This window comes from Lissotriton helveticus, chromosome 7, assembly GCF_964261635.1.
Source record: "Lissotriton helveticus chromosome 7, aLisHel1.1, whole genome shotgun sequence".
Lineage (NCBI taxonomy): Eukaryota > Metazoa > Chordata > Amphibia > Caudata > Salamandridae > Lissotriton > Lissotriton helveticus.
In genome coordinates, this window is record NC_136068.1 from 58,809,775 (window position 1) to 58,881,863 (window position 72,089).

General features: G+C 42.6%; 1 pseudogene across 1 annotated transcript; it reads left to right on the plus strand.

The window, feature by feature from the left end:
• Nucleotides 1-4,682: 4,682 nt before the first annotated feature.
• Nucleotides 4,683-50,065, plus strand: LOC144768031 (epidermal differentiation-specific protein pseudogene; annotated as a pseudogene). Its single transcript, XR_013598422.1, has 3 exons — nt 4,683-4,804; nt 19,906-19,972; nt 46,667-50,065. The product of XR_013598422.1 is annotated as an epidermal differentiation-specific protein pseudogene (transcript).
• The last annotated feature ends 22,024 nt before the right edge of the window (nt 50,066-72,089 follow it).

The window sequence follows — 72,089 nt, forward strand, 5'->3', positions numbered from 1 at the left end:
CCCGATACATCATTGTAATTGTCAGGGTGTGCAGATGGACATAGGCTATATAAAGTATAAAAATATGCATTATGTAAAAAATTAACAGTAAAAAAAAAGTAGTCCCTTCGAAGTAGCGCCGGCCGCAACCTGCGTGCTAACGTCAGGAGTGCGGGGAGGAGAGGCGTCCAGGAACGCCAGGAGGAGCGGAGGACATGGCGCGGGGGAGGAGCGGTGACGAACGGCGGAATGGCGGTGAGGACCGGCGGACAGGCGGGAGGAGCGGTACGCGGCGAGGAGCGGTGAAATGAGGAGCGCGGGGGAGGAGCGGCGGCTGAGGTAAGGCTCCGGGCAGGTGGGGGTCGGAGCAGGCGGGGGCGGGCGGGGGCCCAGGCTGCTTGACAATGTCGGGGCAGGCGGGGGAAGGGGCGGGCGGGGGACGGGACGGGGCAGGCGTGGGCCCGGGCTGCTTGACAATGTCGGGCGGGCGGGGGGCTGGGCTGCTGCTGCACAATGTCGGGCAGGGGTCTGGGAAGCCTGATTGCTCCCGGACAAGGTCGGGACGGGCTGCTAGTATCTTATATTATGAGAACCCAGTTAAATAAAGGCTTCTATAATTTTTCAAGATATGTATTGCAGAGGTCTTCATTCCTTCCTCCCACCTATTTTCCTTTCACTTCTTTTTTTTTATTTTAAACATTTTTTTTATTGATGACACAAGCAAAAGACAATATACCAACAAGAATACATTTGATCAGTAAATACTGCATCGCAAACATCTAGGTGGTTAGTGCAGAGAATAATACATAGTAAAAAAGAAAAAGCTTAAAGTCACCAAAGCAATTTCATATATCAGCTAAAAAACAAGGAAATAGGCGTATGCAAGACCACAATCAGATCAATTCATATCAGAGCGGAAAAAAAAAGACATCCCCATATTCTGTGTATTTTCTTGAGTGCTTTATCGCCCCTTTTCCTAGCTAAAGATAATTCCATATCATATATTTTTTTCACCAGAAACCACCATTCGTTCACATGTGGTGGTTGGTCCGATATCCATGCCCTCGCAATAACCAGTCTTGCACATGATAACAAAACAAGATCTTGATATGGAGAATTTGTAGGTTGTATACCAAGGAGGATCATTTCGGGTAGTAATGGTGTGTTAATTAATAGTTTCTGTTTCAAAATGTTTTCTAAACTATCCCAAAATGAAAACAAAGCCGGGCATGAAACAATCATATGATCTAGATCGGCAGCCTGTAATTGGCACTTTGGGCATTTCGAACGATCATTAAGAACATTGTTGTGGGACCACTTACAGATTTGTTGCGGGGTGTAATAAAGCTGGCATATGGTCTTATAGGCTTGGAGTTTTAAACTGGGTGAGTGAACTAAACTATCGATATTGTTTAAAAATGAAAAAATAATTTTCGAGGAGATACCGGTCGTGAATTTTAAGGTCTTTTCTGAGCCAATTTAGGACACTTCTAAATAGATTGTTCAGTCTTTAATTATGACTGACAATCTGGTTTAAAATAAATAAAAGTTACACACATCTCATACCCTCAGACAGTAGGTCTATCGCTCAAGTCGGACAGACCTCATAGGCCCAGATGTTGGATCTACTGCTCAGGTTACATGATCCTTACACTGATCATACTAGCTTTGACCACACGCATCACTACCTATGATAATGCCTTGAAAAGCTTTATCAATATACATTATGGAAGGCCAACACATGAAAGTTGAAATGACATTTACATAAGCAAGTGTTCCATGGCACTGCAGTAATGATTATCAGTTATAATTCAAATATAATTTTTAACCATGCTCTGAAATGCAAACATTCTGTGAAACTTAAAATAAAAGCTTTAGCAGCAAGTACTCTCTGGCACTGCAGCATTTCCATTTGAGCAAAATTGCTCAAATATAAACTTTAACTATGTTATGAAATGCAATAATTTTGTGTCCGAGCATCAATATAACATTATAGAAAAAAAAATCGCATATTCTTCCCAAATGCCAGTGTGCAGTTCTCCCCACCAATGCCTGATTTCCATGTGTAGTAAATCCATGTTTTGGCACCAGTCATTGTGATTTCCCTCAAGCTCTACTATGCCCTATATAGGCAGAATCCACATAGAGTTTTGAATTCCTCTAAATGTTTTCTATGTGGTTTTGAAGTGAAGACTTCTAATGATAGGAGGGGTTTTTCTCCTACCCCTCCCTCCACGGGATGCAAGGGATCAATTAACGCCTTTTTAATTTGCACTGTTTGCAAAAACACATGATTGTGGTCATGATCTCCTCTGTGATGAAGCGATGGGTGTGCTATTTTCACTAAAAGCTGGCTTTTTTGTCATTTTGAAGCTAGTGATTGAAATGTTTATTGCCTCTGGTGACAATATACTAAACCTTCATCATCCTCACCTGAGAGGTGGAGGTATTGTGATTATTTCAAGCCCATGTATACTTGCTTCACCTTCCCAGCTGACGATTTATCTAGGGTAGAAGAACTCAGCTTCTGCCTTTCATTGAATGCTCGACAGTCAGTGGGTGGCATTCTGATTTACAGACCCACAGGACCGGGAAGTCCTTGTTTTGAATTCCCTCTATGAGACTGTGGGCCTCGTTTATGAGCCCTTGCGTCACTTTTACGCCGCCAGTGCGTCAGTTTTTGTGACGCACCAGTGGCATAAAAAATGCGCCTTGTTGCACCATATTTACAAAGTGACGCATCTAGGTAGATGCGTCACTGTGTAAACCCTTGCGTCACATTATACCTGCGCCAGGTATAATGTATGCAAGGGGGGCGTATTGACGCAAGAAAGGGTCAAAGAAGTGACACAGTGAAATCTATGAGATTTCACTGCGCCACTTCTAGGACGCAAATGCGTCAATATCTTACGCCTGCCTCGCAGCAGGCATAAGACTGACGCAGGCCCTTTCACATGGGGCTTGCCCCATGTGAAAGGACACATTGCTGGAGTTGCGTCACTTTTGTGACACACTCCAGCAATGCGTCACTTTTGCATCATACAGATACGTCAGAAATACTGACGTATCTGTAACTCCTTGCGACATGATGCGTCATATTATAAATATAACGCATCAATCATGTCGCAAGGAGGGCGCACTGAGAAGTGTCGCATCGCTGCTTTCACGCAGCGATGCGTCACTTTCTTAAATGAGGCCCTGTATATTTTTCGCCGATTTCAACATTCAATGGGACTGCCCCTTGGATAAGGAGGCGGTTACTTTAAATTACAATATGTCACCATTAGATCTCTCCCAATTTGTCTATTAACCCACTCACGAGGGAGTATACATGCTCGATCTCGTTTTTTTATAATAAAAGATTACTGATGTCAGAGCTTCTTCCACTATTATGGCGTTGATCCAGTGGACCCGAGCCCACACGCCTCCTCTCCCTTCCTGACTTTGATTTGCTTTAACTATGTCCCCCCCTGGACTTCTCCTGGCACTTTGGGTCATACTCACTGGGTTACTCTCATGGACTTTACTTTTTTTTCTTTTCTCCTGGCCGCCATTTTGCTGCTGCTCTCGGATGCTTTTTTCTCCTGACCCTGGCCCGATCTGGCTGTCAGCCTATCACTGCTGGCAGACCTTGTGTATCGGACCACAGACCTTTCAGCCATGTATACCACAAATTATGATGCAATAACCCATCTCCTTTCAGATTACTCCAAAAATTAACCTTTACACTGGATTGCCTGTACCTTTAATATCCAAATTTAAGTTTGGAAGAGGATCCATGCCGATGTAGAGGAGTATCACATCTCTGTCACATCCTTCCTCCAACTGACCCCTTTTTCCCTGATGATATCTTAAGGTGTTTCACCATGCATTTGGAATAGATGTGAACAATGCATGCCAGGCTGAAGCACATTGTCACATAAGGGACTTGAAGCTAGGGCTGCAAAGGAAAGGCTAAGCTATAGAGAAAGTGAGCAACTAAGTGAATGAGTTAGTGAGTGAGTGAATAGGTGTGGAAGTGACAACTGAATGGTTGAGAGAGGGAGTGAGTTAGTGAAAGAGCAAGTTAGTAACTTAGGGAGTGTATAAGAGAATGAGTTAAAGAAAGAACATTGGATCGAGAAATTGTATGAATTAGTGTATGCCTGGCTGGTTTAACACACTTGTTTAGGCAAGCTTGCAGTTCAGCAATAGGAATAAAACTGGAATATTAAGGACCCAACAGTATTACACTGAAGTATTCAGATCTTTGTGATACGGGTGCTGTCACAACGAAGTTTCTGCAAACGAGAAATTCAAATACATTTTACAAGTGTTCTAACATCAGTTATATTTCAAAGTACTTAATTTAAAGCATCGAGAATGTACAACACTAAAATTCAGATATAACAAAGCACAGACAATGTAAAGCATTCAAAGCTGGTGAGGGTTAGCTTTAGATGAAGTGCTTTACTTTAGGTTTAGGGTGTAAAGTAAGGTTTAGAATTAGCTATAGACAGTAGAGTTTGATGCTGCTTTCGCGGATGCAAAGGTAATGACATTCTGTGGGAGACATGACTATTTAGATTTGTGTCTATTTTACTAAACAATGCATGCACATCACAAGGGGGAGAGTGGAACACGTGTTCATTCGCATTCAGTAATTTTAAACATCATGTGCTTCTGTGAGTGATTTCTATGCATCCTGTTTGCTTTTCTCATGCCCCACGTTTAGAGAGGAGCCTGCTGACATCATCAGCAAGAGCCTTAAAGGCCAGGCACCTGAAGTGGTTATTACTGCAGAGAGAACACAAGCTAGTGGATGACAACCTCAAGATCACCACAGGTGAGTGCAGGCAGCTGGACTTTGACCCTAAGTCATTGTGATCTCTCAAAGACAACTCAAGAGAAAAAATGTAATTTTCATTTCATAATTAAAGCTTCTGGTTTTCTGTTTTTACTGATCTTTTACAAATAAATGCAGACAGAAAACAATGTGTTTCCTGACTGTATTTATTTTTAAAAGTGGAAAAATACTGAATATGGTTCTTCTTGAGAAAGACTCTCCATGCTGTCTTTCATGAATTCCAGGCAACAGGTGAGCAGATAGACAGCATTGAGAATTAAAAAAACATAGGATGAGATTTCCTTAAATACAGGCTTATCTATACTACTATTATAAAGGAAGAACTTTAAACCTTTGAGGCTGGTAAACTCGGGAACCACAGCGCCAATCCACACACCCGATACATCGTTGAAATTGTCAGGGTGTGCAGATGGACATAGGCTATATAAATTTAAAAAAATATACGTTATTTAAAAAGTGCACGAGAAAAAAAAAGTAGTCCCATGGGAGTAGAGCTGGCCGCGACGTGCGTGCTGACGTCAGTGCTGTGCCTCTGCGTGGTAATTATTAATGACGTGTTGTTGGTTCCCGCAGAGACCGGGAGCTCCGTTTGAATGTATGCAGTACTCATGGTGCAAGAAGAATGTGTAGGACACGTTAATGATTTGTAGATCCAGTCATCTAACCACTCATTGCTCTTACCTGACCCAACACTACAAGAATGGGAGTAGAGCACATGAGTTTTGCTTCTAGGAAAAGACGTGCTTCGCTGTTCTTTTTACAAAACTCGGGTAAGGTTCGTAGCTAGGCCTCCCTCTGCACACCTCTTTTTTCGGATTTTGGGGGGTTTGAGGAGAGTCTTCCTGTGCAAGGGCTTATAATCATGGTCACTGCACTCATGCTATTTTCGTGTCGTTTGCCACATTTGCCACATTATCCATCAACTACTGCATAACCTGAAGATTTTAACAAAAAGAATGTTTTGTTTGTAGCTCACACCGATCAACAGTGACTAAAAGTGTGGTTACAAGTTGCAGTGCAATGGAAGGCCCCTCACAAAGTTTGACTGGTCACCTTTCTCTTGAATATTGCTATATCAGGGTGTTAAACTTTTATTAATGAAGTAAAACCGACGCGCAGACAGTGTTAAGAATTGTAATAACGAAGTAATACTATCACAAAATGCGATGCATTATGCTGCATAGCTTGCCTTTTCTTGCCATCAAATGAAGTCAACTCTGAGGCATGATCGTCTCCGCCACATAGTTCAATTAACCCAGATTATAATTAACTGCTTCTGCCCTGGGCCTAAGGAATTAGTACCCCTCAGGCAGCTGTGCACATGTTTAAATGTATGAACATTTATGTCCCACTTGCTCCCCGGACATTTTGATTTCCAGCAGCAATCGGGGCGAAGAAAACATTTTCATGGTCGAAATTCACTGTCCAGGTGTACACTATAGCACTGTGTGATCTTCATAATGCCCGTCTGTAGCAGCAGAGGTGTTACCGCTCTTTCCTGTCACTTTTCTGTTTTGGGGTTATACTGCAAACCACAGACTCTAACATGCAGTCACAGCTGTTGCTCGCCCCCCTGCTGCAACTGAGCAGGAAGGACTAATCTTCTCTTTAGCCCACAACACAATTACACCGAGAGGAAAGCCAGTGGCGTAGTGCAAAATGATTGCCCCCCCTACAGAATGTGATATGGTACACCCGAGTCTCCCATATCGATATCGAGATCGTCATTAGTCTTTGGGCTGCATGGGGCCACCCATTGAAGAATTTTGGGCACACTGGTAGTGACAGTCGCTCATTCCCAAAGCATTATTATATATGGCACTGAGTTGAGGGCCCTTGGAGAATCTGCTCAACCCCTTACAGGAGATTGTGGGAGAGAAAATAATGCCAACTTATTTTTATTTAGCTATCCATACCACCATTTTGTCATTTTAAAGTGCTGTTATCAATGAGTTCTTCTTTTCACAGATTTGATGGTTCTCAGGTGACTGTCCTCGGAAGGATGGAAGGTTGTGTTGGCCTTGGTAGGATTCAAACTTATGGCCTGTAGTCTGGAACAGGCATTAGCAATGATTATTTAACTAATAGAGACAAATTTCCTACTAAATGAGGTAGAAAACAGAGGAAGGGGAAGCAAGATTTCAAAGAATACTGGCGTGGAAATCTATACTACTATTATAAAGGAAGAACTTTAAAACTTTGAGGCGGGTAAACTCGGGAACCACAGCGCCAATCCACACACCCGATACATCGTTGAAATTGTCAGGGTGTGCAGATGGACATAGGCTATATAAATGTAAAAAATATACGTTATTTAAAAAATTTACGAGAAAAAAAAAGTAGTCCCATGGAAGCAGAGCCGGCCGCGACGTGCGTGCTGACATCAGGAGCGCGGGGAGGAGCGACGTCCAGGAGCATGGGGAGGAGCAGCGGACAGGCGGGGAGGAGCGTGAGGAGCGGCGGACAGGCTGGGAGGAGCGGCGGACAGGCGGGGAGGAGAGGGGAGGAGCGGCGAGGAGCGGCAGACCGGTGAACTCAGGAACGCGGGGAGGCGCGGCGGATGAGGTAAGGCTCCGGGGGACCCACGGACAATGTCGGGGCAGGCGGGGGCCCTGAAGCCAAGGTCGGGACAGGCTGCTACTCCGGGGGACCCACGGACAATGTCGGGGCGGGCGGGGGCCCTGAAGCCTGATTGCTCCCGGACAAGGTCGGGACGGGCTGCTAGTGTTAATATATATTTGCAATATAACTCTAATAAGTACCTTGTGTGTGTAGTGTTTTGTTATACATGGCTGTTTAATTTGCTCAAACGTGACAGACATTCATGCATGAATGCAAATCCAAGAGTTATATAAACATGTAAATATACAATTCTACTGCTCCATTTATTCTCAAAACACAAAATGAATATGAATAAATACCAATAAGATAGAGGAAACAAAATATGGATATATACAGACAGAAATGTTAAAAAAATGAATACCTTAAAACCAGAAGCCCTATTCATAACAATGACATAGTGTATTTAGAAATACACCTGAACAGAGTAGGTTTATAGCTAAAGATAGCGAAGACTTGGACAAGGCAGCACAAGTGACGACACTAGCTCTGGTAATACACATCATATATAAACCACCTCACTATACCCTGCAGATACTAAAAATAAACCCACCCTTTAAAACCCTTGACTGTACTTACCCATCCACATTATTATTGCACCTCTCTCTGTCTTTTCAGTCCACAATGTTACCATATAACTGCCCTAGCCCTCCTTTGTTATCTCCTTCCTCATACTCTTTCCTGTTTCCACTCTGTCCTTTTTCGATGCCTGCTTCCCCAAGCTGGCTCCTTTCTTCACTGGTGAAATTAATCTTCTTTCTGTCCGCTTCTAGTTTCCCCTACCTGCATGCCCAGTTAGTAAGCTGTGCAGTCCTGTCACACTGGTAGCAAATTTCAAAACATACTCTAGTTCACACAACTGGAAAACTAACCGCTGCCTTCAGGAACCTCAACTCCCCCCAGAAAGACTACCCAGGACCCCCATCACCTCAGAAACAGTTCTTACACTCCAACACAATGTGAGGTGAGAAGGCATGGAGAAATACAGCTTATAGCTGCTCGGGGACCCAAAAAAATGAAGGAAGACTTCCTCTGTTCATCACCCCTGGTGGTTGCCATTCCCCCTTTAGAGATATGAGAACTGCAATTGGAAACCAGTGATGGAAATTGTCCCTGCACTAGGCCGGCAAAGAAGGCATGATGGACTAAGGTGAGGAACACAAACAATAATCCCTTGAATATAGTCACTTAAGCCTCTCATTTAGACATTAGAATTCTGATTAGGCGTTTGAATAAGTTGTAGACTACAGAGTCAACAAGTACAGTACCATAGATGCGCTGAGGATGGAAATTTAGCACCTCTTATATTTTCTGTATGTAAATAAAATGCATCCAATCTTCTGACCTGCAGGTGTTTGTATCTCATATACAGAAATTAAATGATTCGTTCATCCTTAGTGTAAAATTGGTTAAATATATTAAATAAAACGAGGAATCTTAAGATTTGATAGTAGGTGGGTTTAATAAAACCTCATCCCATGAACAGCCAAGAGTAACTGCCATGGTGAGAATTTCCAGACAAGAACATTCTCAGAACTTAGAATGTGGGTAGAGAACATTGAGCATTAAAGGGGAAGAGGCAAACATCACACATCTCCCTCTTATACAGAAAAGAAAATTAAAACATCAGAGCTCTTTCTTATACAAAAACAATAACACATCAGGGAAGCAACGGAAAACAGCTTCTCAAATAGAACTCAAACTTAAATATAATCTTTCAAATAAGATGGTGCTTTTCGTGCTCTTAGACTTCTCCTGGAAGGAAACGTAAACCTGTGAGAAGGAAAGTTAGTGCTTAAACGAGTACCAAAACACTGATAGTCATCAAAAGGAGAAACATCAGCATTAACAACAACAATTCGACTCTTATTCCAGATTCTACCATCATCAGTTTTGACAGCATTTTTAAAAATCTTGACAACAGACCTAATGTCAGTGTACTTGGACCAAGGTTTACGTCCTACTGGGGTTTTTATTTTTACTAAATCACCCACCTTGACCTCACATGAAGATACACGTTTCCTGAGATCAAAGTTAGTTTTTCTAGCATCTTGTTTGAGAATTTCCTTAGTTCTCCAATCACTAACATCATTATCAACAAGACCCTTGTTAAGACACATCCACCCAGGACACAACAACGTGTTGGGAACTCTCCCTTTGAACAGTTCAAATGGAGACCTGCCAGTTGTAGAGTGGGGAGCAAAACGATAAACATTAATCCTGTCTTGTAAATTAGACTTCCAATCTAACCCAGAGGAACGAGCAAGCTGTATAGACTCTTTCAGAGTCCTATTAACTCTCTCCACAGCACCATTCGTTTCGGGATGGTAAAGAGAACATCTTTTGTGGTTAACACCACATTTCTTCAGATAGTCAGTAAATATGGAAGAACAAAATTGAGGACCATTGTCAGATAGCAGACTGTTAGGAAAACTTTCCTTATTAAATATAGACTCCAAGAATTTGATAACAGAATTAGAAGTGATTTCCCTGACTGCAGAGACTTCAATCCATCTTGAGTATAAGTCAATCAAGACAATAAGATAAGGAGTATCAGAAACCCCAGAGAGAGGACCAAGAATGTCAATTGCAACCTCATCCCATGGATGAGCAGGTAACGCCCTCTTCACCATTGGCATTTGTCTTGTCTTTAAAATTTTGTCACTAGAGCAGCATTCAGGACATTCACGGACCAATCTCTCTATTTCTAAGTCCATACCAGGCCACCAGAACTGCATTCCTTAGTCTTGACTATGCCCAAATGACCACAATGAGCATGTGACAGCAATTTATTCCTTAATGAATGAGGAGGAACTAATTTAGTTCCACGAGTTAACAGACCATCACTCACCGATAACTCATCTGCAACCAACAACCAAGGCTTGTCTAAACGAGAATTATTCTTCAAAGAAAGAATAACTTTTGAAATATCTTCATCCTTTTCCAACTCAGACCTCCATTCAGACTCAATAATGGCACCGTCAGTCACCTCACACACGTTTACAATATCTTCTGAATCATACACTTCATCTTGCTCTAAATTTTCATGGTCAACCAACCTAGATAAGCAATCTGCTGATTTATTTGCAACTCCAGGAATATATTCGACTTCAAAATCAAATTCTTGTAAGGAAACAATCCATCTTCTTATCCTAGAAGAGATTGCGTCTAAACCCTTTTTTGAAAAAACCTCCTTTAACGGTTTATGGTCAGATAAAACACAGATCTTTGTCCCCCAGATCACATTTTTTAACTTTCTTAATGCCCAAAAAATTGCTAAAGACTCCTTTTCTATTACAGAGTAATTCAACTCCGATCCCTTAAGACAACGCGAAGAACAACATATGAAAGAATCTTTTCCATTTTTCTTTTGTACCAGGACTGCACCAAGTCCTTTGTCACTAGCGTCAGAGAACAACATGGTAGGCAGACCAGGGACAAAGGCATGAAGTGATGGTGCCTTATTCAATTCTTTCTTTAAGTTTAAAAACTCTGATTTGCAATCAGGTGACCAACTAAAAACAGAATTTTTCACTATTAATTTTCTTAAATTATGTGTTTTCTCTGCAAAATTAAAAATGAATTTTCCATAAAATTCTACCATACCCAAAAAAGAAAGAAGTTCCTCTTTGCAAGTGGGTTCCTTCACTTTATCAATGGTTTCCACTAATTCCATTTTTGGGAAAACTCCATTACATGTGATACGATGTCCCAGATAATTAACCTCTTGTACACCAAATTTGCACTTCTCCCTTTTTAATGTCATGCCAGCACCTTCTAACCTTTTCAAGACCATAGAAACTCGAGTATCATGCTCATCAGCACTGCTACCATATATTAATAGATCATCTTGGTAGCACTTTACACCAATTAGCCCTCTCAAAATTCTTGACATGATCCTCTGAAAAACTGAGGCCGCAGAAACTAGGCCAAACGGCATTCTTTTGAACTTAAAGGTACCCATCGGTGTAATAAAGGCAGTTAAGTCCTGGCATGAATCATCTAATTCTACCTGGTGGTAGGCAGAAGCGAGATCAAGGGTAGTAAAATATCTCGCTCCTTCTAATGTGCAAATCATTTCATCGATGTTAGGAAGTGGGAACCTATCGACTATCACCTCCTTATTTAATGACCTCAGATCAATGCAAAGGCGAATATCACCTGTGGATTTCTTCGCTATGACAACAGGAGCAAGCCATTCTGTAGCTTCAACTGGGACAATGATGTTGCTATTGATAAGTTTATCCAATTCATCTTGTACTTTAGCCTGTTCTGAGAGGGGAATTCTCCTAACTTTAGCTACAACAGGGATAGCATCATTTTTCAATTTAATCAAATGTTTATACCCACGTAAAACATCCTAGCTCATTTTTAAACACATTTGGAAATTTTTTTGCTAAAGCAACAGACAAACTTACATTACTTGTGGTACTAGGAGAATCAGATATTTCTTGAATCTGAACTTGAGGAGAAGCATTGGGATCAAGAGTGACACCTAACTGTCGTTGATGTAACCATCCCAACAATGCATCCCCTCTTTTTGAAATATACACTTTTCCTACAATTATACGAGAGCCCAGTTCAATTTCAGCCAAAAAGTATCCCAACATAGAGATTGGTTTTTCACTATAACCTAAAGGGACAATATCACATTTAAACATTTTTACATTTCCTGCAAATAAATTATTAAACATTTCCTCATTTATTATAGTTATTTTTGAGCACGAATCAAATTTTAAGTTTAACATGTTATTCTCTACTTTGACCAGAAATGAAGGATGATCCGACTCACCATCATTCACCTCAAAACACCTCAAAACAAATTGATCTTACATGAGGCTGTGACCATCTTCTCCTAGGATTATCATAGCTTTGTGGCTTTGACCTGCAAAATTTAGCATAGTAACCCCTTTTATTACATAAGTTACAAGTTGTTCTCAAAGCAGGACAAATAGGAGAATTAGCCAAATGATTAATTTGACCACATCTAAAACAAGAGAACTTTACATTCGAAGAGTTAATTTGTCTAAATGTTCTTTCATCAGGATTTGCTCCATCAGTTTTTTTAACTTGACAAATCGTTTCTTCAACCTTTACTTCTTCTTTAGAGTCAGAAACAGAGGGTTTATCTTTCTCCTTTTTAAGTTCACCAACACATTTCGTCATGTGTTCGACTTGTTTAGCAATCTCGAGTACTTCTTCAAGAGGTGGCTCATCTTTTAACCAAAGTTCCTTTCTTATATCATCATGAGCACACCTTAAGACAAACTGATCACGAATCCTCTCATCAAGTGATTGACCAAAATTACAAGAGGAAGCAAGTTTCCTTAAGGAGGATACATAGTCCTCAACGGACTCATCTCTTTTTTGTTCCCTTAGGCCAAAATGGTACCTTTCCATTATTGTGCTGAGTCTTGGTAAGTAATGTCTATCTAGTTGTACTATAGCAATCTCATATTCATTTAGGTTTCTTTGTTCTGCAGCCGTAAGGTCAGGTAAATGCTCAAGAACGTCTTGCCCTTCTCCTCCTAGGCAATGTAATAAAAGTGAGTGCTTTCTCTCGGCACTGAGATTTGTTCCACATACTCTTGCATAGTTTGCAAAAATCTTTTTCCACTTTTTCCATTTCACATTCGGTTCACCAGGACTGACCAAAAAAAACGCCGGCTGAGTAACATTTTGCATTTTGTGTACTTATATAATACTATTTCCAGGTAAGTTATAAATGGTTTGTTTATTAACGCTACAAAAAATTTTTTTTTTTTTTTTAAGGTAATCTTTCTCTTTTCACTTTCTTATGTAAGTCTAACCAATTTTCAGTCTTTATAGATTGATAGATGATGTAGACTGTATGTTCGAGTGTTATTTATTCCTTTGTCTAAGAGATTATGTTTAATGTACTTTATATTCCTTTCCTGTATTGAACAGAAACTGTTCACATGCCGTTTTCCAAAGCGCTTTTATGGCGTGTAGAAATGCCACAACAGTAACTGTTCAGATGCTGTATTCCTATGCGTTCAATATGACGTGCAGAGATACTACGTGCTTGCGGAAATGGACCGCTCTGCGCTGGAACGCATCGCAGCTATGACATTGAAACGCAGCGCACAACCACTTCACTTCAGCGTCTGACATACATGCGCGCAGATCAGTTTAGTGTGTAGCGCGAGGCAAGTCTAGCGTGAGCAACACCGATGAATGTCAATATTGCGCATTAATTAAAAGAAAACTTTTCCTTTCAATAATTTGGCTCCACTAGAAACCCTTGAGCTCTTTATGCCTGTTATAGTCCTCCCGCTCTCCTCACCACGTTTACAGTGTGAAAAATCAGCCGCTGGGAAGTCGACGCTTCTCTTTTCGTTTTCCTGCCGCTGGAGGAGAAAGCGAGGTACCTTTCTTTGTTATGTTGTTCAGGTTGAGGTGTCCAATCGTCGCCAGTGTAAAATTGGTTAAATATATTAAATAAAACGAGGAATCTTAAGATTTGATAGTAGGTGGGTTTAATAAAACCTCATCCCATGAACAGCCAAGAGTAACTGCCATGGTGAGAATTTCCAGACAAGAACATTCTCAGAACTTAGAATGTGGGTAGAGAACATTGAGCATTAAAGGGGAAGAGGCAAACATCACACTTAGGCCAGTGTAAATGTAAATTGATACTTGTATAGCGCACTACTCACTCGCAAGGGTCTCAAGGCGCTTGTACGAATACCGCTGTGGAACCCATCCTGGCTTTCCCTGTGAGGTGATACAAAAGGGGATGATGAACGGAGCGTTTGAGCAAATCAAACACTCACCCCCAGTCAACTGATCTGGGTTTAATCCATCACCATTCTTTAGCCCACTCAGCCACCCCATTTCAGACATGGCTATATGCAAATCAGTCTGACCCTGTGCCTCATGGGAACAGTCCAGCCCGAACTGCCAAGCCATGTCTTCCATGGACCGGAAACAAGCATCCTGGGACCGGTTTCGGATTCATAATCCTCATCAGCCAGGCTATCTTGAATCCAGTGGCCAAGTGAGCAAGGGACTCACGTCTAAGCATACCCTGCCACACGTAGGGCGAACAAAACGATACAAAAGGGGATGACGGACGGAGCGTTTGAGCAAATCAAACACTCACCCCCAGTCAACTGATCTGGGTTTAATCCATCACCATTCTTTAGCCCACTCAGCCACCCCATTTCAGACATGGCTATATGCAAATCAGTCTGACCCTGTGCCTCATGTGAACAGTCCAGCCCGAACTGCCAAGCCATGTCTTCCCTGGACCGGAAACAAGCATCCTGGGACCGGTTTCGGATTCATAATCCTCATCAGCCAGGCTATCTTGAATCCAGTGGCCAAGTGAGCAAGGGACTCACGTCTGAGCATACCCTGCCACACGTAGGGCGAACAAAGCGATACAAAAGGGGATGATGGACGGAGCGTTTGAGCAAATCAAACACTCACCCCCAGTCAACTGATCTGGGTTTAATCCATCACCATTCTTTAGCCCACTCAGCCACCCCATTTCAGACATGGCTATATGCAAATCAGTCTGACCCTGTGCCTCATGGGAACAGTCCAGCCCGAACTGCCAAGCCATGTCTTCCATGGACCGGAAACAAGCATCCTGGGACCGGTTTCGGATTCATAATCCTCATCAGCCAGGCTATCTTAAATCCAGTGGCCAAGTGAGCAAGGGACTCACGTCTGAGCATACCCTGCCACACGTAGGGCGAACATAGCGATACAAAAGGGGATGATGGACGGAGCGTTTGAGCAAATCAAACACTCACCCCCAGTCAACTGATCTGGGTTTAATCCATCACCATTCTTTAGCCCACTCAGCCACCCCATTTCAGACATGGCTATATGCAAATCAGTCTGACCCTGTGCCTCATGGGAACAGTCCAGCCCGAACTGCCAAGCCATGTCTTCCATGGACCGGAAACAAGCATCCTGGGACCGGTTTCGGATTCATAATCCTCATCAGCCAGGCTATCTTGAATCCAGTGGCCAAGTGAGCAAGGGACTCACGTCTGAGCATACCCTGCCACACGTAGGGCAAACAAAGCGATACAAAAGGGGATGATGGACGGAGCGTTTGAGCAAATCAAACACTCACCCCCAGTCAACTGATCTGGGTTTAATCCATCACCATTCTTTAGCCCACTCAGCCACCCCATTTCAGACATGGCTATATGCAAATCAGTCTGACCCTGTGCCTCATGGGAACAGTCCAGCCCGAACTGCCAAGCCATGTGTTCCATGGACCGGAAACAAGCATCCTGGGACCGGTTTCGGATTCATAATCCTCATCAGCCAGGCTATCTTGAATCCAGTGGCCAAGTGAGCAAGGGACTCACGTCTGAGCATACCCTGCCACACGTAGGTTTCCCTGTGAGGTGTCCACTCCTGGGCACCCCCAAGGTGGAGGCCAGGCATCCTTAGCGTTGTGGGGGCCGTTGTGGAGATTCAGCAAGCTTTTGCGCAGAGTTGCAGAGTGGGACCCATGATTAGAATAGGCACCGAGGCGAGAATTATCAGGTCCGTGGAATTTTGAGCCCAAGACCCACCGAGGCGGGGAATTGAACCCTGGTCCCGGGCTAGACCTCTGCATCAGGGTCTGCCGCTCTAACCATTGAGCCACACTTCTCCACAACCAGTGTTGTGATGCTTGTGGTATTAACAAAGAATACAACGGGGAAACTTATAGAAATATTCAAAATGTTCCCATCATGAGAGTTTGAGGGAGAAAAAGGGTGTGGTCATGTTACTGAATATTTAAATGGACTTACATTAATGAATGTTATACCTACTATCCCTGCATTCCCTCTGGGTCAGCGAACAATTGTGAGTGTGTTCTACAAGTGCTTCAACCTTTTGCTTTTCTGATTGGTGTGGTGGGGCTCCGATGACTAAATGAAACCCGAAATTGAGGCTGACTACTGGCACATCCACCCAGGCTTTACACTGACATCCTCCAGGTACTGTGGATCAAGAACCAATATTGCTTGGTCACATGCCTTTTAACACAAATTACTGTGGTGGGATTGGCTTTTGTCAGTCCAGATCCCAAAACTCTGGTCTCTCGCCTCCATCATTTATGTAAGCTCAGTGCATGTGGTTTACTGATATTGGGAATATATTTAAATTCGAGTGCATGGTGAACAACTTGGCGGCCCTCCTGCAGCAGGCTGCCTTATAGCATGGTATAAATGCTACCCTACATATAATGCTTCTTAAGCCCACCTCCCTAAAACCAATTGTAGTTGGAGGATGAGGATGAGGAGAAAGCCGCAATTGTATTATTTTAGTCACATTAGGTTTCTACCTGCTCTAGTGAAACTCAAGTATTCTCTTCTACTGATGTTGCTGTTAGTCTCTGAGATTATGAGAACAGATGGAGAGGGCTTCCTGGCTTGGAATCAGCAAAACAACCATGATCAGTCCATACAGGTCTGACCAGTGATTCTTGGGTGCAGGAATAGTTGGAAAAGAAAAGGAGATTGTGCTACTTTCTATTGCAAGATTTGCATAGTGATTATTGCCTCTGACTTCAAAGTACTTGGCGTTTGTCAGCTAAAAAGCAGACTTAAATGTTGTGCGTGGTTGGTAGTGTGTAGCCTATAAATCACAAGAGAGCTGAGTGCAATTACTATTTTGAGAAACCTCTAGCCTTCCAAATAAAAGCACTGAGATGTCCTGCTCAAAATTGGCAATACACAAAACTGTAATAATGCTAATATTAGGTCATTGTTGTAGTGACACCCAGGGTGTCGCATAATTAAGTGAAATTCCAGCTAATATACGCGAGAGGAGAGTAACCTTGCATTTCGCACTAAGAAAATAATGCAAAATGACACAGCAGTCACCAGCGGCCTGCACTTTGTTCCTGTGTTCTTGCGGAGGGCATTTTTTGCTACAAATCACTGTAAATTACGCAAACTGCATAATTGTGTTATTTCAGGTCATAAGAGTAACGTGAGATTACCAAAATTACTTTGATTGCTCTGACATACATAACAATATGCCAAAGCCTAGGAAAAATCTATTTCCTAAAGACTGAGTTTTATACCCTTAGAGTACAGTTTTTTCATTTCTCGTCTATTGGATGTCATATTTGCAATGTTCAAAACTTTTGCTGTCACTTTGGTGGTTGATATTAGTTCGGGTCTTCCTGAGTCTTGTCATTTTCATCCTTGTCCTTCTGGCCACTGTTGTTATGTCCCCTGAGTCTTCCCTGCTCTGGCAGGTCTTTTTTGATCGGATTGTCCTCACACTTATCCTGCTCCTCAAAATGATTGATCTGTTCCACTTGGTCTCCTTCTCAACCTGGCCCCATAGGTCCTGATTTTCACAGCCCTCCTAGCCCTGTTTCCGGGATCTTATAGGCAACATTGCCCCCCTTGTGCTGACCATCCTAGTGCTATTTTTCCTGGTCCCCCTATCCTGATTAACTGGGTCTCCTGGTTATAATGGGCAATATGCTCCAATCCTGATTTTCAATGTGCTCCCCATTGTGGTCCCTATCCTCCTTGCTCTGATCCTCCTGTTACTTATTCTTATGGTTCTGCTATAACTTACCCTCTCACCACTGATCTCCCAAACAATTGTTAGTTCTGTGGGTCCAGAGCATCCTTTTACTAGCCTTTCCGGCCCTGGTCTGTCTATTTGTCATTTGCATGTACTCCTTCTATAGTATTCTAGATTCTACTTCTCCAATTTCACAGGCCTCCAGTCCTGTCTCTCTTCATACACCTCACCCTAACTCTAGTCCACCTGGCTCTTCTGAACCTGTTCTTTAGTCACACTAATGTGCCTGTTTCTAATGCTTCTTATCTTAGTTCCCCTGTCTGTGTAGTCATGGCACTCCTTTGTCTGGTCATCAGCTACTGGTCCCACGGCCCATGGTTGCTCTAGTCCTCTTAGTACCCCGGTCCTCCTGCTTCAACCAAGTCCTACTAATCCCACTACTGTCCTAATTTTCCTGTTCCACCTTATTCTTGTCCATGTGACCCTGGTCTCCTCTGTCATTGTCCTCTTAACAATGGTCCTCCTGGATTCAATATTCCTTGTCATTTACCCCTTGGTCTTGTTACTTCTGGTTGCCAGGTTGCGGGTCATCCTAGTCTATGTAGTCCTTGTCTTCCTGGTTTAGGGTTTTCCTAACTTTGATTCTCATTGACCTTCTGATCCTAATACCATTGGCCCTACGCTTTCTGGTCCTTTTCTATTTCTCCACTTTCTGCTGATCTCTGGCATTATGGTCCTGCTAAACATAGTCCTTCCTGGTTCTGGTCTTTCTGTTCCTTGTCTTTCTACTTCTGGCCCCTTGGCCCTCCTTGATCTGATCTCTGTGGCCCTTCTCCTCTTGCTTCTGGTGGCCCTTTCCAATGTTCTCCTGGTAGTGGTCCTTCTCGATCTGTCCACATAGGTCTAATGTTCCTGGTTCTCCTCGTCCCTCTGATCCTGGTCAGTGCACCCAAACATGTCAAGCCCTTCTTGTCTTGCTGATCCCAGGCCTTTTGTTCTGCCTAGCCCAGGTCCTTATGTTCCTTTGGGCATTTGTCCACTGCTTCTTGGAGGTCCTGGTCATCCTCGTACATATGTTTCTCATCCCCTCTGGGCTTCGTCACCATGGTCCTTGTTGTTCTTGCCCTGGTCCACATGGCTCTGGTATCTAGCTCATCTGGTGGACCACCTTCTGGTCATCATCCTTTTGTTTTTTTCCCCAGTCCCCTCCACAATGATCTCTGAATCTGTCACTCTGATTTTAATTTTTGTCTTCCTGATTTTATTTGCGGAAGCAATAATGTCAAGAAAAGAGGGCCCACTAGAGAGTGGGCCTGGCCCACTTAAAACACTGCTTAGCATGTTAATAACAAACTACCATTTGCAAAATACATTAGGTGGGCACCTAAAATGTAATGTGTCTGAAGGGCCACTAATGGCATGGAACCATTGAGGGTCTTTGCATGAAACCCACTCTGGTATGTGAATAGTGTAAATAACGGTGTTTTTTCAGCTGGTCATTGAGTGAATAGACACATTCCTCCTAAATTTGCTTACCCGTCTCCTGCTTCCACTTCCCCTTTCCCGAGAAGCCCATTACTGTGTCTTATCCAGGTTAACTCCTCCATGTGCCCCAAAGCACTGTGTCAGCTAGCAGCAAATGCCTTATGTCATTTTCTCTTCTTCTGTGGCCCAGGTATCGCTGTGTTTCTCCACTGCCTGTTTGCTGCTGCTTGTCGGCTGCTGTTATGTTGAAAGCTCTAAAATACTAAGCTACTGCAATCCCCATTAAAAGGAAGCCCAAAATTAAAACAACCCCTTCCATAAGAAGATGAAAATGAGCCCAGCCTCACAAATCATCAAAAGGCAATTTGCGAATGCTAAAATGTTTTTATTGTCATGAGTGAAGAAAACATGTATGTACCATACTTTACAGTTAATCTCATCATTTTTTTCAGATTCACAAATAGTCCTAGAGTGCAGCACAAAATATCTGTGTGACATATCCTGAATCTCCTGAAACAGGTTTGAATTTTCATTACTTATTTTGATATTATGTGAATATAAAAGATGTTTTACAAAAAATTGATTTACTGCCTTTTACTGTGAAAACAACTTATTCACTTAGTTTTGTAAATTTTTGTATATGCGCGTACATTTGAATGCTTCATTGTCTTACCACCACTCCTATTATAGGATAGACACAAACTTGGTCGTGCCTGGAATTTTTCTTCATGTTTGGCTAAATAAAGACCTCCTACACACTATTTATCTCGACGCACGTCTAATAGTACATGATCTCTACTATTTTTTCTGTGGCCAGTTAAAGAATGATGCAAATCATTAAAGGTAGAGGAGCACTGTTTCTGTACTTAATACCAATGTTTATCACAATCTTTTTATCTCATGAGACAAAATGCATATTCAAGAAGACAAGATAGAAGTATCTTTTATACCAAAGCCAACAACTTTCTTCTCTTGAAAATTGTATATCCTTATTCTTTTCTTTTATTGATGATTCTTCAGAACAGTGCATATAAAGAACAAGGTACAGCCTACAAGTTTTGTCCCAACCTCACTGGACTTCTTCAGGGCAAGATCTAAATGTACATTACTCCAATTTCTTCAAAAGGATGTAACAAGAATCCCTTCTGGTCTGTTTAGATCTATGCGCTATAAGTATTTAATTAATTTTCAACGTACTGTGTCAACAAGAAATGTGTACTCCACAGTGATTCTGCTTTATTTTCAAGTTTAGTTCCCAATAAAACTTTATTTTCAAATTCGAGTTAATTCACTGCCTCCACAACCATTTACGTCGGTTCTGTCAGAGCGTGATTGCTACATTCATTTTTAAGAGTCCATGTATATTAAAGTTGTATCACTCACAAAGGTGGTGCCGCCACCTATTTAGGTGTTAGGCATTGTCTGCTGGACGCGGGAAAGATCTTCCTGTATGAAGAGCATGAAAAAATAAAGATAAAGAATGATGTTCTGATATTTAGCAGCCCGCTGGCTAAATAGCTTACATTTTATACTATTTTGTCGGCTTCCGAGTAAATAGTAGAGAATATTTCCTATTGATTGGTGGCCGAATAAATAGCCACTTCATCAAGCAAAACTAAATAACTACCTAGAATCAGTTTCAGAAATGACCATTGGAACCTACAAATACAGACAGAGGAGAAATGTCCAACTAGTGTGGCAAATTTACCCTACCAGATTAAGGGATCTCTACACCAGTGGTGATAAGAAATTATGTTCACCAGGTTTAAGGTATCTACCTCAAACTCCCATGGTTGGTTCAGGAGCAGAAACCTAGGAACATAGCTTTGAACTGCCAGGAGAGGCAGTCGGGTACTTCCTTGACTTAGAGAGCTGCTTGACGGCTCAGGAACAATATTAAAAGAATCTTTGAATGAGTCCAGGCACTGCTCAGAAGACAAGGGGCCATGAAGAGGCAGGAGCCGAACATCTTGTGTGCATTGGAGAGGGATGTGTACTGCTCTTCAAGGAGGGAAACTTAGGAGTCCCTGAGATGCCACAAAAGCATGATCTGACTCATAGCTGCCAAGTTCTCAGATTGCTTTGTTGTGACATTTCAGTATACATCCTTTACAACTAAACTTTTACAACAAACTACAATTACAACGCAACTTTTACAACGCAAACCATTACAACGCGTAGCGCTGGGGCCGCTCTAGGATAGGGAATAGGTTTAATGTACTATCCAACACCTTCCCTACTATCCACGGGGACTGGAGTTGGAATAGTAAATTAAACTATTCGCTGTCCAGCTCCCAAAAGCATTATGCGTTGTAATGGTATGCGTTGTAAAACTTGCGATGTAAAGGTAGGCGTTGTAAAAGTATGCGTTGTAACGTCATACATCCTGACATTTCTATGGCTTTTGTTGGCACAAGAGAGATAGTCGACTGTCAAAATTGTGACACTTCGAGTGATACTTTCTATTGAGTAGATAAAATAATGACCTGTATTTCAGTATCTCTCAGTGCATTGTCTCTTCATATTGTCCAGACATATTATACAACAATAAACATAAACTTAAAACAAGCCTGGCCTACTGGTATTACCAATGCTAGAATAATCATCTCCATGAGTGATAACAATTATTTTCTTCTATTTAAACAAAATGGAAAAAGTTTCAGTTCGGAGATTATGAACTCAATATTAACATGTATTCAATACTTTACTACTTTACTTTATGAATTAATGACAGGAAATGTGAGAAACTTCTACTGACTTCAGTAAAAGTTAAAAAAATAGGTTGAGCCCAGCCAATTTCCATAGTAACAATACATCCCTCCTAGTTCTGGGTCTAGTTCATAATAAGTGCCTCGAGCAGAATAGCAAGCACATTGGTTCATGAGTTTATTAACCCTAGAGCACTGCAGATCTTGGCCTCGCATAAAGGTGCTATGATGCTGCATGACATTAGCATTTCAGTGCAGTGATGTGAATACCAGCACTAATAGTGATAGTCTAATCCAGGGTTCTCCAACCTTTTCTATAGTGAGAGCCACTTTTGATCACTGAAAATCATTGTGAGCTACTAAATGCTGTGCAACATATACATTGTTCCTAGAGACCCCTCCACATAGCACTTCACTGACTTTAAGCCTAACATCTATGGAGCCAGTAATGTGGTTTGAACAAAATATATTAAGTGCCATAGAAACATTGATAAGAATGACTTTAGATTTGTGTTGTCGCCATACTTTATAGTATGGAGAGAGTGGAGTGAGTTTGCAATAAAAGTAGTGCTGTTTTGAACTCAATGAAACTGATGAGATAGAAACGTCCTTATTATTGAAATGCCCACATGAAACGTTGGGGCATATTACCAAGGGCCTTATCGTCGCTTTAGCGGGAATTTTTCCCACTAAAGCGGCGATAATTTTATCGTCCTATTACCTAGCTGTCGCTAACACTAGTTAGCGACAGCTAGTAGGAGATGGCGATCATCTTGGGCCCCGCTTTGCATGTCAGCGATATTTATCGCTAATGACATGCAAAGTGGGCGTGCCAAGATGTTAGCGACTGTAAACAGTCGCTAACATCGCTATCTCCTATTACCTACTTTTGGAAATAATCGAGCTAAGGGCGATTATCTCCAAAACCTAACGCCTGCCCAGAGCAGTTCTTAGCCATGTTATCCAATGGTAGGTGGATAACATGGCTAAGAGCTCAGTAATACATGAATATCGCTGACTTTACAGCGATATTCATGCATTTCGGCCGATTTTTATTATTTAGGAGATAAACCTTGATAATTGCAAGGTTTCTAAGCGATAAAAATAGGCGAAGCACGGCGATAAAATTGTTTCCTCTAACCAAGCTTAGCGATAATTTTCACTTATTCTTGGTAATATGCCCCTTTGTTCTTTTGTGTTGTGCTGGTTTAATAGTGAACTCTCTGTTCAACTTCAGAGCTTATTATTATATAATTCACAGTTGTATTGAACATTGGCATCCGCAAGGGGGGAAAAAGGGGGGAGCTTGCCCCCCTCCCCACGATCCTGGATTTGTCACTTGCTCTTTAAAAACATTTCAAGATCACACTTCTGGTAAAACACCAGTAGCACAATCTTGAAACATTTTTAATTATGCCCCTCCCACCAAAAAACATTTCTGCAGGCGCCTATGGTATTGAACTTGCCATGAACGTGTTGGCTTTTTGTTCTTGAATTCAGCTGACATCCAACATGGAAAAAAACTGAGTCAAGAAAGATAAATCAGCCTGTTCAAGGCAGCTTCAAAACAACTGTGAATTATATAATGATAACCTCTGAAGTTGAAGAGATAGTTCATACTTCAACATGCACAGCTAAAATGGACACATTTTCATATGGGCATTTTAATAAATAAAAACATTTCTTTCTCATCAATTTCCAGTGACTTCAAAACAGAAGTGCTTTTATTTGCAAACTCACTCCTTTCTTTCCTTTATAGAGCAAGAATTAACACATGCCAGAAATAGGCACAAATCAATTTACATTTCCTGGGCGGAAATAAAAGTTGAAACAAAAAAAGAGAAAAGTCAGCCTGTTCAACTTGGTCTGGTAACATTGATGAGATTAATTCACAGTTTTGCATTTCTTTTCAAACTAAAGTACCTTTTTATTTTAACAATAGCCTACCTCTCAAGTTGGATATTTTAGCAGCCCTGGGCCTTTCACTGATTGTGCTGCTGCGCCAGACCACTGGCACAGTAGCCAACCACAAAACCTGGGGCCTCATTTATGAGGCCGTGCGTCACTTTTACGCCGCTGGTGCGTCACTTTTTGTGGCGTAAAAAATGTGCCTTGTTGTGCCATATTTACAAAGTGATGCATCTAGGTAGACGCGTCACTTTGTAAACCCCTGCGCCACATTATACCTGCGCCAGGTATAATGTATGCAAGGGGGGCGTATTGACGCAAGAAAGGGTCGTAGAAGTGACGTAGTGAAATCTATGAGATTTCACTGCGCCACTTCTAGGACACAAATGCGTCAATTTCTTATGCCTGCCTCACAGCAGGCGTAAGACTGACGCAGGCCCTTTCACATGGGGCTTGCCCCATGTGAAAGGACACATTGCTTGAGTTGTGTCACTTTTGTGACACACTCCAGCAATGCGTCACTTTTGCGACTACAGATACGTCAGAAATACTGACGTATCTGTATCTCCTTGCCACATGATGCGTCATACTGTAAATATGACGCATCATTGGTGTCGCAAGGAGGGCGCAGTGAAAAGTGACGCATCGCTGTTTTCACGCAGCGATGCGTCACTTTTCATAAATGAGGCCCCTGGGCCTTATATCATGGCTCCAGTGTCAAGGCTGCAGCTTCGCCTTACTAGCCACACAGGTTGAGCAGTGTCGAAGCACGGTGCCCAGCTGAAGAAGGGAGGCACGCGATTCCCGTTGGGCTGTCTAATACGGCGCATGCCACAGTCAGGCTTTCAGCAACGACATCAACTGCTTCTGCCAGCCCTGCCCTAGCTCAGCTCAATTAAGAGGATCAGAGCCACTGGTTTATTTGAGGCTGGACAAAGGCTACAAAGAGTCCGGAGATTGAACCAAATAATATAGGATGGCTATACTAGGGTGAAAGGAGATACCAGGACACGAGCAACTTGCAAGGTGTCTGTGAGCTACAAGTAGCTCGGATCTATTGGTTGGAGACAGCTGGTCTAACCCCTAATGCGTGGTACCTAGTAGGGCTGCTGACTGTGCACATACATGGATGTAGGGTACTTGGGAAATTTAGGGCCTGATTTAGATCTTTGCAGAGTGGAATACTCTGTCACAAATGTGTTGGATATCTTATCACCCGTATTACCATTCCATTATATCCTATGGAGATCATAATACTGCAAACAAGATAACTGTGATGGAGTATTCCATCTGCCGAGATGTAAATAAGGCCCTTAGCCTGTTTGAGTTCCCTCCAACCTCCTATTTCTGAAAGGTTGTGAAGCTCTGCTGTAGACCATCTAAGCACTAGAAATCAGGTTGGCACTACAAGAGACTACACCACAGTCCACGGTTTTCACAAGACACACCCCGAAGTAAGCAGGAGATCCAAACTTTATCAAGTAACTGGCAGTAGTTGACAGTCTTCACAAGAAACAAGCCGAAGTGCTGGAAGAGACACAAAGTGTCTGGGATAAGCTGCAGTGATGGAGAGGCCAACATCAAGACTTACATACCCTCCAATTATTGCCACATAGTATTTTTTGCAGTGACATTCTGACATTTGCCAGTGATAGCCAATGGAGCTAAGACAATATTTAATTCCAATTCAGGAACACAGTTACTCATATAGTGATAGTAAGCAGTTGATACATACTGCAGGAAGTGCTAAAGGGAGTGAAACTCAGACACAGTGTGACACACTGATAACACTTGAGAAACACAATGCCTGGAAACCTCTATATGTGCGTTTCTAACTTAAAGTTTCAAACTCTTATGTTTCCATCTTAAGTTTCCCTAAGTCCACTTGGAGGGCATAGTAATGTCCAACCACAAACAAGTATAACACAATCACCTATAGCTGAGCTGAACAGGTCAATAATTTCTCATAACACTCTGAATAATCACCCACAGGGGTCTGGGGTGTAGTTTTAGATGTTAAGACTCAGTTTCTGCTCAGCCTCAACTGTCTGCACTGTGGGACGTATCTTCATTGGAGGTGTATGAGGTAGAACCCCCCCCCAATGTTTATTGTGAGTCAGGCTAAGAGTTTGGTCTGTGCAGGGTGATTGTTTTGCTGCCTCCACTGCCCAGGGTAGGCTGTGGGTGTAATTCTGATATTAACATGTCCCTTTCACATTGAGCCTTGTGACCTCAAGTAAAGTATCGCAGACAGAATAGTGTAAGAAGCAGGAAAGATGTAATAAATATACTATATACATATCATCAATTTAACAATATCCTGTGAACCTAGACAAAAAAGAGACATGTTCTACACGACAATACACATAACAAAGGGGCATATTATCAAGGACCGGTGTTAAAATTAACGCTGTTTTATCGTCAGGAAACTGCCGATAAAACTGGGATAATGGGCTTGAAAAATATGCCCTTGTTAATTCCCATAGAAGCCCATGTTCTGATGTTAACATGGGCTTCTATGGGAATTCACAAGGGCATATTATCAAGCCCATTATCGCAGTTTCCTGCCGATAAAACGGCGATAATTTTAACACAGGTCCTTGATAATATGCCCCAAAGTGCTTAACTCAATGACATTGATAAAAGATACACAAACCTTTTCGATTCTTGTTTCATTTGTCTCCTTCCTTGAGCAGGATGACACGAACAAGAATCGAAAGCCCTAATGTAGACCACTGAGTCAACATGAAGTCTTCCTTTTTCAGTAAAGGCACGTAATTCAGATCATAAAGTTCTCCTAAATATGCACATACATATTGACCTAAATATCTCTTTTTACAATCATTGTGCACATGTAAAATTGAGTCTGATGATATTTCCAAATGCAAATATGTAGGAAAGTAGAATCTACTTTTTATGGTTACCCCCACTTTTTGCTTCACGTTACACTGTTTTTGACTAGTCTGACTGGGATCCTGCTAATCAGGACCCCAATCTATCTGCTTTCTCCCTAAAATGTAATGTAATGTACTTTAGTACACTCTAGATTGGATACTCGGGTACCCTTGTCAGTCCCTAGTATATGGTACCATGTACCATGGGCATAGGTACCCCAGAGGCCTCCTATGGGTTGAAGCATGTATTATGCCACCCATGACAGGCCATGCAAAATGGCGTAACAGGCCTGCCATTGCAGCCTGTGTAAGTTGGTGCATGCACCACTTACGTAAGATATAGGTTTACTATACCTAAGCATTACTATACTTGAAAAACCTATAAGTCACCCCTTTAGCAGACCTTGACATTCCTGAAGGCAGGGTGGTTGCTTCTAAGTGAGAGGGTGCCACTGCATGAGCAGGGCAGCCTTGCAGCCCACGGATTCCACTTTCCCTGGTTGTTAGTGCTACAGTCATTTCCGACATATAGAGTGGCATTATGCGACCACGTGACGACCAACTCTAAAACGGCTAAAAGTAGGCCTATCGTATTTGGTGTCAAACATTGTGAAATCATTACCCCACACTGGCAACCGTTGTGGGAGGTATGATTCCACCCCTCAGAAAACGAGCTTTGTGAGGTCCCTGATGTTCCCGGTACCAACCTTACTAGTCTGGGGCAGCCCGAAAGGGTTGCTGCCGACCAGAGACACATTTCTGTCCTCTTGCTGTTGAGCCAAGTTTGAGCAGGCGAAGGCAGAACAATAGGCATCCGGTCACAGGGAGGTGTGACAACCTCCCAGACATGATTTAGTGTATTAGGCCTGGGGGAGTGCACTTGCCAGCGACCAAAACTCTGCATGAGGGGCACATTTAGTGTCCCTGTGCATAGTCTACTGCAAATCAGTCCTGGGTGCTGTTGGCTCCTGCTCCGGCACGAAACTGGAGAAAGGACATGGAAGTAACTTCCCCACTGTCCTGACCCTCCCCTGGGAGGGTCCTGTGAATCTGTCCAACCCTCTATCGTGGATACACAAGTGATGACTTGGCTGTAGGACCCTAGATTCAATGTGGACAAGATCCTGACCAAAAAACACTGACCTTCGACCGTCTGGACACTCTGGACTACATTTAGGGCCTGACTTTGTCTACCTCTCAGTCTGAAACATCGTATGTGCTCATGCACCATGGAGGCTCTATGAAGGACCTGTGCAGCATCAAGGACAACCAAAGATATCTCCCTTGGAGTTAAGGATTTACTCCCCTGCACTAGCAAGCACCAACTGACAGGTCTGCTGATCCTGAGCTTATGCAGGCTCCGAAGGCTCCAGCAAAACAGGAGGTGGGTTCTATGTCCCTCAAGGTCTGAGCTGGCCTCTCACCTAGTCTGAGGTCAGAATCCTTTGTGGGGGCAGCAATACACATACCCCTCTGCACCTTATACTTTTACAAGTGAATATGCTTGTTGGTGTTCTCAAAACAAGTGCACTGGGCTCCGAGTAGCCCCGTCCTCTGGCACAATTTCCACCAAAGAACTTTGGCCTCCTCACACTGAGTGCTCTGTGGGCTGTTGCTTCGTAAATCTGCATGAGGTTCCCTTGCGACGCCTGTGCCTCCGGCCTGTGGGTCTTCTTGAGGGTCAACAGTGCTTTCCTTGGGCTCTGCTGGTTGCTCTAGGCTCGTCCCAACGTTCTTGTGTTTGGTGAGTTTCCTGGGCCTTGTTGGTTTGAACCATACCCTTTTTTGACCATCTTTATGGGTTGCCGCTGCCAGGGCTTGTTGGTGCTCCAGCCGGACACCGACCCCCTCAGCACTCAACATCCTTTGTGGGACAGATTGTATCTGGCTCCTGGTTGTCCTCGACGTCTCTTGGTCCCGGTAGCTGCAGGGTCAAGAAGCCCCTTAACTCACCGGAAGCACCCAACATCGGTGGACATTCGTCTACTGAGCCCCAGGTCACATCTGAGTGACCCAGACTCTGTCCTCTCTGCTTTCAGGTACTCTTCGACAAGGATCCACCTTTGGATTCCAATGGACAATTTTCTTATGTCCCGCAGTGGCATGTGCTTAAAGTCCTCCATTGAGATCGACGGCGGCTTCCGACACCACTGCAGCCCTATGCACCCACCTTCCCCGGGATTGGTATCTCTGGTGCTATGGTATCCACGGGTGGGGTGGCTCTTCATCCCCCTATAATCTAAAGAGCTTCCTCATAATCCACTGGGAAGGATTTTTTAACTTTAAAATTGCAACCGTGAATCTCCCATAGATTTATACGGCGCGCGGGGTCATGTTCCCAAACTGCACAAATCTTCCGTGGGGTCCCTACGTACTCACCTTGGGTGGTTCCTTGGGGTCCTGATGATTCTACATCCTCAAGACATTGTCTTGTCTCGAGTTGTGGTTCTTATACCACTATTTTAGAATATGGTTTGGTCTCCCTCTGGAGCCCACTGTGTATTAGTGCTACTTACGATTGTTTCTGTGCTACAGTATTGTGTGTTTTGTAGAGAAGTGTGGCTCACTGGTTAGAGCAGCAGACTCTGAAGCAGAGATCAGGCCCGGTACCAGGGTTCAAGTCCCGACGCGGCAGGGTCTTGAGCTCAATGTCCGCGGACTCGATAATTCTCGCCTCGGCGCCTACTCTAATCATGGGTCCCATGCTGCAACTCTGGGCAACAGCTTGCTTAATCTCCACAACAGCCCCTACAACACTGGGATGCCTGGCTTCACCTTGGGGTGCCCAGGAGGGGCTTCTCGCAGGGAGAGCCAGGAAGGGTTCCACAGCGTTATACAGCGCCGGGACGCCCCGGTGGGGCAGCTGTGCGCATTACAAAATACACTACATTTACATTTATCTGCAGATAGTGTGTTAAAATAATAAATACATATTTTTATAACTACTGAGTGGTTCTCCTTTCATTTAACCAATACAAGATTGCATTCTAGTAAAACAAGCTGCTTAACATTCCTTCAAGACTAAGCCTGAAGGCTTCTCTCAATAGCTGCCACTTGGATAGATTTCCAAGGTTACCCTTGAGCTCTTAAATCACATTAAGGGTTGTTTGGACTGGTACAGGGTGCCCACTTTAATTAGTGGACAGCAGATACCAGGCCAACTTTTCACATTGGTCTGCAGCGGTTGGGATTCAAGCCTGCATTGTTTTACCAGATAAATCTTGGTATTGATTAACTGAAAACCACTAAGCTCTAGGTACATATAATATTAGTTTAGAATAAGTAAGCTCTACTAAACTTAGGGTTTAGTTCCTACTAGGTTAAGTAGATGCAACACCTCACCACACTTAGTATGCCTTCTAAAGGAGATGCCAGTGGCTCTCTGCCCTCTAGATACAGTGAGCTTTCCTTCCAAGAATTGAAAGCCCAGTGTGCCTCAAGAGAGCTGAAGACAGGGAGAAGTGCCAACACTCAATATCTAATAGAGATGTTACTTCTCGAAGACCTTAGGAAGACCCTTTGGTCAGATGAACAAGAGAGAGTGGGTGTCACAGGGATAGAGGAAATGTCAGGAGGTGACACCTTTTATGACCTAGGCTCAAACCCAGGCTAGGAGGACCAAGATGGGTCCCACCTGGATAACTCAGATCTTCAGGGATGTGATGGAAAAGGCCAAGAAGGCCCCATCTTCATCCGTCCTGGAAGAATGTAGAGTTTACCAAGGAGATCAACAAGATCTCCCTCTGCTGAGTCTAATCACGCAGGACAGTCTGTAGGGATTTCTGTATCTGGCAAGGGGGACCACTCTTATGACAGGGAGTACCAGTTTCTGGAACTTGAGAAAGCTAGGCTTAGGCTCAGGCAACAGCTATTGGCTGTGGACAAAGAGTCCCTAGAAGTCCAGTGACCTAGAAAAAAGTTGGGATTATAGTCCCATGGTAGCAGCAACAGTGTCCCTAGAGTTAAAGAACATTCATTAGACAATAGGAACCTGAGCAAGATTGGCCCTCCCTACCATGTTGAAGATGACATCCATAAATGTATAACTGCTTTAGAGAGGGCCTGTTAAGTTCTGAGGGTCTCTCAAGAGCATGGCCAGCCATCCTGTGGCTCTTCTTTACTGACAAAGGTAGAGATAAGCTCCTCACTGTTAGAGAAGAGGATACTGACAACTATTCAATCTCAAAGAGTGTGCTCATTGAAAACGTTTGGCTTAACCACTAACCACTAAACAGCACAGGATTAAGTTTAGAGAAAGCCTGAAGATGTAGAATCAGGATTGGGTAGACTTTGTGGATAGTGCCATTAAGGCACTGGAAGGCTGGTTGCTTGGCAGCAAAGTGAAGGATTTTAAAAGATTGTACAATTTGATTATGAGGGAGCAGATCCTTAATAATTGCCAAAATCAGCTGTTGCATCAGTACTTGGTAGACTCTGAGCTGACGTCTCCCCAAGAATTGGGTAAGAATGCAGATAAGTGGGTCAGAACCAGAAAAACCAGAACAATGATGGTGACCAAAATAAGCAAGATGCTAAAACTCCATATAAGGTTGATGACAAGCATAAAGATCAAAATTCTTCCTCAGGACCCCTATAACCTGCATCTGGGGGGGAGTCACAATCCAACAAAGTTAAAGCAAAAAAAGAAACTCTGGTGTTATCTCTGTAAACAGAAGACACATTAAACAAGAGATGCTGATTGTCCAAAAGCCAAGGAAAATCCTCCTATCACCATTGTCCCCCCATAAGGCAACTGCGCCCCCTAGCACAAGTACTGGTGGTGGTACAGGGAAAAGGGATTAGCAGGGTTAACCTTGGGCCCTGTGATGGGTTCTGGCCTAGTCAGAACTCCAGCTCAGGCTATACTAGTCTTTGATGGTGGCAGGGATCTTGCCACCTTATTTGTCAGTCCCAGTAAACTGGGCAAATTCAGACAATAGCCATTGATTAATGGTAAGGAGGCCATGGCATACAGGGACATAGGTGCAAGTATCTCTATTGCGATAGAGAATCGTGTGAGCCCTGACCAAATCATACGGGTAGAAATATGTACCAAGTGACCAATGCTAACAATGTCAGGACTGATCATCCCTTGGCAGTTGTTAATTTCAGCTGGGGAGGGGTAACTGCAGCTAAGAAAGTTGTGGTGAGCTCAGACCTTCCAATGGAGTGTTTGTTGGGCAATGATTTGGAAACTTCGGCTTGAGTTGAAGTAGAATTAAGGACCCATGCAGCAATGCTGGGCATCACTGCAGATGTGTTTGCTGTGACCAACTCACAGGCCAACCTGGCTACCATGTAACAGACCTTGGATCCTGGAACACTGGACCAAGGACCTTCCAAGAGAAGGAGCAGGAGGGATAAGGCTGTGTCTTCACCTCAGACTCAGTGTGAGGATTAATCTCTTGAAGGAGATGATCTCAATCCCTGTGAAGGAACTCTGTCAGAGGAACTGGAACTTTGTCAGGTTGAGGTTTTGGAGACAGGGGCCCTTCCAGGGTAGACTTGAGTTTGGAGCAGCAAACCTTCCCCTCTCTTGAACTTCTCAGACAGCAATCTGCTGCTGAGGCTGCTGAGAGTGTCAGTGGATCTCACAAAATCTATTGGGATGAGGAACCCCTATACTCAGAGGGTAGAGACCCCAAGCCTGGTGCCAGCAGGAGGTTGATCATGCCTCTGAAGTTAAGTGGCTTCCTACTCGCCCTAGCACATGACATTCCCTTAGCAGGTCACCTAGGCCAAAGTAGGATTTGGGACAGGCTTGTCCCTCACTTTCAGTGGCCTCACATGGCAGAAGACACAAATAAGATTTATCGCTCTTGTACCACCTGTCTAGCCAGTGGTAAGTCATTTGGTACCACAAAGGACCCCCTCATATCACTATCTGTGGTGGGGGTTCCCTTTGAGAGGGTTGGAATTGATATCATTGGTCCCATGAACTCTCCAACTGAATATGGACACAGTTATATTCTAGTGGTGGTGGACCATGCCACTAGGTATCGAAAGGCTATACCCCTTAGAACCACCACAGCTCCTGTGGTAGCCAAGGCCCCCCTGGGAATCTTTCCAGAGTGGGTTTGCCTCAGGAGGTCTTAACTGACAGAGGCACCAACTTAATGTCAAGTTACATCACTGCAATGTGGATCGAGTGTGGAGTGAACTACAAGTTCGCCACACCCTATCACCCACAAAGCAATGGGTTGGGTGAAAGGTTCAACAAAACCCTCAAGGGCATGATCATGGGCCCCCAGAAAAGCTTAGGTGAAACTGTGATGTCCTGTTGCCTTGCCTTCTCTTTGCCTACAGAGAGGTCCCACAAAAGAGGGTTGGCTACATCCCTTTTTAACTTTTGTTTGGCATCCAGTTAGGGGTCCCTTGTGTTTGGTGAAGGAGGGATGGGAGTTACCTCTCAAACCTCCCAATCAAAACATAGTGGGCTATGTAGTTCTTCTCCACTCGAGGATAGCTGAGGACATGAATAAGGCAAGTTAAAACCTTGAGGCAAGTCAAAAACTACAACAATCTTGGCATGACCAAAATGTAAATGTAAATGTAAATGTAAATGTCGGAATTTGTAAAGCGCACAGCTACCTCCACCGGAGGTGTCCCGGCGCTGTCCGTATACCACTTAGGAACCCTTCCTGGCTTTCCTGGGAAATGTCCACTCCTGGGCACCCCCCAGGTGCAGCCAGGCATCCCAGCGCTTTTGGGGCCGTTGTGGAGACTAAGCATGCTATTGCCCAGAGTTGCAGCGTGGGACCCATGATCAGAACAGGCACTGAGGCGAGAATATCCAGTCAGGGGAATTAATGAGCCGGAGACCCGCCGAGGCGGGAATCGAACCCTGGTCCCTGGCCAGAGCTCTGCATCAAGGTCTACCTGCTCTAACCATTGAGCCACACTTCTCCTGCTGCACTGACTGTTTATCGGCCAGGGCAGAAGGTTTGGGTGTTGGAGCCTGTGTCCCCTAGGCAGCTCTTAGGATAAGTGGAGTGGACCCCATACCATTCCTGAGCAAAAGGGAGAGGTCACCTACTTGGTGGACCTTGGAACTCCCAGAAGACCCCACGTGGTGCTTTATGTGAACAGGCTTGAACCATACATTGATAGGGCTGACATGGGCTTGCTCATGGCAACTAGTGAGGGACAGGAGGAAAAGAGCAATCCACTCCCTGACCTCCTCTCACAGAACTCTTATGATGGGTCAGTTGATGGTGTAGTCTTGGTAGGCAGCCTCACTGACCAGCAATAAATTGATTGTAGGAAGGTCCTCAATCAATACAGACACATGTTCTCTCTGACTCCTATTCAGACCACCTGGTGTACCCATAAAGTGGACACAGATAAAAGTCTACCTGTTACAAATAAGATTTACAGGCGGCCTGACCATGGCAGAGACTGCATCCGGACTGAGATCTAAAAGATGTTGGAGTTGGGAGTAATTGAGCCCTCAAATAACCCTTGGGCTAGTCCAGTGGTCTTGGTACCAAAACCTCACACCCAGGTTGGTAAGAGAGGAATGTGGTTTTGTGTGGACTACAGGGGGCTCAATGCAGTCACTAGGACTGAAGCTCACCCTATTCCTAGGGCAGATAAACCCACTGACACTTTGGCCTCAGCCAAGTTTTTTTTTTTTTGGGGGGAGTTTTATATAGCGCGAACTAGAACCGAACCGAATCAGTTATCAGAGCGCTGTACATAGCACCAGTTACGTTACATGAGGAAACACTTTCATTTTTTTAGGCACGGGGAGATTAAGTGATTTGCCCAGAATCACAAGGGGTTATTGGCGTCGTTACCGAAACTCGAACCCAGATCCCCAGGTCCGAGGTCGAGCGCCTTAGCCGTTAGGCCAACCCCTCTCCAAGTTCTTCAGCACATTTGACTTCACTGCTGGCTATTGGCAAATCAGATTAGCTGAGGATGCCAAGCCAAAAACAGGAGTTTCAACCCCTAGTGGGCATTATCAATTTATTGTGATGCCCTTTGGTTTGAACAATGCACCTGCCAGATTCCAAAGGCTAGTGAATAAAGTCCTTACAGGCCTGGAAGCCTATAGTGCAGCATATCTTGATGATATAGCTGCCTTTAGCTCCACTTGGGAGGATCACCTGGTCCATCTGAAGTATGTTTTGGAGGCTCTGCAGAGAGCAGGCCTCACTATCAAGGCTACTAAATGCCGGATAGGGCAGAGCAAGGTTGTGTACCTGGGCCAACTTGTGGTGGTATTACTCGAGTCATTTCCCAGTCCATTGTTATTTTGCACATAATTCAGTTTTGGACCAGCCATATGCAAGCAGTCTTGACCCAGCTCTAATGGGAACTGTCCGGCCGAAACTGCCATACCAGGTCCTTTCCTGTACTGGAATACAAGCAGCCCAGGACCTGTTTCACTCTAGTTAGGATTCCTCCACCAAGTATAACCTGATTCCAGTGACACATTGCACACAGGAGGACCCACGTCTGGGCATATCGTCCAATTTAGGGACACACATCAAAGTATACAAAAAAGTGATGGATGTAATGCTGGAATTAATCTAAGACACTGATAATTATTCGGCCATTCCAGTCCATTGTTAAGCTGTACACTGTGCTACCACAGTTCTGAGCGGCCATATGCAAATCAGACTCGTCCCTCCTTACTCCAATGGGAACTGTCCAGCAGTAAGTCTGACCTGTCCAAAATCCCCAATGTTGCTGAGATTAGAGTGGAATTAGAAAATCTAGCCATTGCAAACTCCAAAACTTTCCCTGTTTTGCTTACGTTGGTGTGAGTATACTAAATATTACACCTTCAAAATCTGGCACTTTCCCCAATGATGCTTATTTTTCAGTGGGAATAGTAAGCGTGATGCCTGAAAAGTCTAATACTAATTCTACTGTTGCATATACTGGAGTTGGAATAGTAAATAAGACTCCTTCAAAGTCCAGCACTTTCTATATTACTTTGGATAGTTTTTTAAAATGTTTTTTTATTCACCAATTTCACTGTTGTATACAGTTGTGAACCTTAAGCAATAAATCAACATCAACATCTCAGTATTCACTCGTCTGATAGTCCAATATTTTGTGCAATTTAGAGTCATATCCCTTCCCTCGCCATGTTTTACATATGTTACATTCAGTTCCAGTGACTGTGATCATACCAGTGACCCCTTTGATGTCGATGATCCCAATTATCCCCCCTCTCTATCACGGCCGCCCTTTTGGGACCGTTAATTCTGCACCACCCATCCCTGTTTCAGTGTGTTGTGTGCCACCTGGGGGGTCTGTGTTTGTGACCCTGGTGCTGCATGTTCCTCTCAGTTTGCTGAAATGCTGCCAATAGCGATGCCCATGCCTCCAGATCCTCTTGCAGTTTTTCATCCCACATAGCACTCCCATATGTATCTTTTCTGTTAATACCCTTTCTACAATGTCCCTGCATCATAATGTTAGTGAGGTAGTTCTATCACCCTAACCATGCCATAGCTGTACATCATTTGGTAAGGACCAGTGTGAGTTGTAATAATTTCCAATGCATCTTTTTCCCCCTGGGTTGCTTTATTATACCCAGGAAGCACTGCACTGAGGTGTCTCCTACGTAATCCCTGTCAAGGTCTTCATTGTTATCACTGTTGCCATTCAGAAAGCTCACACTGTTGCACATAGCCAAGCCATATGCAAGAAGGAGACTTCATCCACCCCTCTCTTCAGGAAAGCTGCAATCTTGCCCTTGTTCATTTTACTTAGCTTAATGGGAGTCAGGCATGGTCGGTGAACATATTTAAAATGTGCCAACGTGCAACTAGCATTACACTAGGGCTTTTTAACTAGCACACATGTCGTCTGCCACTTTTCGTCTGTCAAAGGGCCCACCAACTCACCCATCCAAGCCTTTTGGCCTTGGGGCTAATGTTGACCATATCCTTTTTTAGCGCTTTGTGAAACATAGAGGCTAAGTGGCAGGCAGAGCCCACAGTCAGCACCATCTGCAATGTCTCCATCTGTTGGGGCATCTCCTGGAACCCTGCCCAAATTTCCTTGCACGGTGCTTGCAATTTTAGCAGAAACTGGCCACTCCCCAAAGAGAAAGCCTCACAGGCCTTCGCAAAAGTAAGGAATTGTTTCCCAGGATACAACTTTCTCAGTGTTGCACAGCCTCCCACCCTCCAACATTCAGTTGACATGTCCCCACTAATATCTCAACACTGCAGCACTATCCAAATGCCCAAATCTTGTGTAAAGGGTGGTCTCTTCAACACTCCGCATGTCACCCTCTCCCAAATCTCAGCTGTTTGTCAGATTATATATGAAATGTTTCCAGCTACTCTGGAGATGCTCATAAGCAGCTCCGTTAGCGAAGTGTCTCCACATGTGGCCCTCAACAGTCACATCTCCCCGTTATCCCCTTCCACTGCCCATTGCACAGCAATTTGTAGCTTAGCTGCATAATGCCGCATGTTGCCAGGCAGCCCCATGGCACCCTCCACTAAGTCAATTTGAGCAGCAGTAGTGCAACTCTCCTTCTTTTTCCTACCCTAACTAAAGATATCAATAGGCTATCCAATGCCTTGAAGATGTCCCATGTAAGTGTATGCAGTGAGTTCAAGATTATATAGAGGCATCTGGGTAGGAAGACCATTTCCACCACAGCAATCCACCCTGCTACTGTTAGCAGCAGCGTGTTCCAAAACTAGGTGTACCGTGTCAGGCCCCCCCAGCATCTTCTCAATGTTATAGTGGCACTGCCCCTCCAAGGTGTGTGCCACCATGATTCCCAGGTATCTAAAAATGTCTGACTCCCACCTCAATCCCTGCCTGGGCAGGCCATTCTCATGTGCCATAGCTCTCCCAGAGGGAACACAACATCTTACACCTGTTGATCCAGAGACCAGCCAGTTTAGTTAACAAGTGTTCAGGAGAAAGAACCTCCATCACAGGGCTGCAACCAGTCTGTCCAACAAGGGCTACCGCCCTGGCAACTCTCTCTGTATCGCTCCAGTACGGCCCCCGCAAAAGCCAGCAATCCAGGCCACTGCTCCATAAGGGGAACAAGCTCCCCACACCTTTACGACTGCTGCCTACATATGGTCACAGGCTGCAGTAGTGCTCAGCTACAGTCAGAGCATAGCTCTTGGAGGTCCCAGCGTGAAATCTAGGCTCAGACGCACCTCCTAATAGGCCTCATCACTGCCCAGTGTCTGTGTTGTCGCTGTAAGGATTTCATGCCTCTCAGCTGAGAACACTTTGTACAGCTGGGGCTCTGCACATCAGCCAACGATTATTCCAGGGCTCAAACAGGCAAAATTAGGATGGATATTTTCTTGGGGCAACAGAGCACGATTTCAACGTGTCCGATCGGATATCTTGTCAGGCCACGCTCTTCTTTAATTTGGAGAGTTAATATTTTTTTATTATATATTTTTATTTTTTTGTTTCTAAAAGATTTATGATTCGAACAAATAAATAATTTATGAATTTTTCATTCATATTTTATTCTTATTAATTTTGCATTTATTATATTTTTAATTAAATTTGATATGTGTTTCTGTGATATATGTTAAGTGTAATATCATATTATAGATAATGTTAAAGTGATGTTTCAATTGTTTATGTATTGTTCTTTCTACATGGTTTTATATTTTTTACATTCATATTTACAAATATTTTTTCTTAATTACACTACTATTTGTAACTTTCATATTTATATGTTTCATTGATATGCACTTATTGAGATGCCCTTGATGTGTTTCCTGAGCAGAAAATCTATTGAGTTAGACCTGATGAAAAAAGGAGCAGTCGTAAAATAGTACTGCCCCATTTTTCATTCAACCGTACGCATCTTAAGAGAAGTTTGTGGGTGAATGAAGTCTTCTCAGTTTAGAAAACATAATTAGACTTAGATTGAAAATTTGGTTAAGATACTCTGATCAGGTTATATCAATGCCCAGATATGAATTTACCTTGAAAAAATGAAAAGACAAGAGGCATTTCCTAAACAGGAAGAAATCGGTATTAATTAAATGCTGCAGTCGGGAGAGCCTCAACAGAGTTGTGTCTGAAGACAATCTCCATGTACAGAAGTTTTGGCGAGTAATAATAATAATAAAAAATTCTTTATTGTGTAGTTAATAAAAACCATTACAATGTAAGATGCAACATTGACTTAAAATGGATCAGAGAAAGCACGTTCTTATAGAATAATAACACAAACATTGATTTAAAAGGTAAACATAATGGTACTGGTATAAAAAATTGTAAATGCTGGTTCAAAGTCTATAAAATACAGGTTAAAAAGTTCGTGGAAATCAAATTTGTAGTAGGTCTTGACACAATTTCTGTCTTTTTTTCAAAATTGATAACATATTTAATTATTCGACAGATAAATTGAGGGTCCGCCGAGTCCAACACTTGGACTATGGCTGAGCGGCATGTGCGGATTCCTAGTTTGTTAAATTTTGCCTTGAGCAGGTGCCGACGTTCACTGTCTAGTTGCGGGCAAATGCAGATCAGATGAATGAGATCTTGTACCGCAGCGCCACATAAGCTACATTCCTTTGAGCCTGGTGTCTTCCAGCCCGGTTGGTCAGCATTTGTAGGCAAATTACCCATTCGTAGGGTTAGGTATTTGGATTTCAGATGTGAGGAAAAGGCTAGCCCTAGATAGGGTGCCGGGGCCAGCTTCTTATATGATTGGATTGGATTGGATTGGAGTGTGAGCGTTGTCTCAGGATTGTTTTATCGTCAATCAGCGAGTGCCAATTAGCTGCCTTTTTTGTAGCCTGTTTGAATAAAGACACGGGTAGCTGCTTTTCCCACAAAGACGCCAGCGCTGTGGTTTCTAGGGATGATTTTAAATACTTTGCATGCTGGGAGTTTGAGTTGCTTTGCATGGCTTCCCAGAGAGCAAGGTTTATTTCTATCTCACGGTTTCGCCACACATTGTACCAGAATCTAACTGTGTCGTATTTTTTTTGCAATGTTTGACACTTCAATCCAAATTCAAGCCGAACCTGGGCGGGTGAGGCGTCGCATGGCAATCTGAATATGCGTTTATACACCCTTGTTTGGATTTTGTCCAAGAGCGGCGCGCTCTTTCCACAATGAACCACACTGCCGTAAGCTATTGTTGGAAGTAGCTTGGCTTTGATGACTGTTAAAAGGGGGGTGAACAAGGGGCCCTTAAGTGATTTTGATAAACTGCTGAATGCATGGAGTAGCGCTGTGCCTTTCTTCTCGATGTCATTGAAGTGCGCAGAGAAGGTGAACCGTGTATCCAAGTATATTCCCAAATACTTATAATTATCCACTACTTCCAATTTGTTATTGTCAATTATAAAATTCTGTACTTTTGGGCGACGGTGAGTTATAATCAAGACCTTTGTTTTCGTGGTGTTTATTTGTAGAATATTCTGTTTGGTGTATTCAGCCAGTTCGTTTATGAGACGTTGCAATCCTATTTTCGTCTGGCTAAGGAGAACAACGTCATCAGCGTAGGAGAGATGCGTGAGGGGCATTATTCCTAAGCGTGGGGGGTGTGCATTGGTCCCATCAAGCCTTGGTGTCAAGTCGGCCATGAATAAATTAAACAGATGGGGGGCCAGGACACAGCCTTGTTTTAGACCATCACAGGTGCCGATCTTCCTCGTTAGCCGATTGCCGTTATCGATCTTTACCTGCATCCAGGTGTTGGTGTATAGGTCCATTATTGGGTTTAAGATCGCGTCCGGCAGGCCCTGCTGCTTTAATTTTGCCCAGAGTAATTGTCGGCTGACACGGTCAAAAGCCGCCTTAAAATCCACGAAGCATAAGTGTAGTACTTGATGATTTTGAAGGCTTTTTTCTGCAATCAGGCTTATCGCTACGGCGTTTGCCATGGTGCCTATGCCACGGCGGAACCCTGACTGGTTTACAGGTATTTTGTTGTAACTGGCAGACCATTTTGTCAGGTCGGCTAATACCAATGAGGCATAGTACTTTGCCTCGGCGTCAATGAGCGCTATCAGGCGGTAATTTACAGGATTTTTTCGGTCGCCACCTTTGTAAATTGGGTTGATGATCGCCCCACGCCAGCTTTCCGGAATCCGACCACCGATGTTTATTGTCCGAAACAATTTGTAATAGTTGCTGGCCCAGAAGTGAGGATCCTCTTTGTAAATTGCCTGAGGAACGCCGTTTGGTCCTGGTGCACTATCTTTCCTGCTTTTCCTTATTATTTGTAGTATGTCTGCTTCCTCATGTGGTTCAGAATCTTGCTGATTGATGTTAATAAGATCAAGCGCTATTGTATCAGCTTTGGATCTTTGAAATGCTGAAATTTCTGTTAGCGGAGGAGATTTCATAGGATTTATTGAAAAGGTATCAACTAGATGCTGTGTCCATGCCTTTTCAGTAATGCAGGTCATGCATATAGGGCTAGATGATCTGTTGAGTGTATTTACTTGAGACCAAAATGCTCTAGAGTCAGATTGTTTTGCATTATGTATTATTTTTGTCCAAAAATCGGTGACCTCGTGTTTTTTTTCGATCCAAATTTGTTTCTTATAAAGTTTCTTTATGTAACGTACGTCCTGCCATGCCTTGGATTGTGAACTGTGACCTTGCGCTCTCCTCACAGACTGTCGCAAGCGTCTTCTTAGAGAGCGTATTGCATGGCTGAAATGGCTAATGTTCTTTGCCTTGTGCCTTATATTATCATGGAGTTTGGTCTTTGGTAATTTATCCACAAAGGTAACCCACGTTTCCATGGCTAGTTCATTTTCTAGGGTAAGCTTATGCAGCAAATTCTTTGCATCTTGAGCTATTTGCGGGAGTGTGGCACTTGTCCACTTTAACCGTTTCAAGTTTATCGTTGAAGTGACCCCTGCTAATTTTGGTGCATTTGTGTGTTTTGAAGGTGTTAATTTAATTTCAATGTGCTGAGCCAAATGATCACTATCTGGAGAGCATATAATTTGGAACTTTTTAATTAATCCCAAGAGTGGAAGGGAGACAACTGTGTAATCCAGAATTGTCGATGAGCTAGAGCCAATGTAGGTGCTGTTTGGGGGTCTGTCCTGGCTTATTCTCCCATTTAACACTCGTAGTCCTTGTTGTTCTAACTCCCACAACAACTGTCGTCCCGTTTTATCCAATCTCTTCGCGTGCGGGATTTCCTGTGTTTCGACAGCCCAGAGTTCATTAGCTGTGATGATGTTTTCTTCATCCTCATGAGGGTGTAGTAAATTGGCATTGAAATCGCCTGTCAGTATTATTTCCCACGTTGGCTCTTCTAGGCGGAATTTTGTTATTACCCCACTGAGTTTCTTGAATAACTCTTGTTTAACCTTAGATTTTGGGTGGGCGTAGATGTTAATAAGAATAACAGTTCCGATGCCAACCGGGGATCCCATTTCTAGTTTAATTATTTGCATATCTGTAATGGATGCTGGTATCTGGGAGGACTTGATGTTTAGTGCTGTGGAGATATAGACTGAAAGACCCCCCTTTGCTCGGCCGTAGTTTTGGGTTCGAATGGCACTAACATGGAATCCTATCCTGCCTGGGACATCAACTATAGATGTTAGCCATGTTTCCTGTAGTGCAATGATGTCATAGGTATCCCAGGAGTCCGTTTTATTTTTATCACTTACGATGTTTTTTGCTCCCGCGATATTCCAGGATAGAATTTTTACTGGGTTTTGATCCAAGTGGGTGCCCTGAGTATTATTTCAGGCCTCTCGTGTTCCATGGGTTAATCGGAATTGAACTTCGGGCTTCCGATTTTCCGCGCCCCTGGCACCTTGCAGTACCGAGTGTGTGATTCTTTTTGCCGCTGGACTGTTTGCTCTTGTACGGTGTTTCATCAAGAGAGGGGACGGGTAACCTGGTGTTACCTCTGCTTTCAGGGTAATCCCCCACTCATCAAATTTGGTGGTTTCGTTGAGTAATTTCGTGACCGTTTCGCTATTCCTCCAGACTGTTAAAGTGCAGTCCTGCATTGAGTAGTTGTCTGAATTTACAAATTCTATTGATAGTAAATCATCAGTTGTTAGATGGCTGAGACTCGGAATTACAGATGTCAAGTGTAGGATGTTTCCTCTATTTAGGTAGTCTTGTGGGCCTTGTGGTTTATAATTTGGAATGAAGAGGATCCTTCCATTTATGTTCGTTTTTTTTCCTTGCATTAGCGCATTTAACCCTTGTCTCGATGTGTTCTTTCTGTCTTTATCTTTTGCTTCGTTGGGTGAATTATTCGTATTGTACTGGTTACCCTCCCTCCCTGTGTATATGGGGGGGGTCGGTTGCCTGTGTAGATAAGTTAGGTGCTGCTTTTACCGGGCAATGCAACCCATGGATTGATGCATGCTCATTGATGGTGGTTGCTTGCAGTGATCCTGTCCTTATTCCTGAATCCTGCCCACCATCTCTTTGGGGTCTATCTAGGTCTGTTGTTACTCTGAGTGGTGGATATTCTTGCAGACTTTTGTCAGCTATCAATGTGACTTGCCTCTGTGTTTTGACGTCCCTTCTTAAGGTTGTTGTTACAGGACTTAATATTGTGTGCAGGGTAAGGGATACTTTTTGTGTGTTTTTGTCGGCTTTAACAATAGCCTCCCTTGTGTGCCCCTTCTTCGCCATTGCACTTGTGGTCTGGTCCTGGGCTCTTATGATCTGTACCTTGTCTGGCTGGGATATGTCGACTGAGGGTTTTAATTTTGATTTTGTCCCACTGTTTTTAAGGTGACCCTTTGGGCTCCGCATGTTTCTGTTCGATTGAGTGGGTTCAGCGACCACACTCTCTAGGCTCCAGTCTGCACAACTTTTTTCCACAGAGGGGGTTGGTAGTTCATCATCGTCGCATTCCTCTATAGACATTAGTGAATTAGATGTCGGCACCTGGGAACTTACATTACAGTTGGGTACCAGTACAGTTGGCTGTTGTACTTCATTTCTTGAGGTCTTACTCGTAGTATTTGACTTATATTCTCCCTTATATGTTTTAGTTTCAAAATTTGTTAGGAGTTTGGGGAGATTAAAGATTGGGTAATTGATCAAGGCCTGCTTATTGGCGGGTCTACTGCTCAGTTGTTGGTTTCTGCTTTTTCTTGCACGTTTTTTTTGTCTTTTAGTTAGAACTTGTTCCTGATTATTTGTGGCGTTTATCTTATCTGCTTTTGTTTGTTCTTTTACTGTCGGATATTGATGATTGTTAAGCTGGTCCTGGGATATGTTCTGTTTTTTCGATGGGTCTCCGGATTTTGTTTTTGTTACTTTACTCTGCTGAGCATTTGTATCTGCCACTTGTTGTAAAGTTTCTATTTCTATCAAGGTGTTTTCACTCCTCGCATCTGAATGCTGGTTTCTTTCTTCCAATAGATGGTTGGAGCCAAGATTTGTACGTCTGCATTCCTGCAAGATACTTTTGAGGATTGACGGGAGGTCCCTTAGTTTTTCAAGTATGGGACTACATGTACAGTTTCGGGAAAGAACCCGTTGGATGTTATGGTTCTGAAGAGATTCAAATGTGGTTGCCATGGCATCGAGCTTTTTATTGATATCAAAAATATACTCAGCGATTGTGCTCATGAGATTTATTTGGATGTCGAGTTTATCCGACTGCATATTCAGCGTTTTAATTGATGTTTCTAATATTTTTCCTAGGGCTCCATGGAGTTTTATTATGGATTCCAGATTTTGATTAGAGCCGAGCTTTACGGCTGGTTGGCTCTGATTATCCTGGTAATTAGATGTATACGCTAGGTAGTTGGGATGTTCCTCGACATTTTCCTCTGCCGTGGTGACTCGTTCTTCCGTGCCCACATTGGCCAGGGAAGATACTTTGTCTGTCGGAGTTCGGCATTTAGAGCCAGACAATTCCCAGACGCTCGATATTTCTATTATTGTTGCATCCTGAGGGGGTACTTGGTTTGTTTTTTTCGATTGATCCAAGGGTGGGTATGCTTCCTCTTCCGACCCACTGGTTATCTCAATTAGGTTTTCCTTTGTTAGATCTTGAAGCAGTTGGTAGTTTGCATGGCGGCCAACCTGGGCTTTTACTTGCACATCCTTGGTTGTACTTTCAAGTTTATTGATTGGTATCATTTTTTCCAGATCAGATTCCCTAATGTTTTTGATTTGCTTGTCATTGACATTGTTTGTAAAGTGACCTTTTACTGATTTGTTATTGTCAAGGAGAATTTTGGGTTCCGACCAGGAATTACACACCACATCCTTTTCGGTGAAAACAAACTTTGTGTGATTTAGACATGACTCATGTCTAGGTGTCGAGTGCTTGGTTGGTTGGTCTTTATATGCCTCATCTAAATTGCTGGGGTTAATGCATCCCTGGTCGTTATGTATAAATAGATTGGTGCCAGCCCCTAGTTGGTCTAATTTTGTGTCGCTAATTGTTAACGCTGGGGGCGTGTTTGTCGTTACTGAGCTCTTTTTGCTTAAATGCATTATGCTATTTTCTAGGGCATTTTCCATGGTGTTGTCTGAGATCCTATCAGTGGGACCTTGCGGTGTGATGAATTTTGTTTTGGGTTGCACCTGGTCATGGCCACCATTTTCCGTGTGCACTTGGGCTTGTGTTTGAATTGTGCACTTGTTAATCTCCAGACCTGTTGGTCTGTGCGCCTCAGGGGTTGATGCCGTATTCCTGCCTGGCTCCTCTGTGTCGATACCATTTGTTATACAGTTCTTGAGCTACAATAAAATGATTACACATTCTTGTAAAGCATGTAGATCTGGGTCTAGTCATGAACCATAAATACAACGATCTTCTAAGGGGGATGCGGGTGACTTCGTGGAGAGCTAGTATGAGCTAGTGTGTATGTTTCCAGATGTCGGGCATGAGGAGAGTGTGATCAGTGTGTGTGGTGTGCATGCTGTGTTCTGATTGGCTGAGTGTTCCTAACTACATGTGGCACCTGATGTTGTGGTATTTTGCTAATGCACACCTTTGGCCAAATGTTTTTTATTGAGTCCAATCTCCTCGGACCTGTTAGAGGTGTATCTGGCTATCTGTGGAATGATTAGGGTTTTCTCTGTTTGATCTTTTGTCTTTGGGCTAAGTGTAACCCCACCAGTGACCTAACAATTATTAGTCCGGAGTTTGGGTTGCAGGGCCTGTCTGACCATGTATCTCTGATTCAGGATTGATTGGGATGTCTTCTCGGCTACATTTGACATCAATGATATACGTTCATTATTACATGTACATATAACATGACAGTCATTGATATCATATTTACCTACATTCTCGTTATTTTATGTGTACATTTGTCATAGCGTACATTAACATTATTTTTACTGGTATTGACATTGCTCTGCACGCATACATTGTGGTATACCTTGACATTGCATTTACTGGTATTGTCTTTGTTATGCATGCATGTATCATGGCATGCAATGACATCACATTCACCAATATTAACAATATCCTTGATCTTGACTTTGGCCATAATGTAGTCTGTATACCTCTTTGGTCTCCTATCTTTTTTGTAAATTTGTTGCACAGGCTCTAACTAAACACTAAAAACATACAGGAGCCAGCATCTTTGCTTTTGGGGCTTTGAAATATTGGAAAATGAAGCCCTTATTCTGGAGAGCCATTTTCCAAATACAGACAGACGAATGCCTGGATCATGAAACCTTTCCTCTGAGAAGGGATTAACCAGTTTGCACACAACCTTGATGGTATTCCCTCACTGAGTGACTTTTGTTTTTTCTTACAGAGAAACTTGTTGGAAACCCTATAGCTGAAGACCATGAACACAATCACTGTCTACGAACACCCCGACTTCAAGGGACTCTATAAGACCTTTACTAATGATGTTCCACGTCTGGCAGACCACAGCTTTGAAGACTGCATCACATCTGTGAAAGTGGTGGGGCAGCCCTGGATAATGTACGACCATCCAAACTATCAAGGATGGTGCATTGCCCTAGAGGAGGGAGAATATTCATGGGCGGAAATGAATGACAGGGCATCTTCTCTGAGGCTGATCACTGATGATCTGAACGATCCCCAGATCACAGTCTATGAGCATCCCAATTTTTTGGGTTCATCGATGGTTCTGAATCAAGAGGCCAATCTATATAATGGAAGCATGAATGATAAGATTTCTTCCCACAGAGTCCAGAGAGGAGCGTGGCTTCTGTATGCACATCCAAACAGATCTGGATGGTCGATTGTAGCTAGGGCTGGTGAAGCTCTTGCGAGTTACTATGATGTTGGTTTGAATGACCAAGTCTCCCACGTGCGTCCTCTGTGCCCTGGAAAGTCCTCAGTGATAGCCACGATTTTGTGGGACAAGCAGAAGACAGAGGGTGAAACAAAGATCCAGATTGATTACTGGGAATACTCAAATGCTTCAGAGAGTGAGCAGCAGTTCACTGTCACTTCCACCAAACAGTTGGATAAGATTGTCTCCCATAGTTTTGAATTCAGTAACGCAACATCAATTAAGGTTGGTGCCTCATTTACCTTGAAGGGGCTGGCCTCTATTGAGACAGAGCTGTCCAACACCTTTACAGTGAAGAAAGGTGAAACTGAGTCAGTTACCGTGAAGCAAAAGGCAGATTTGAGCATGCCGGTGAGGATCAAGCCATTCACAAAAGCAACCGTCAACTTCATGCGCAAGGAGGTCACAATCTCAGTACCAGTGGAGGTGAAAACTGTCCAGGGCACTAAGACTGTGACCGAAACTGGAACATACCGATGCAAGAATGGGACAAATATCTACATGGAGGCACGCTCTCAACCAATCACTAAATCTTAATGGTAGCCACATGGCCATCTCACTAGTGCCCACTTTTTAACAGTGATTCACTGTTCTTTGGGTGAGAGGCCTGTGAAGGATCCTTTTGTAGCTGCCATTTTCCTTAACACATTTTTAAAAAATAGCTTCAGGCATGATGAAATCAGAAACAAAAGAGGGCCAGCGGTAAACTGAGTCTAGAGCAAAGTTTACTGTTTGAATCACAGAAAATGTAATTGTTTTACAAATCCCTATTTCTAGGATCCCTTCTTTAAAGTATATGCATCAACTACAAGTGGAATGCCTTAATAGGCGATATTTTCTTGTGAGTGGGTGTTAAACTTATATTAATTCAGTATTCTAATTGGTTTCTTAATTGAGAGCTATATATTGGTATCCTTGCTTTCTGAAGAAATTCATTGACCCTAAATGGGCAGTATGAATGGCTGAAATATGTTGGCATTTAGGGTGTTATTTAGATCTCGGTGGACGAGATACTCTATCACAACAATGACATATATCCCGTCTGCAGAAATAGAAATCCTATAGGAGATAATGTGATTTGTATTTCGGCAGGCGGGATATCCCTCACCATTGTAAGAGAGTAAACTGTCCAGTGAGATCTAAATCAGGTCCTGGGTTTTCTGAATGCACAGAAATATGATAGATCTCAAAGCATCAGTTATGTGACTTTTAAATCTTTCCTAAGTCACCGATTATAAAAATCTATAAGGGATGGAAAGAAGACAATTTTAAGACTTAAGTATATGTATCCGACCCCACATATGATATCTAGTGCTCCCACTCCAAAAACACTTGCCCTGGGGTATCATAAAAATTCTTAGGATGGAGCATGCCACAAAATGTGGGAGAAAATACTTTTCTCTGAAAAAAAGGGGTGTTCACACAAAAACCAAGTAGTAAACTCGACACTCCTGGCACTTTACCTCTGGGTCCCTTTTGGTTGCGATTTAGTGTTTAGTTATGAGGACGGACCAGCTTCTAACCTTTCTATCCCCTCTGTGTAGAAGGTCATCCTGTGATGCCACCGCTACTCCAAACCATAAAAGAGGTTCCACCTGTAGTGTAGTGAGAAACTCTAACCCCTGCCATAATGTCAACCAATGTCCTACTTGAAAGTGGCCACAGGAACTGACTGCTGCATAGTGGAAATACTATCTCCCTATGGTTAAGAACCAATGCCATACTCACACTGGCCACTAGTTGTTACTCAGGCACCAATGGATGAATGTGCCTTTCCTAATCCCGGCCAATGCCATGCTGTGACTTCCAATGCATATATCTGTTGGTTGCTTCAGATCTTTAGGAGAGGCCATATTGAGACAGGTCACTGAGTGACAATACTTCAATGGAATATGATGCTTCAGCGTCTGCTGCACTCTACCTGGTCATGGATGTTTACTACTGCATCAGGCTCTGTTGGCCACTGAATGTCACTACATTATTAACACATTTTTACGCCATAATGCTGAATAACATCATATCACTCATGATACAGATAGCTCAATTATGGAGGTCTACCGAAGATTATGCTTCTAGAATAAAAATGATGCAGAGGCCTATCTGGGATAAGTTCCTGCCCTACATTGGACAAAGCTAGTTAGTGTAGTGAGTGAGTCTCACCTCTTTACGATTTTAATTGCAGAAACTCTAGTCCAACTGAAGTCAGATTGTCAGAGACCAAAAGTTAGTGATTAATCAATGAGATGTTTGCAGGGACAATTCACTTTTATAGCAAAGTTCAAACCAGTGCACTGAACCAGTCCCTGATAATCCAAGTATAGAGCTCATATGTTGTGAAACTCATTAACAGTTTGACGAAAGGCCTAGAGGAGGGACCTGAGTTGTCAATACTTTCTTCTGTAGGAGCAGTAAACATTTAAAAAAACACAGATCTACTGGCTTCAAATGTTTGGTTGTGAGGGGTAAAAAGATGAACTAAATGAAGTGGATTGGAGAACCCCCTATATCCATTTATGCCACAAGTTACCAATTAGTGACTGAAGGAGCAAGCTTCCTTTACATCAGTAATGTGCTGCAGCATCAATTACTTCAGGTGCATTTATGTGGAACTCTAACACCACATATATTTGAGACTCTTCCTTCAATATGTCCTCCAATAATATTACATCTTAAGCTGGTACATAGAGAATGTTCACCATCTTCAAATGTGATGAAACAACAAAAATCACTGATTTGTAGTTAACCTCTCAATATAAAAATCATTAAAGTAGTAATTAGCAGTACTTTACGGCTCTATGCTTGTCTCTAGCTTGCAAAACAAGTTAATGACCAGTGTTTGCTTGGATTCTTTTTCCTTACTGTATTACAAATAAATCTCAATTATAAGCAGTTCCAGGATGCATGTGTCGTTTTTGAAATGGAAACATTCATTGTCAACATAACAGCACTGATCCATGTTAGCAAGGGTGGCTTGAGGAGCACAGGGCCAGAAGTACGACCCTTACATTTTGCGACTCACAAATTGTGTCGCTGTGCTACTTGCAGAATGCAATTTACAACAGTATCTCAGACACTGTAAGCGATTCCTAATGCGGTCGCAAAACAATCGTACATTGAAGTGTGAGTCACTGTTAGAAACGGACGCCCTTGGCACGCCCCTTCCTAATAGCGAGTAGCAAACCCTAGTTTGGGGCCGCAATAAATGGTCGCACATCTGGCCCACTGTCGCTTGTGCACTCTCATTGCGTGAAGCTTCCAAGTCTTTGCATTACCCTGACCCTACTATCACAAGGGACCATTGTAGTCAGATCAGAGAGAGACAAACAGCTCCCCAAACACACACTTACAAACAGACAATAAACAGAACATGCAGAATCACACAAATCAACACACATACACACCTATACACACACACATACACACTGAATCTGACACATGGAGACATACCCATAAAAACAAGTGGCAACAAAGCTGAGAAACACAAACACAGAAATTTCAAAATATATATACAAAGACATGAATAATTATGGTGCATACTAACACACATTCACAAAATACCACTATGCATACGTAAATGCACACCTGCGCTTATTTACTCACACAAAAGATACACAGACCAAATACACCTAAACATTTGCAAAATTTTGAGTAGGTTTTGTTTCATGATTTGTAAAGGAATCTCTGAAATTCGAAATTAGGAGTCTGTTTTAATAGCTGGTTATTAGTGGCTTGATAAACTAAAATCCTTTGCTTACTCAAGACCAGCCTAAGATGGTTTAATCAAGGAAATGTGGACCTGATATACCCAAGTGTTTGTTCTGACTTAAGACAGTTACATAGTGACCTTAAGGCTGACTGCCTTCCTGATTGATGTAACTTTTATGAATGGATTTTACTTAACCAATGTTAGGATTGCTTTATACCAGAAAAAAACTTGACCATATCTGCTGCATAATATTTGAGCAAGCAAAAGGGTCTAATTTAAATAAGCGTTCCTAACTTTTAGAATTTGTGTTCCTGAATAATGCGTGGTTCTACCCAGACTATTTTAGGACAGGAATGAAAGAGAATCCTACATCTGTCTAGAGCCAGGGAATACCTTATGTACCTACAGGTGTTATAAGCTTAAAATTGTATTAATCCTGAAAATACATTTTTAAACTTTCTGAACGTAGGAGCAATCCTATTTAGGTCGTACCCTATGTATTCAAGGAGACAGAGAGCACCTAAGTACATTGCATTTCTTCATTGTTTTTCACTTTCTATATAGTAGAAAAACGCATATCTAAATGAGTTACCAGAGAAATGATCTAATAATGATATGTGTAGATTATGAATTTCTAAAATTGAAAAATGAACCACAGTGAGACCATAACATGTAGCTAATTGAGCAGTAAGCTAATCATTTGTTTTTTATTGACATTAATTTCTTTATTGATTTTACTTTGAGAAATATATATTTCACTATTACATTAAACTCCAACAAAGAAAAATAGATGAACAAAGTAATGCATATCAACGTCGTAAAAAAGAAGCATCTGTTTCCAGTAAATTTCCTCATACAAAAGGATATTGAGAAATCCATTTTTCAGATTCCTTAACTGTGCAAGCAGTTCACAGTATAACGTGGACTAGTATGCCACAACCACAGACAATTGTTTATTGTGAGAACTTGCCCAAGCCCTCAAACAGCTCATATTGGCAAATAGCATGTGGGTTTTAATTCATAGTAATGAGGTCGATGGAGAAGAGTTAGATGGGCAAGAGAAATGCGAAGAAGAAAAGAACAGAGACCCTAGAGCAGCAGCATGGCAACTGTGGGGTTAAACAATACAGCAAAGATGTAAAGATGTTGTGGATGGGAGATTATAGCTGGGGTTTTAAATGGTGGATTTTGAGTGCAGTTATGTTTTTATTAAGACAGCCCTGTACATACTAGAGCACCATTTGTGCTACCTTGCCTGATTCCCTGGTCTCACAGGTGAAAACTCTGCTGTGGTCAGGAGTTGTTTATGAATGCCATAAGTCATGGTTATTGAATGAAAGTCTCTGTTTTCTTTTGCGCTGTCTTTGAAATGTCGCAATGTCTTACTGACAAAGTTTAGCTGGCTGCACTTACCCATGGGGATCTTGTGGTTGTTGTCAATCAATTCATCAATCAATCAAGGGCTTATAAAACGCGGCTACTCACCCGTGAGGGTCTCAAGGCGCTAGGGGTGGGGGGCTGCTGGTCGGTCTGGGTGGTGAATCATTCGATTGAGGTCTTGAGGTCCTTCCTGAATTGGGTCGGGTCAGGGATGCTGATTGCTTGAGGTGCAGGGGTAGGGAGTTCCATGTCTTCGTGGCGAGGTAGAAGAGAGACCTTTCTACAGTTCTGGCCTATTGGATCCTGTGGATGGAAGCAAGGGCGAGAAGGGTGGATCGGAGTTGCCTGGTGGGTACATGGAATGTAAGGCAGTGATTCAGATATGTAGGTCCTTCATTGTGGAGGGCTTTGTAGGGGTCACTGAGAAGCTTGAAAGCGACTATTTTGTTGACTCGAAGCTAGTGGAGTTGTCGGATGTGTTGCATGATGTGGCTGAGGTGGGGGATGTTGATGACCAGACATGAGTTGGCGTTTTGGATGTACTATAGTTTGTTGAGTTGCATCTGGGTGGTCCACCGTAGAGTGCATTGCTGTAGTCGAGTCTGCCGGTGATGAGTGCGTGCATGGCCATTCTTCTGGATTCTGTAGGGATCCATCTGAAAGTCTTTCAGAGTAGGCTGAGTGTGTGGAAGCACGCTGAGGAAACAGCGTTGATTTGGGCATCCATCATGAGCGAAGGACATGGTTCCCTTCAGTGAACTCGGAGAGTTAGGGGTTGATGGTCTTCTCTATGACCTTGGCTGGGAAGGAGAGGATGGAGATCGATCTGACGTTCTTGAGGTCTGTTGGGTTTGCGGATGGCTTCTTTAGCTGGGGATTGATCATGGCATGTTTCCATTCATCGGGGAAGGTGGAAGTTTAAATGGAGCAGTTGATGGTGCTCCATTGAAGCTGGGGGGTGATGGTGGCTGCTGTTCAGTGGAAGATGTGGTATGGGCATGGGTCCGTTGGGGCCCCTGAGTGGATGCTCTTCATAGTCTTGAGCGTGTCCTCTGTAGTGAGCTGAGTATGGTCCGGTAAAGGGTGGTATGGTTGTCTGAGATGGTGACAGGTGTGGCAGCCGGGTCTATGGTGTCGAAGCTGTCGTAGCTCTACCTGATCTTTTGGCGGAAGAAGGTGCAGAGTGTGGTGCAGACGTCTTGGGAAGGGGGAACATCTGAGGTCACACTGTTGGGCCTGGCAAACTCCTTGATGATGATGAAGAGTTCTTTGCTGTTGTGTCTGTTGGTATTGATTCTGTCCCTGACGGGCATTTTCTTAGTGGTTTTGAGGAGGAGGTGGTGCATATTGACGGCGGACTTAAAGGCTACGTGAGTTTCCGGAGTTTTAAGTTACTCTATTTCGTCTTGAGACGTCTGCAGTTGCGTACTGATTTATCGAGGGTGGGGGTGAACAAACTGTCCACCTTGGATCATTGTTTGCCTGATCTTCCCTTGAGGGGATCCAGGGTGTTGGAGCAGCTGGAGATCCATTGGTGGAGGTATTGTGCTGTCCTGTTGGTGTCCGTGAGCGTTGGTGGAATGGTAAGGCAGAGGTAGTTGACGAGGAGTTCCTCAGGGGCCTTGGTCCAGCTGCGGCAGGGGAGCAATGGTGACGGTTGTGTGTGGTGGGCACGCCGAACGCGAGGTGTACGCTGTGATGGCCTGTTCAGGGTGTTAGGTAGTGTGGCTTTAGCTGATGTTCCCGCTGGCAGAGAAGCTGGGTTCGAGTGTGAGTCTGGCTGTGTGGGCCGGTGCAGTGAGTAGCTGCTTGAGACCAATCTTGGCGAGGCTGTCTAGGAGGGAGGCGGTGTTCTGGTCACTGGGGTTCTCCAGGTGGAAGTTGATGTTCTGAGCAGGATGTAGTCGTTGGATGCAAGAGCATAGGGTGCGAGCATGTCTACAATGGAGTCAGTAAAGGGGGGGTCCGGCTGGGGCACCTATAGAAGAGGGTGCCACAGAGGGTGGTGTTGGGGTTGGTCCGGGTCTGGAAGTGGAGGTGTTCCATTTTTGTCATGGGGTTTTTAGAGTACGTGGTTAGTGGGAGTGTGCTTTTGTGGGCTATGGCCATTCCGAATATCGGGCAGTTGGGCCGGTCCTTGCCGGTGATCTTGTAGCCATTGGGGATGGCAATAGCAATGTCCGGTCTACTGTCATGTCTCTGCAGCAAGTGTTTATCCAGGAGATTGGCCTAATAATTCCTGAGGATCAACACTTGCACTGGGGATTGAGGGAAGCAAACAAGATGTACATAAATCACTCACCGAAGCACATGATGTTTTAAACTACTTAGTTGAGCAGGTATGGACTCTACTTTGATTGCCTCTTCCATCTCTCGAGTATGAACTTGAGCTTCTCCCTCCCCGTCTCTCCATTCTGCTTTCTTGCAAGTGCTGCTCTGTGAAATGGGCACAAATCAAAATAGTTGTCACTGCCACACAATATCATTTCCTTTGGGTCCTCAGAAGCAGCAGAGTTAGGCGCAGCGGCCAGAGCAGCTGACTCCGGAGCGCGGGGTTCACTTGACTCTGTGCAATAGCTCACTTATTTACCCCGACAGTCCCCAGCACCTTGAAACCTGTTAAGAAGGTGATATGTTCACGCTTCACACTAGGTTTTAGAGGACCATCAAAGCTCTGCTGTCTAAACATCATTTTAAACCTTACTCAACACCCTAAACCTAAACTAAATCACAAAGCTTACATTTAACCCTAATCTCTTTTCAATGCTTAACATTTTCTGTGCTTTGTTATATGTGACTATCTACACTTTAAATTAGTTATTTTGAAATGTACCTGAAACTAAACACATGCACAATGCATTTGGATTTTTGCTTGAAGAGTTTTAAGTGTAAAAGCACTGGGATCACAGCACACAAATCTGAATACTTCAGTGTGAACCTGGAGGGCCCTCCATATTCTAAAATTACTACTACTGCTGTATTGCAAACTTTTCAAAACAGACTGGCAGTCTCTAACTCATACAGGTTCTCAGTTCCACATTCTCTCTCTGACTCATTCTCACACACACTCCACAAGTCACTAACTTACTCATTAACCAACCCACTTACTCCCTTACTAAACCACTCAATTTTCGCTCCCGCACCAATTCTCTAACTCACTCACTTACTCAATTACGCCTTCATATACTCACTCACTCATTCACTCACTCGCTTGCTCACTCACTCACCTTAATTGCTCACTATCTCTTTAGTTTACACTCCCCATTGCACCTCTACCTTCAGGTCCCTTATGGAACAATATGCTTCACCTTATGCTCTGAGCATAGCTATGTATCAGAAGGGAAAAAGACATCACCTGGAGGAAGGATGTGGCAGAGACCTGATTGTAAGGATTCTTTCAAAGATACATATGATCCTCTTCAAAAATATTTTTGGACTTTAAAGGTGTCTAAGACGCAGGGAATTTTCAGAGTAATAGGAAGCAGGTGTGCTATTGCATCAAAATGTCTGCCATCAGTAACAAGCTGACATGCTGATCATGAGGAGAGCACCTGTGTAAGGACTGGGGTTTATCTTTTTAAAGCTGTTGTTAGACACAGCTTTATACATTCGTCACAAATCATACAATAAAAAAAAGATAAAACAGAGAAAATGCAGAAGGGGTCTTTAATTGCCGGTTGCAATTGTAAACATTTTACACTGTGTTCTTGCATTGCTGTGGTAGTTAAAAATGTAGCCCATCACCATGAGCACACCACAGAGCTTCTCTGACACAGAAACTGGTTTGAACACTTCCCACAATATGGGGATGCAGTCACAGCAGTGACAACAGCGGCAACCACATCTATCATCAGACAGGAATGACAGCAGCAATAAAAGCTGTAAAGAATGTAGCACTCAACAACGCCTCAACAGCAGTGACCACAACAGCAACCAAAGATGCCATCATGTCACAGATAACAAAAGCAACAACAGATTCCAGTACAGCCAAGATAAGGACAGCAGCAATAGCTGCAAACACAGCAGGCTTCACAGGAGCAACCAAGCTTCCACCATGGGAGCAAGAACAGAAGCAACAACAATTGGCTGCAAGGCAGGAACAACAACACTAACCACAAATACAAACAAAAGAAGGCCAACAGGAACAACAAAATGGGCCATATCTGGGGAACAACAGAATTCTGAGCAGTAACAACAGCTGTTACATCAGTACCAATAGCTGCAATCACTGCAGTGAGAGCATAGCTGTGTACATTATATATATATATATATATATATATATATATATATATATATATATATATATATATATATATATATATATATATATATATATATTCACTGAAAAAACCATAGGTTTCACCCATGTTATAGTTAGCTGGACATTTCTGTCATACAAAACCATTGAAATTCCCCCGTTATAGTTAGTTCACCTAACTATAACTCGCGCGCCCGCAATGCACTGCTGATGACGTGACAGATTACATCACTCATAACATGGTCAGTGACATCACTGATGACATCATCCACTGAATGTGTGTCCTTCTGAAAAATAAATATTTTTATATATGTATATCTAAAGATCGATGGAAGAATAAATGGATAAATAAGTGTCTAAATGGATGTTTTTTTTGTAAAATTGATTGTATAACTGACTTATTAAGTGTATCTTAGTGAATACATGTATTAGCGAGTAATGTTTTAATATGTAAATATCTGTATCAATGTCTCACTTTTTGTATAAGTGGCTGCATGGGTTGGTGAGTAGCTACACGAGTGTCCATATGGGTTATTAGTTTGTTTTTTGAGTATCAGAATGAGTGTCTGTATGGTTTGGTGGCGGGTATTACTTAGGGCACAGATCCATGAATGACTGACTCACTGTTTGTATGTGTTTTGAAGACAGCATGTGTACAGGACTGTACGGGTGGATGAATGTGTGTATGGGTGTGCTAGTGAGTAAATGACTGCCTCAATAGTGTCTTTATGAGTAAGTACATATGTTTTAAACTAGTATATGTGACTATTGATGTATATAAGTAAGGATATATGACAGTGACAGATTGAAAAAGTTCCTGTATAAATAAGTATATGTTTCTATAACTGATTGTTTAAGAGAGTAAGTATGTGTGCTTTTTCTGTAAAAGTAAGTGTAGTGGTGTGTGCATAGCTGTATATGCAATCAAATGGATGTTTCATAGTTTATTTGCCTGTGTGACTATGTGTGTGGGTAACTGTATGGATGAGTATGGATATATGTATAGTATAGATGTATGAGTACATATGATGAGTGAGTACATGTTTAAGTGACTGTATAGAACTGTTGGTGGATGAGTGGATGTGTATGTAGATGTTGGAATTACTGAATAGGTTGTTGTAACTGGTATTGGTATCTCAATTTTTTTGAACATTTTAGTATCTATTTTTGAATGTGTGTATCAAAGGTTATATTAGGGTGAGAGGAGGTATGCCACTCTTTCACAAGGATGATGTCATCAGTGATGTCATCAGAGATGTCATTTGAGATATCATCAGTGATGTCATTTGAGATGTCATCAGTGATGTCATCAGTGATGTCACTGACCATGTGATGAGTGACGTAATATGTGACATCATCAGCAGTGCATTGCGGGCGCGCAAGTTATTGTTAGCGGAACTATCTATAACGGGGGATTTCAATGGTTTGGTATGAGAGAAATGTCCAGCTAACTATAACATGGGTGAAACCTATGCTTTTTTCAGTGAATTTCTAAGGTTTTTCAAATGCTAATTTCTAACTATAACGTGGCTGAAACCTATGTTTTTTTCAGTGAATTTCTAAGGTTTTTTTAAATGCTAATTCCTAACTATAACGTGCCTGAAACCTATGTTTTTTTCAGTGAATATATATATGCACTGGAAAACTAATCATCCACTTTCTTTACAAAGAAATGGAAAGTTTGCTTCTCTGCAACCTCTCTAATTTTTCACCTTAGTCATCTTCCACTCAATCAACACAACAACCACAAATACACACACCTACTTGCTACCATTCTTGCCTGAGCTTATCAATTCTTCTTCTTTAGTTCAAATTCAAAGTGCATGCCCTTTATTCAGCCTTCTTGGTAACTACTACCCGTGAATAGCAGTGGGTAATTTGCACACTTCCGTCCTATCTTGCGTCTTTTCTATCACACACTGCGGCAGGTGTACAAGCCCCTTGCGCCACTTTTGCATAATTTTTCCCACAACCTTGTAAATCAGCCCAACTGTGTGTACTTTATGCACTAGCTTTCTTCCTTAGATGTGGTTCTAGTTTCTCTTGCTCCCACTGCGGAATCCAACAGCCTATCTGTGTAAGGACGTGGAAATCCAAAGATCCACTTAACTGACAATGCAGTGGGTAGTTTGTGTCTTTCCAACCTTTCTTTTTTTTCACGTTTTTCATGCACAGTACCTTAGAAAATACAACCAAACATATTATCAGAAACAAGGTTGTTAGCATTGTTACTATTCTATGAAATTCAAACGTAAAAAGCATCCTATAATGCTAAAGGTAAACAAATTTAAAATATACCTACATTTCACCCTCCTTACCTAGCAGATTAGTTTATAACTACAGAAAATCTCGTAGTATTACATGGGCAGACCCATACCTCTGGTACTCAGCAGTAGTGGATCACATTCAGTGCTCCACAAACTGTCAAGATACGAATGTTCTCCAACTGTGTGTAACTTTGCCTCCACAATGCATTATGAAACGTGCAAGTATCAGAGGTGGCCACAGCTGCATATGTATTATGGCTCCAACGTGCGAGGATCATTCTGAATAACAGACACAGTATTCAAGATTACCTTGATGTTCCATGCTCTCACTATACACACAAAACTAGCGAGGCAGTTTACAAATCTAGCATACCAAATTATTCTCATATGAAGCAAAATACTCAGCCTTCTCTAAACAATATCACAAGTACGTGTCATGTGCAAAGCAGAGCAGGAAAGCAAAAATAGCATGTAAGCTTCTAATAAACCCATGCTAATTTAATAGGGTGTGAGTGCAAGGCTCAGCCCCACGGCACCCTCTCTTGATCAAAGCACGTGATATAAACGTGGGCGAATTAGGAACGCAGAGTCCAAGTCTAAAAAGAAGAGTCAAGTTCACATTTCCCCCAAAAAGTTATTCGCTCTTCGATAGAAAGCAGTAGCTAAATAATAAAGAATACATAGAAAAATCAAAGAGTCTTAATCCAACAGCGTGTAAGCACAGTATGTAGCAACAGCCTCCAACAGGAAGTCATTGTTCTCATCTGAAAACATTTCAGCCATCCAATTCAATAGTGGCAATGAACATACATGTTCCTCAACGACCGGAGACTCTATCACCATCGGAGGAAAACTCAGGTCATCTTCAATGTAACTTCGTGCCAAGAACTCAAGCGACGCTGCAAAAACATTCCAACGTCCCATTATTCCATGTGTCGCTGCTAAGGCCATAATCCCACCGCCAGAACAAAGCATGTCATGAACCACTACGGTGCTCATCAGCTGGTCATAATCCGCATTGGGACACACCGTACTGCCGAGACACAAATCCAGGGCCCAGTCGAAATCGCAGCTCAGGCAATGGAACACAGGTTGAACGCATGTGAAAAAGGAAAATCGAAACGATAATCCATAAACTGCACTCAATGTAGCCAAAGGCAGTGCACCATAATAACTAATCATTTGGTTGTGAACCATCAACAGCTGGGACATATTGTCGTCTGCTGCATGATGTGCATCCATATTTATGTAAACAAATTAATAAAAGCACACCGGCAACTAATGCAAGTATTAAGCGCAATCCACCAAAGATGCTGGAAAAAATCGAATGAAAAAATCCCCAAAAGACACCAAATATACTTTCTACAGAAGTCACAAGGCCACTGCTTCTAACTTTAAAAAAGTAAGGTAACCCGGTAGTCAAGGACACATTTAAGATACTCTAACTTAACTCCCCAAAATTCAAGAGCACGTCTGTATTTAATAAATCATGCACTTCTGTGCGGGTGTTTGCTACATGAAGGACAAATGTTTCTGTACCAGATATAAGAGCGACCTCTTTTTGAGACAATAGCGCTCTTATAAAACTCATTTGGTTGACTCTGCTTTCAAGCTTGAAATCGACAGCCAGATGGAAACATCCAGCTTCCCATGCAGAGGAGTTAACTCAACTCTTTTTTAATCTGTCCACACGCTCAGTTACCGTAATCATGTAAGCGAAGCCTGCTAACATTGCACAACAATCGCCATTATTTCAAAGTAAATAACCCCCGTTTCCAGTAAACTGAGCGTTGTTATGAAAGCAGGTGTCAGACTACCTTTCAAAACTCATTCCAAATAAGGCGCATCTTGTATACAAGAGCCATGCAATTGTATGTGTCTACAAATTAAGGAGTGATCTGGTACTATTGTGCAATCCTCGCCATTCACATAGACTTCTTTTCCCTCCCTCAGACACCTAAATGTAAATGGTAATAACCAAGCTTCATGCAGATAAGCTCTCCCTAAACATCCATATCTGCCTATAGCATAGTATTTCTTGCAAACTTAAGCAGGTTAAAAAATAACGTTATGATACTGTGGATAAGCCACACACCTGAATTAAATCTCCAATGAGTGACCACTTCTAACCATTCTCATAGCGCGCCCTGTGCTCTGATTTGACAGTGAAAGAGTGATCGCACCATAGTTTGTAGTGCTAATCATTCTCAGCATATACTACGAATACCCTTTGACGTTACACGTCGCATCAAAGCATCCGTGTGACGTCATGTACGGCACCCCGTACAAAAAAGACGCGAATGTTTTTAATTGTTTAAAAACATATATTCATGCATTTTTTTTTTTTGAACCTTTATTTCAATTAGCATGAAATTACAAACACGGGCCTACAACCAGTGTGGCCGGCCGCTAGTTAAATCGAGCAGAAATTAAGTAAGAAGTATCACATCAATCCGGCGCTTAAGAACAAAGCCACATCCAGGATATAGCAGAGAATCAAGATAATACGTGATACCAAGGAGTTGAAACGGTTCATTTTTTAATAACCAAAAATTACGTCGAAAATCGACATTGCATCGTCATTCCGGCTCCCAACACAGTCAGCTAATACACATTATCACTTCGATGAAGAACAGAGATTGAATAGGAAAGGAGAAGAGCGCCAAAGACAGGATAAATGCAATAGTCACGCACCAAGCACGGCATGCGAGCCCCACCCCTAAAAGGGAACGTACTATGGGAGACATGAAGACGACGACATCGAAGAAGGAAAAGGGCAATGGGCCATAGAAACAAAAATGGAGCAGAAAACAAACCCATCCCCCAACCCCCCACCCTGCACCCTGCAAAAGGCTACGGCCTACCCCCTCAGCAGCGTGCCTGTCGCCCTAAATGAGAGACCCGAAATATAGAAAAGAAAGAGAAAGAAGAAAAAAAAAGAATTGAGGAGAAGAGTCAGCGATTCGGGTACCCATTCCCTCCCACCCCCGCATACTAGAATCGTACGAACAGAAGCAATATAAAAGTATAAGTATTAGCAAGCACATAAAACGCAATCAATTACAGCCCCACTAGACGTGCCCTTGAATCACCATTAACCAGCAAAAAATCCCTCCAAATCACAAACGAGGTCACCCCTGGCCACTTCTGTCAATAGTATCAACGATGAATAGTCCTGCAGACGGGATACAATTCGGTACAAAAGATCCAATCGTTCCAAGCAGACCAGGTAGCGCAGCCGCCCAACATGGTCGTAGCCACCGAGAGACAACTGACGAGGCATGGCGGATGTCGGATTGCAACAATACCCAGACCACTAACAGTCTCAAAGCCAAAGACAGGTCCGCCAAGCACAGAACGGAAAGCACAGGATGTGGGAAATAGCGTAGCACAGTCCGGGCCTCATGTACCTTGGATCGATGTAGCTTCTCCACTCGCTGGACAGAAAAAGGATCCGGCGAGACAACCACTTGCGGAACGGGTGTAGCAACAATAAGCCCAGAAACCAAATCCATTCGAGCTTCCAAGTCCGTAAACACATCCGGGGAATATAACACTGTAGTAGAGGGAGACGCATCGGCACCAACTCAAAAGCAACCCAGTCCGCTACAAAATGGCGGGTCAGCAATGGCGGTGATCCTTCCTTCCAAGTCCCGGGCTCCCCGGGCTCCCCGGAGCAGGGCAGTCCGCAGGGTTGTCAGTGCAGCCAATACGTGGCCACGCGTAAACGTTTCCCCACATTGCCAAACACCGGGGGTCTCAAGTCCAGCAGTTTCTCTGTCCCCGGGAGGGGCACATCCCGAGGCGCCATCCGCCATTTCAGCCAACTCGTTCTCCTCCTCTTCCCCTCCACATCAGAGTCTCGTCCGACCACTGGAGTCAGCAGGCCCCACGGCCGGATCTCGACAGTCGGCACTTGCTGCAGAAAGGAGAGTCACCGAAAGGCCGGACATGCTCCCCGCAGCTCGCCGGGAGCCACCCGCTGGATCCCGGACGGGACTATCAACATGGCCGGGCGTCTCATCCAAGGGGAACCGGGCAACACGGGCTCTCTCCGGCTCGGCAATATCTCTGGTTCACGGGGCAACCCACTATTGGGAGTGGGTTGATACCAACTCTCCCGGCTCGCGGCTCTCAGGCTCCCACTGACCGGCTTCTCATCCCGGCCAGGGCCGCCAACGCTACGATCACCACAGGGCACCCTCTGCACTCGAGGCCCCGGCGTCAGCGCCACGAAGGCCGGCAGGCAGACGGGGACGGTTCTTCGGATCTACTGCACGGTGGAGCCCCAGAAACAGATGGTAAGTGATTGCTTCCCTTTAGCAACTTAAATCAGCAAACCGTGCACAGGATTATCTACAGGATAGACGTGCGGGGAGGAAGGGCACACGGAGCCAAGCGTTTATGCAACCGTTCCGATCGCCATCTTGGCTCCTCCGCTATATTCATGTATTTAATGAACATACTATCAGAAGACTTAATCTAGGATAATTATGGAATATTTTTTTTTAAGTTTTAAAAATCCTATATTACTTCTATATTGTATAAGTGCAGCTGCGTGCCCCTCCGCCTGGTACCCTAGACTCCACCACGCCCAGACCCGGTTCATAAGCACGCGTGGTCGTCACCACAAAACCATTAGCACGCATATCGCTTTTACACACATGCTTTTAAAACTAGTATGCATTTACCACACATGATAAACTCTTAATCTTAATAATGTTTTTTTTGTTGACCAACACGTGTTGTAATGCCTGTGCCTTACGTCCTTCAAATTAGTTTCTAGGTATACGTGTGACCTAGTCTGATGAGATCGGAGGCCAAGGACAAACACCGTGGTATCTGTGGCACGAAATCTCATCGATCACAGAGGAAATATGCCCACGGTAAAATGAAAGTAACAGGTATAATAAAAATACCGGAGGAAAACTACTAAAATGGCGGTTGGACGGTGTATGTAATCAAGGTTTGGCGCCTCGACACTACATTTCAAAAAAATATACATACAATATGTTTATTAATATATTACAAAAGTATACCACCGGATGACACACATGACCTGGGAAAAGAAAGCGGCAAATTTAATACCTAAAATCAGGAGAGGTTTGGTTGGCGAACTAGAAGAAAAATAAAAAAAAGTGCACTTGCAAACAAGGCTGCGCATGCGTAGAGAGTACAACTGACGCAGGAAAAAAACCCGGAAAGTTTTACATACTGTCATGGAAATATAGCTCTAAAAATTTCCCCCGGAATTTGCCCCCGCAACCTTATTTAAAATAAAAAAAATTGCCCTTAAAAATCCATGTACGACCCCCTGAGCAAGCCTAGAGAGTCAGGATATTTCTACCTTGCCCCCTTTCCTTTTTTCTCAACTTTGTTTTACACTTTTCTTGTGACTCGCTTCTAGCGACGAACAAAATGGCTGCCAACACTTCCTGGTTTGCAGTGTTCACAGACAGTTGACATCCAATCAGCATGCAGCTCGTGCTCGTATTATACAATATGTTTATTAATATATTACAAAAGTATAGCACCGAATGACACACACCACCCGGGAAAAGAAAGCGGCAAATTTAATACCTAAAAACAGGAGAGGTTTGCTTGGCGAACTTGAAGAAAAAGAAAAAAAGTGCACTTGCAAAGAAGGCTGCTTATGCGTAGAGAGTACAACTCATGCAGGAAAAAAAAACGGAAAGTTTTACATACTGTCATAGAAATATATCTCTAAAAATTGCCCCCGCAATTTGCCCCCCCGGGACCTAATGAATAAAACGGACTTCTAGTTTTTTTTCACCTTTTCCACCGCGTACAAGTACTGCATGAGTACCCCGCCATTTTTTATTTAATTGAGCCTAAAGATCCATGTACCACCCCCCTGACCAAGACTATAGTGTCAGAATGTTTCTACCCTGCCCCCTTTCCTTATTTCTCAACTTTGTTTTACTGTTTACTTGTGACTCGGCTCTCGCGACAAACAAGATGGCTGCCAACATTTCCTGTTTTGGAGTATTGACAACCAATCAGCATGCAGCTCCTGCTCGTAATTGTACGTATTTCCATACGGGTACACCGAGATTTTTCTTTTTTTTTTTATTAAAAAAGAGCCTAAACATCGATGTACGACCCCCTGAGCAAGCGTAAAGGGTCAGAATGTTTCTAGCCTGCCCCTTCCCTTATTTCTCAACTTTGTTTTACTGTTTTCTTGTGACTCGGTTCTACCGAGGCACAACATGGCCACCAACACTTCCTGGTTTCGAGTGTTGACAGACAGTGCACAGCCAATCAGCATGCAGCTCGCGCTCGTAATTGAACGGATCTCCATCCGCATGTAGAACTCCGTCTCTAGATATCGCTATGATTTTACTTGTAATTTTCTCAGAAACTACTGAACGGATTTACACCATTTAAGAAAAAGCACAATCTGCCAACCGAACTCTACCTCTCTGCCAAATTTGGTGTAATTCCGTTCAGCCGTTCGGGCTGTAGCCCTGGCTAAATGTACCTATGGAAATTACATGGGGAAAGCATGTTTTGGGACCCCCCTTTTTTCTCAGCCCTCACTTGACGAATCGTCCCCAAACTTACAGGAAAGGAGCAGAACCGAGCAGGCCATTTTCTTAGAGAAATTCGCAAAGATTCGTCCACCGGCGCCAAAGTTATTCCAAAAAGAATGTTGTGGATTTCCTATGGAAAGTAGGTCCTAACTATAACTACCTACTGGCAACCGCCAGTAAGTAAGTAATATATATATATATATATATATAACAGCTTGAAGTGTTATCCAGGGGCCTATCATTCTGTCCAACGTCAAAATTTTATTTCACAAATGCCCGTATTAACTTGTTTTGCTTCACTCGCAAGCTTAAATTAAAAAAATGGTTTGCGACTAAACCACGATTGAAAAAAGATCATATTGGTAACAAACCTAGCACTTTGAATTTAAATGATGCTGAACTTTTACAAGCTGTTAATGTATTAGCAGGATGTGATGATGTCAATGAGAATCCGTTGCTTAACATGGTAGATACTGAGAGCACGATTGACATGAGCAGTGACAGTGGTTTTAAACCCAAGTCGGTCTTTGTACCACAAGTGATTAATAGCTACATTGACAGCTTTGAACAGGGCATGATTGAGGAGATGAAAAAAATGGACAGAATGAAACCCAAAGTAAACTGGAATTTGAATAAACAACAGTTTCTAACACTGAAGGAAATGGATAGTTGGGCGGATGTAGTTATCAAAAACAGTGACAAGGGAGGGAATGTAGTAGTCTGGCTGCTTGACATGTATTTAAAGGAAGGTCTGAGACAGTTGGCTGATGAAGACAATTATATTAAAACAACTAAACATGAGTATAATGAAATGAAACAAAGATATTTTAACAAATTAAGTGACTGGAAGGCAAGGGGGACGATAGAGGATGAGGAATATAATTACCTACTCTGCAAATGCCCTCATATACGTGCACTTTATTTATTGCCGAAATTACATAAAGACCTCCACACACCGCCAGGCAGGCCGATTGTTTCTTCTATGGGTAGTCTCTATGAGAATACCTCCAGATACATAGACTACTTTTTACAACCCTATGTACGAAATCTGCCATCGTATGTGAGAGATACGTCAGACTTCTTGAGAATTATCAATGACGTCACATGGAGCCCAAAATATTGGCTGGTGAGCTTTGACGTAACCAGCTTGTACACCAGCATCCCTCAAAATTTAGGGGTAGAGGCCTGCAAATATTATTTAAAAGAAAGATCGGTCTCTTATTTAACACATACCAACATGCTCCTTGACATGATGTGGGAATGTCTTATTAACAACTACTTCATTTTCAATAATCAGATGTATAAACAGACGAGGGGGACGGCGATGGGTACTTGCTTCACCCCCAGTTTCGCAGGTCTTTACCTGGGCTGGTGGGAGGAGCAAGTGGTGAATAAGATCTCCCACTTTAGTACCCACGTCGCACTCTGGAGGAGATACATAGACGATATCTTCTGTATTTGGAAGGGTACACTTGATCAGGCAAAAGACTTTGAAACCATCTTGAATGAGAATTCCCTTAATCTACACTTTACCAGTACTTTAGACAAAAAATAATTGGATTTCTTGGATGTAAGACTAGAGGTTAGGGAAGGGACATTAAATAGCTCCCTGTTTCGGAAATCCACTGCAGGGAACAGCCTCTTGCATGCGGATAGCTGCCACCCCCCCAGCCTGATACGCAGTATACCCTTGGGGGAATTAATCAGAGCCAAACGGAATTGCAGTTCTGTTGAAAGTTTCATAGAGGAGAAAAAAACAATGTGGAACAGATTTTTAGAAAGGGGCTATAGCCAAAAAGTCATCAAACAGGCTGCAGAAAGAGTAGACCAAATGGTCAGAAATGACCTGTTGATCCCTAAAGAACGCAAAAAAGATGACAAAATACGATTTATCACAAACTATGATTGCCAGGCTTGGAAGTTGCGATAAGGTCTAGGAAAGTACTGGGACGTGTTAAGACTGGACAAAGACTTGAGGGAATTCATTCATGAAACCCCCTCTTTGACCTTCAGAAAGGCTAAATCCTTAAAGGATACACTAAGCACTACATTAATTAAGGAACACCAAAAGTCCAACATAATACAGGGATTTTATCCATGTCGCAAGTGCAAAGCATGTAAATACAGCCATAATTGCAAAACATTGACATTATGAAAAGAACGAAGTGCGCATAAAATAACCAAACACCTTAATTGCAACACGAATATGCTATTTATGCACTGCAATGCCCATGCAATAAATTCTATATTGGGTGTACCACAAAGCAGGCTAAATTGAGAATCCTAGAACACCAAAGAGCAATTAGGAACGTAAATCAGCAGTATCCAGTGGCTAGACACTTTGCGGAGGAACACAATAAAAATCCCAATGTAATGAAATTGTATGTACTGGACTGTGTGGAGAACAGGGAAAGAGAAGGAAATAGATGGCTAGAATTAAGAAAACTGGAATCGAAATACATTATTAAGTATAACACAATGCAACCCATTGGGACACAACCTGGGGGAGGAATTAGCTATTCACCTGCAGAATTAAAATTGTCATTTAATGTAAAGGTGTGTTATGCAGCTGCTGCTTGCTCTGTAACTGTATTCTTGTGTTTTAATATGATTTGAACTTAGGAAGCACGTGATCTGACATAGGGAGTTTTGCTAAGGTAGCAATGTCTTTTTGATTACAGGAACTGGAAGGATAACCAATAACAATGGATACATGGATTTGCCCACTGGGGCAGGATTTAGGCATTCAAATGTACTTGAAAATCATACGGTGCTGTGTGAAGCATTTTTTTAGATGAATGGACAATTGCCCACATGGGCAACATTTGGACTCTTAAAACGAAGTGCAAACAAAATAAGTATGGGATGTAAATAAAGACTGCTGACAAGAATTGTCATTTGCCTTGAGCCCACTAGGGCTAAAAGTACGCTGTTTCTCTAAGTATCCTAATGAGAATTAATATCCTGTTTGTAGAACAATTATATGCATGAAAACAATGCAATGTAATCAATTTGAATAATTTAAACTTTATAAGGTTTATTTATGAATTCGAGGACATTGGAGCAATGTAAATACGTTGTTTATGTCTATTGATCACGTGTGAGTTTGAAACATGGTAATTGTCACTTTAAAAGAATGGCAGTACACTGAATCTCCACCCGTGAGCAAGAGGTCGGCTGACCTCGAAACGCGTAGGGTTTTTCTTGTGCCAAATAAACCTGAAGCACTGTCAACTGCATTGGGGCCTCGACTGTGGTTTTTTCGTGAAAAAGGAAAAGCGAACCGGGAGTGTTGTGGAATATATATATATATATATATTCACTGAAAAAACGATAGGTTTCAGGGGCGTTATAGACAGTTAGCTGGACATTTCACTCACACAAAACCATTGAAATTCCCGCGTTATAGTTAGTTCAGCTAACTATAACTCGCGCACCCGCAATCCACTGCTGATGACGTCACATATTACATCACTCATGACAAGGTCAGTGACATCACTCATGACATCACTCATGACATCTGAAATGATATCACTGATTACATCACTGATGACATAATCCAGTGAATGTGTGTCTTTCTGAAAATAAATATTTTTTATATATGTCCATCTAAAGGTTGATGGAAGAACAAATGGGTAAATAAGTGTCTTAATGGATGTTTTTTTTTGTAAACTTGATTGTATAACTGACTTATTAAGTGTATCTTAGTAAATACATGTGTTAGCGAGAATTGCACCATCAGGATTCAAGCAAGCCGGGCCGAAGAAGGCTGTGATGCCAGAAACCGGTCCCCGGAAGCTTGTTTCCTTCCCAGTATAAGAATTGGCTTGGTAGTTTGGTTTGCCCTGTTCCCATCATGCACTGGGACAGGAACAGACTAATTTGCATATAGCCAGGTTCTGAGCTGGGATGGTGCAATGAGCTAAAAAATGGTGATGGATTAAAACCATGATCTCTTGACTTGGTAAGAGTATACTGCATCATTCAGAAACTCTGTCCATCACCACCCCCCTTTTCCAAAATCGTTAGCGAGTAATGTTTACATATTTAAATATCTGTATCAGTGTCTCACTTTGCGTATAAGTGGCTGCATGGGTTGGTGAGTAGCTACATGAGTGTGTATATGGGTTATTAGTTGATTTTTTGAGTATCAGTATGAGTGTCTGTATGGTTCGGTGAGGGAGATTACTTAGCGCATAGATGCATGAACGAGTGACTCACTGTATGTGTTTTGAAGACAGCATTTGTGTAGAACAGTATGGGTGGATGCGTGTGTGTATGGGTGTGTTAGTGAGTGAATGACTGTCTCAATAGTATCTTTATGAGTAAGTACATGTGTTTTAAACTAGTATATGTGAGTATTGATGTATATAAGTGAGTATATATGAGAGTGAGAGATTGGAAGAGTTCATGTATAAATAAGCATGTGTTTCTATAAGTGATTGTTTAAGAGAGTTAGTATGTGTACGATTCTGTAGAAGTAAGTGTAGTGGTGTGTGTATAGCTGTATATTCAAGTAAATGGATGTTTGCATGTGTGAGTATGTGTGTGAGTAACTCTAAGTATGAGTGTAGGTGTGTAACAGGATGTATAGGTGTATGAGTACATATGATGAGTGAGTACATGTATGAGTGACTATATAGAACTGTTGGTGAATGAGTGGATGTGTATGTAGATTTTGGAATTATTGAATAGGTTGTTCTAACTGGTATTGGTATCTCCATTGTTTTGAAAATTTTAGTTTCTATTTTTCAGTGTGTGTATCAAAGGTTATATTAGGGTGAGAGGAGGTCTGCCACTCTTTCACAAGGATGATGTCATTAGTGATGTCATCAGTGATGTCATTTGAGATGTCATCAGTGATGTCATGAGTGATGTCACTGACCATGTCATGAGTGATGTAATATGTGACATCATTAGCAGTGGATTGCGGGCGCGCAAGTTATAGTTAGCTGAACTAACTATAACGGGGGAATTTTAATGGTTTTTTATGAGTGAAATGTCCAGCTAACCATAATGCCCATGAAACCTATGTATTTTTCAGTGAATTTCTAAGGTTTTTTTAAATGCTAATTATTAACTTTAACTTGCCTGAAACCTATGATTTTTTCAGTGAATTTCTAAGGTTTTTTAAATGCTGATTCCTAACTATAACTTCTCTGAAACTTATGTTTTTTTCAGTGAATTTCAAAGGTTTTTTAAATGCCAATTCCTAACTATAACATGCCTGAAACCTATGATTTTTTCAGTGAATTTCAAAGGTTTTGTACATGACAATTTTTAAATGTATTAATTGTTATTTTTATTTTTTGATACTGATTTTCTACATTTTTTCTACATTTTATTTTTAGATTTTTTTTAAATTACATTAAAATTACATTATACATTACATTACAAAATATACTTTCTCAGAATGAATTACTTTAGTTTAAATGCTTTGCATATAGGCAATAGTCTTCCAGGTACAGTAGTTACAGTAGTTGTAATGCGCAACACAATTTCAGACAGAATGCAACATTGAGGTCAATGTGAATTTCTAGTTAAATGCAATTAGTTGCTTTTTGGATTACTTTTCTAACCCCAGGACTGGATCCTAGATTCAGTCCTGGGACATCTCCTGTAAACAGTTGAGTAAAAGCGTTTTGGTAACAGTAGTGATTTTTAAGGAATATTATTGTATTTTAAAAGTTGAAACTTTTTCACATAGAATCACAAATGTAATCCTATGGGAGGAAATTCACTTAACAGGTAAGTAGTGTTAACGTTACTTTTTCTTACTCAGTGGGGGCTCCTGGATCCAGCACGGGTGCATCTCCTGTAAACAGTTGAAAGACTGCGTTTAAGTCAAACAGGCGATTTTTAAAGAATATTTTTAATTTGTGAAAATAGACACGGAAACTTTTCTGGTGAACACCAGACAATAGATTCCTATGGAATGAAATACAAGTTACTGGTAAGTATGGTTGGAATTACTTTTCAGGATCAGTACTGCGCTCAAAGAAGCAGCACTTAGGTCACTCCTCATAACAGCTGAGTAAATCGGAATTTGTACTTCTGTTGATTTTATAGGAATTTTATAAAGTTCAAAAACTTCACACTTAGAAGAATTGAAACCAGTCAATGTTAGCCTATGGAAGGAAATTCAAGTTACTGGTAAGCATGATTAGAATTGCTTTGCAGGGACGGTGCTGGGCTAAAAGGAGAAGCACTGAGGTCACTCCTGATAACAGGTGAGTAAATTGGAATTTGTAGTTCGGCTGACTTTAGAGGAATATTTGTACGTTTTAAAAATCAACACGTAGACACTTTTCTGCTAAAAACCACACAATGGATTCCTATGGAAGGAAGTACAAGTTACTGTAAGTACGCTTAGAATTACTTTTCAGGGTCAATGCTAGGCTAAAAGATGCCGCACTGGTTTCTCTCCTTATAACAGGTAAATAAATCGGAATTCGTAGTTCGGCTGATTTTAGAGGAACATTTGTATAATTGTGAAGGAAAGGGACGGGGCCTGAGGCGACATGTGTGCAAACACGTCCTGTGGCATGTTTTAAGTTGTGGGATTAAGTGCCCTTGAATCCTGAGGTCTCCTGGGTGCCAACTAGCCCACCAGGTACCTCTAGTATGTGCCAGGGGGGTGCACTTTCCCTGAAAGTTTCGGGGTGATTCGTCAAGCAGGAGCCGAGAAAAAAGGGGGGTCCCAAAACGTGCTTTCCCCATGCAATTTTCCATAGGGACCTTTAAATTG